We start from the raw sequence: 72,089 nt of genomic DNA on the forward strand, positions 1-72,089 counted from the left end.
ATGCCCAATAGGTAGGTAGTGGTCTCCCCACTCTCATCCAAGGCAATTCTTTCTGCCCCTTATGAATAAGTTCTTCAATTATCTTCATGAAAAAGAAATATTCACTTCTATATACCTTACAGACATTGAATTCTGTAGCTGTCATGTTATTAAGGTGTAGATTTTCTACCAATTTATTTCTCCTTAGCAACGTCTTCTAATAAAAGATGCTTGTAATTCAACCACCTATTCCTCTGCTTTATGTTTATTGTGTGTATGCAAGGGACCCCTTATTTAGCCTTCCTCTGAAAACCTCGATCACCAGCCCTGTTATATTAGACTTTGAAAAAGCTCAAATTCTGAACAGAGGCGCAGGTGGTTAAATTTCTATTCCCTTTTATTAGAGAGGATTGGTAAGAAACAGTAGACTTAGCCCCTCAGGGGAAAAAACAGGGCACTAGCTTCCTAGCGTAATGGCCAAGGAACAGAACACAACATTGAATGGTAATGCGACATAGAAAGGACTCCTCTAGATTATATAGTGGTTTCTATGACAGCCTTACTTAAGTATAATAAAATGGAGACAGCAGTTTCCATCGAGTGACAAGCTGTTAAATTAATGCCTTATTCCTTTGTGTTAAGTTGTAGCAGAAACACACACTCATTCTGGACTCTTAACAGTTTCTACAAAAACAGTCACCTCAAGACTCCTCGCTGTATCTCTAAGCTCTGATTTTTTAAGTTTTTCTTACGTTACATAGAGTTGCTTAAAACTCTCAAAACAAAAACAGATTTTGCATGCATCCTGATTCATTCCTATTGTCATTGTTGCATTTATGCTTACAAAAACCTGTTATTTGAATAGATATATAATTTATTTAGAGCGAACATCCCTTTTCCTATTGCCGATTGCGACTTATCCTTGCATTTTCATTTTTCCTCCAAGTGTTTGATGAATCTTCTATAAAGCATCCATCCAAATTATTAAAAGCCTTTTTCTCATCCTTTTGAAACTTTTTAGTGATCTGATATGAAAGCAAGGACCCTGACATACACAGGAGGATCTGCTGCATAGGTTCTTAGATCTATATTTTGAAAAGGAAAGCAACTTTTGAGGGGTCAACAATCATTTTAATCAAGCACATTATTTTCAATGTGTAATTTCTGTTTGGGAAAGGTTTGAGAGGTCATGGGGAACAGAGAAATTGTTCAGTCCACCTTCTTATTCATTTAATTTCCCTAAGGACATATCTGTATGCTGATTCTCTGTGAAAGGACCTAGAAGACAAGTGCCAGTCCTGGATGCATGGAGGATCTATAAGAAAGAATGAACAAGAATGGCAAAAACTTTGAAGGCATAGATGAGTCACTGGATGGCATCATATGGAGGAAACACCCCTATCACTGGGTGATAAAGTACTGATAAGTATTAAACTGATGCTTAGTTACACTGAGATACACTGGGCAGGAGGGAATAATACAAAGAGGTTTCAAAGAGTGGAATATGGGCCATCATCAAATCATGGAATATTAGAGCTTCAAGGCATCTTAGAAAATTAAATATTAATTCAGAGTACTAAGAATATTGAAGCTAGAAAAAACTTTGTAACATGAAATTTAAACAGATGTTCTAGTGGCAAATGACCTTAGAGATCACATTAATGATATAACAAAGTGCAAAGAAGGCTATCCTTGGATTCAGGATATCTGGATTTCAGTCCTACCCAAGACATTTGTTAGCTGTGTAATCCTAGGTAAGTGATTTAACCTTTCCGAGTGATAATTCCCTAATTTGCAAATCAGGGAAAGTGATATTGGCTGTGTCTACTTCACAGGAGTTGTTTTTAGAGAAGAAAAACACTTTGGAAATTGTAAAACATTGAGAAAATAAGTAACTTTTAAAGGTCCACACAAGCAATGTCAGTGATAGAATGATGAACCTAGGTCTTTCTGGCTCCACGGGCATCTGCGTCTACATTAGGGGATACTCATTTAGGTAATAAAAATTCTTTATTCTTCATAAAATGGAATGAAGACCAAGAGCTCAACAGGCAAACTCTTTTGTTTGTGAGAAAATGACCATTATGATAATCCACAAAAAATTTACATTTCAAGAAGCATCCCCTTTGCCTGTACATAACCCTCCCTGAAAAGAGGGATGCAATATATTCCATTTTCTCCCTTTTAAAGATATGGATATACATAAGGTAAAAAGTTTCCATAAACCACAGTTCATCTCTTTTACCACCTACCCTCCCAGAATAGACCTGTCTGTACCTCAAGCTTTAATCAGTATCTCACTGAGTAAATAGTGGTAATCAAACAGATTTTTAATACTTTAACCCATTATATTTAATTGAGCTCTTTAAGTAACAGACTATTCAGGAATAAATAGAAACCAATGAACCTTAAAAACTAACAGCACTCAATGTTGTTTACCTGATTCACTTCAATGAATCACACATGTAAAGAAGGGTCGGGATTGAATGTGCAGCGGTGGATTACTGCTTGGAGGCAATAATTATAAGGAAGAATTTAGCATCTCATCAAAAGTTATAATTTGAAGTAATAAACCTTCCAGCTAATCGTATACCTGAAGTTGGCAGTGTGGATGAGCATGCCGCACCTATAATAAGGGACTAAATAAAAGATAATCCTCCTGCTACGTGTTTATGCAAGTTGGAATCCTACACATATTTGTGAGGGAATTTATTTCCACTGCTAAACTGATCGATTTATTGCCCTATTTGAAGATATCACACCACAGGTCTCAATTCTCATAATACATGATAAGATTGGGAGTAGAGGTCAGTGACTGCTGTAAGTTTCTTAAGAGGAGGGACTGGTTCAGCTATGCTCAGTTCGTACTACACAGAGGCAATTGTTAAATGTTTCATGAATGACTATTTTATTGGTCCTAACATTATGGTGCTCTGCACCAAGATAGTGTAATTAGCAAATGTTATGAAATATGCCCAGTCACCCCACATAACGAGTCTTACTCTAAAGCTCATCTCTAGGTGTGGCCAGACTGGATAGGATACTGTTCGACCTTGGGGAAGTCACATCTATCTAGGGTTCAAAGGTTTCATCTATAAAATGAAGATATTAGACTAAATGATCCTTAAAATATAGTTGTATCATTCTTTGTTCTATGTTCTAATATGCCATGATATCAAGTTTCTTCTGGACTTAATAATCTAATTTACCATTTGTTGTTTATCTATATTTACTATCAGTTAGTTGTATATCTAGCATGCTTGACTCTCTATACCAGAGTCGGGCTGACACACCTCAAGGTACTTGGGGATATCCTGAGAAGTTGAGGATGTTTATTCTCTTGGTCCAGGCCCTCATCATTTGCAGTTTGACTAACACACTATTATAAGTCAGTAAGTAGTGTCCCTATTCCATTTAATCACTAACTCCCAATTCACTTATTCAATGAGAGTTAATCCATAGGAAGTATTGTATAAATCTTAGTATCTGGTGTCTTTAGAGGAGAGGCTACAAGGATGTAGTCTATACATAACTAACAATATAAAATAGAACGACAAGCAATCAAAAGGTACAAACATAAAAGGCTAAATTCAGATGGTCACAGTTTTGAGAGGTATCAGAGACTTCAAAGATTATCTTGTCAACCACTTTCACCTCCTATCCCTTTCTTTTATAGATGAAGACCCTGGAGCCCAAAGAGGTGAAATGATTTTCTGAAAGTAAAACCCACAATAAGTGGAATAGTCTGGATTCGAGCCCAAGTCTTTTCACCGCAAAAGTTGCTCTTCCCCTTATAACGTTTCCAGGCAGGCAGGGTAGCAAGCAAAAGGGATAAAAAAATCATGGGGATCAAATAAGAATTGGTAGTAGAGCCAGTTTGCTCCTTTTAGCAGTCACTAGTTTTATTTCTCCCTCCCAAGTAAAGTACCTATGTTTATTTCCTTCTCCAAATCTTGAGACTTCTAGAGAATCTCTAGGGAAAGGAAGTGAAAATACCTTTCTAGGGTGAGGAGTGCCAGATTCCAGGACTGAGATGACTTGTAAGGGAAGTAGTTCCTGACTGCAATATGTGGAAATTACTTCAGATGTGTTTTCCATTCCTGGTAAAAAGGGTTCTCAGAGATCTGCCTCTGCATTCTCCCTTGTATAAAGTGCACGCACAAACTCTTGGGAACAATATTAACCCATGGAAAACTAGAGGAAATCAGCAACTAGAGCAGGCACAATAGAAAATGAGTCAGGCTATATGAACACAGTTTAGCATCAAATCCCCTCTATGGTGTTTTAAAAGAATCACATTTAAAATAGAAACACTCTCAAAAGACTGTCCTTCATACGTGCCTTTTTTTGCAGCTTCAGACCATCTATTATCTGTTAAATATCCATTGTGATGGAAAATCTTTTACTAATCAAAAATAATAGGAATATTCCTCCATGTTTCCTGTCTGCATGTTCTTTGGTTTTGGATTAGCACATCACTATAAAAACAGCTCTTCATTTAAAACATGAATGTCAAAAGAAATCAAGAGAGGTATTTCATAATATAGCATGATATTTGTAAAGCATTTTGGTAACCTTAATGGCAATCCAAATGATAGCTACTATTATTGTATTGTTAGAAAATACATAGAGAGGATAATAGATTACAATAATTGCTATCATGTTCAAGGTCAATGGATCAAAGGATATAGGCAGTTTAATAACTCTTTGGGCACAAGTCCAGATTGCTCTCCAAAATGGTTGGATCAGTTCACAGTTCCACCTACAATGAATTAGTGTCTTATTTTTTTCATATCACCTCCAGTATTTATTTCCCCTTAAATCATTTTAGTTAATCTGATAGGTATAAAATAATAACTCAAGATCATTTAAATTCGTATTTGTCAAATCAATAATGCTTTAGAGGATTTTTCATGTGACTATAAATTGTTTTGATTTGTTCATTAGAAGATTGCCTGTTCATACCCTTTGACTATATATTAATTGAGGAATAACTTGTATTACTATAAATTTCACAGTTGTTTGTATATTTGTGATATGAGATATATTCGTGATATGAGACCTGAGAAACTATCTATAAAACTTCACCTCAATTTTCTGCTTTCCTTCTAGTCTTGGCTACATTGGTTTCATTTTTACAAAACCTTTTTTAATTTAATGTCATCAAAATTATCCATTTTACACCTCATACTGCATTTTCTCTTTATTCATAAATTCTTCACCTATCCAGAAGTCTGATAGGTAATAGGTTTTATGTACTTCATATTTTCTTGTAAAAGCTCTCTTTATGGCTAAATCATGTATCCATTTTGACCTTATCTATGTAAATAGTGTAAGATATTGGTCTATGCCAAATTTATGTCTGACTGCATTCCAGTTTTCCCAACAATTTTTACCAAATAATGAATTCTTATCCCCCAAACTTAAGGCTTTATTCTTGTTAAAGACAAGGTTATTACATTCATTTGCTCCTATAAATTGCATGTCTTCTGTTCCACTGGTCTACCTTTCTACTTCTTAGCTAGTACCAAATAGCTTTGAAAATGAGTGCCTTATAATATAGTTTAAGATCTGGTACTTGTAAACCTCTTTGCTTCACATTTATTCTTATCAGACTGTTTAATATTCTTAACTTTTTGTCCTTCTGAATAAATGTTGTTATTATTATTTTTCCTAATTCAGTAAGAAAAATTGGCAACTTAATTGGGATGGATATTATTACTACTACAAGTTCTAATAATGCTACTAATACCAGTACTAGGTCTATTTCCAAAGATGATTAGGTAAAAAAAAGGAAAAGAATCTATATGTCCTAAAATATTTACAGCAATTTCTCTTTGTGGTGGCAAAGAACTGGAAATTGCAGAGATGTCTATGCATTAGGGAATGGCTGAACAAGTTATGGTATATGACTGTGACAGAATATTACTGTTATAAAAAAATGATGAGTTTGAAGATCTTAGAAAAACATGAATAGATTTGCATGAAAAAATTAAGAGTGAAATGAATAGAACCAGGAAAACATTGTATACAGTAATGGCAATATTGTTTTAAGAACAAATTTGAGCAAAAAAATCATTTCGTCTATTATGAATACCCAGATTAACTACAAATGCCCTTTGAAGGAAGACACTATCTGCATCCAAGGAAAGAATTGATAAATATATATATATAGAACGATTTTACAAATCATGTGTGTGTGTATGTGTGTGTGTGTGTGTGTGTGTGTGTGTGTGTGTGTGTGTGTGTGTGTGTGTGTGTAGCCTAGTGGCAGCCATCTCTAGGGTGAGAGAGGGAGGGAAGAAAAAAGGGAAAAAAGAAAGTTACATAGTAACTTTATTATATATTTGGAAGGAATAACAAGCTGTACATAATGGATTTGCAGTTTCACGTGCATTTGCATCTTTTTTTTTATTCTCCTGTATTAAGAAAATGCTTGTGTTATTTCATAAATTAAAAAAAAATTCTAAGAAAAAAATGAAGGAAATTATGAAATCTAACTAAAATATACAGGAAGAAAAGTTAAAATCATAAGTCCATTAGTGAGAATAAATTCCTAAGTGTAATGTTTTCTTTGGGGAAGATGCGAATTCACAATTCCATTAATTTTTTATTAATTTAATAATAACTATAACCTCTGTTGGATTATACTTGCAGAACAGAAGAACAATCCAAATGTAATATAATTTATCTGAGCTATGCCTCTGAGAGCATTAAAAACTATTAGGATTTTAATACTATTAGGGAAATAATTTATTTCTTATTGATCCAAGAGGTGGTTGTGACGATTGGAAGAATGTTTCGTAATTTAAGTTTGTGTCCTTAGATTGCACTAGGTCATCATCCTTATCATCATCACTAGCATTTCTATAGTGGTTTTATATTTGCAGTACACTTTTGAAATATTATCTCATTTGAGCTTGGAAGGTATATATAATTTATTATGCTCATTTTGTAGAGGAAGAAACAAGCAGAAAAGATAAATGACTTACCCAATATCAAACAGCTAGTAAGGAACTTGGGTAGTATTTGAACCTAGATCCACCAGTAGATGGTTATTCATTTGGTCAAGCAAACATTGCCCTCCTTAGGACTCCTGTCTTCACAGAAACACACACACACACACACACACACTCACACACACACTCATTCTCACACACTCACACACTCTCGAATGAGATAATACACCAAGAATACTAATTTCTTCAGGAAAAAACAAGAGTGGCAGAAAAGTCTTCCCTCTTCTTGAGTACCATTCAGTCCCTGATCTAGAACAAAGGAGGTACTGTTTAATCGTTCTTCACCAAGTGCCATTGCCATAAAGTTGGGAATACTTTATGCGATGACCACAAAACAATTACAGGGCTAGAACAGGGGCCAAGGAAGCAATAGACACAGAGCAGAAGATTATGTAAGTTTCTTGGCGCTAGCTCAAGGACCCTGAAAAGAAACCAAACACCCTCATTATTCCTCCTGGGCCAGGGCATATAACTGCAAGTCTGTGCTGAGGGGCATAATTACTGAGTTGTTAAATGGGTGTTTGGTTCCTGGGAAAGAGGAGATCATCCAGGACCATGTCCAGATTGATGAGGATCAGTTGAATGAAGTGGCAATGCAAAGCCTAGAGAAGATTGGGTGATGATGTCTGTCTTCAAGAATTGAAGGGCTATCAGATGGAAGAATTAAATGATTTTACTCTCCTTTTTTCTTTTTCCTAATTGTTCCCGCAGAGTAGCACTAATTAACAACAGCTAGAAGTTGAAGATAGTTTGCTTTTTGTTGTCATTTACATTTGCAAGTAATTTCATATCCATTACTTATCATTCATGATGATTTTACGGGCCATTTATCACTTCTATTGTTTTCATGCCAATCTTGTATAATGTTGCTTGATTGTACAATAAAGATATCTATAACTTTCTTTGCAATATAATAATGGTCATAATACTTTGAAATAGTGGATAGTAATAATACCACTGTCTTCTATAAGGTTTTCCTCCAGTGCTTCATTGACATGTGAAATTTAATTCAATAAGCATTTATTGAAAGCCTACTGTGTTTTCATCACTGGGAATATGAAGAAAGAGAAAAGACAGTCCTGCTTTCAAGGAGTTCATTGTCTGATGGGAGAAAAAGTGATATGAAGTCTCAAAGCACCATATTAGTTTAGCACATGCTCCACCAACGCCTACCAAGGTGCATGTTAGAGAAGGGTGTGATGGAGCCTGCACATACTGGTTATGAGGCTAAAGGATCCCTCTGTTACATTTTTAAGATGAGCATTTATACCTAGAATATCAGTATGTACAAAAAATCAGATTACGATTTTGATTTTGTGGATTGTCTAAATTTTAAAAAAATCACGGCAATACATTAACTAAACTTGAAAGTGTGTCCTGAGAGCATTTTATCCCCAGGAGAGATATTTTTTAAATGTTTTAAATGTTCACCTCTGAATGTAGAAATTACTGTAATCAAATCAGAATCTGACACTGGGGCTAGGTTTTCCATCTAAGCTATCAAGTTGGTCTAGGGTTTTTTTGTTTTGTTTTGTTTTTTGGTTTTTTTTTTTTTTTTTTTGCTGTTGTTGCTCAAGGACTGAGATCATTCCATGAGATTGAATCATAGGATGCATAAACCTAGCTCCCTCCATTACTTAATCAACCCAAATTATCCCAGCTATGTCAAGAAGATACTGAAAGTGGGACTAATTGGCCACATCCTGAAGCTTTTCCTTTCCTCATTCTTATGTGCTACACAAACATCTTACCATTGAGTCCTAACATTTTCAGGGCATGGAATATAGTGTGCACTCAATAAATGCTGACTCTCCTGACAGTGTCAGTGCCCCTGTTTCTACTAACTCTCATGGTAGTGATGATGACAAAAGCAGATAATCATAAATCCTTTTGCAAATCTTAAAGCACTATGTAAAGGCTAGTTATTATTACCATCATCATCATCATCATCAATATTTCATTATTATTTTTGTTATTCTCTCTGTTCTCTCACCAGTATTCTACCACAATCACTCAGGGGTCTTTTCCATTTCTGTGCAATAACCAGATGTTAAAGATTCCCCAGGGGGAATCAACAGGAGGTAGCAGTTGTTTCCAGGCTGCATTTTCTATGAAAAGTTGTCAGTCTTCTCTTATAGGCTGTGACAGATGGAGTGTCTGTCACCTAAGAACCAGCCTTCCCAGGTTCAGAGAGGATCATCACCAGTTTGTCCATAAATATTGATTTATTCTTTAGCTCCAGAAAAAGATTCCAGTGCGGTTTTTGTTTGTTTTAAATTGGGGAGGGAGTTGTGATCTGCAAAATCTGTGATTACTAAAGCAATAAGAAGAAAAAATTCTCTGGTGTCATGATAAATATATTCAAATGTGTAGAAATGATTATAAAGCAAATAGAAAGACCATTTCCTAGAGCAGTAGTAAAGACTGACAATAGATACAAATCAATGGACTTATTGGATGTAACAATCACTGTTGTGGTACAGGGGAATTGTGACCTTCCCTCCTCTAGCCCAAAGATCAGTTGATGAAATTAGAGAAGAGGAAGCTAATGAGGTTTTAATGCATTAATCAAAATGCTAAGTTGGTTTAAGCCATGTTAACTCCTTTGTGGATTATGAAGAAATTCAGAATTAGACAACAGAGAGCTCTATTCAGTGGCCAAGCATAGGACTCTCTTTTTGTTGCCTTTTTGAAAATTAAAATGGGATACACTGTCTAGGGAGACACAGACATAAAGAATAGTGGGATAAGAAACCACTTGAAGAAAAGTGAGCTCTGGCAGCTGAGAAGAGAGCTGACTATGAATTCTAGAGATAATTAACTCTATTAGTCTGGAATTGAGTTATTGGCAGGAATAGTCCCAGCTAGCTTAAACCTAGCTTAAAACCATCTCATTAGAGATGGTTTGCCCATAGGAAAAAGTAAAAGGATAGCATAAGAAATGAAAGCACGTTGGGACCATGCTGTACTTGGAGGCATGAGATGCCTTAGCTACATGTTTTCCTTACATTTGAGTCTTATTACTAGTATATTCTCACTTTATTCCATTTTACCGAATAATATTTATGTATATATGTGAAAGAGGACACCACAAATTTATGGGGGAGAATGCTTTGTAGATAAAATCCTTACTCTGCCATTGAAATAAATACCATTACATCAAGATAATTGGGTTTACTCTGCTGACAGTAAAAAGTGAAGGCAGTTGTGGAGGTGTGGGGGTGGTATAATCTACAGTTTTAGGTGTGAAGAGCCACAAAAAATCTTGAACAATTTAGACTCATGGACGCAAAACACCAGTACAAGTGAGAATTGGGGGAGCAACTCATAATGGGTGCTGAAAAAGTTTATCTCTGGTTGAAATGTAAGAATCTGCTAAAATCCAAAAGTCAAATAAAAAATGCCCAACATAGACTATCCATATATGCAAAAGACATAAACTGAATCATAAATATGACACCAAACGCATTTCAGACAAATGGCCCAGTTATGTGGTTTTCTTTAAAGAAACATGTTCATTTATGATAGAGATAGAAGATTAGATCATTGCTACCAGAAATTACAAAAAAGGTCAATCTGCAAGTACTTGGAATTAATAATTAATTCAGACTTTGCAAGGAATTGGTAGACTCTCTGCAATTCATAACTGCAGAAAGTCTTGATCAAGTAATTAACTGGAAGTTCTCTATCCTTCATAAAATATCAGACATCAAATTCTTGTCATTGCAAGCACAAAACTCAAAATTTCCTTAAAAGTTCAACAAATGGATTATGCCATAACTAGAGTATCCCTACCACAGAAACTATTGACCATGATCTCCTTTACATACCAATGTCCTGGAAAAATTTCTAGGAACAACATTTTAAAATAGATACTCCTATATAGAATATTCTTGCTTTTGGTCTAGGTCACTCAAAATAAAGCACTCTAGCAGGAAAAAAATCACATATCATTCCTTATCATCCTCACTACTACTGGAATTCACCCAAAGATGTTTTCATTGTGCCTGTTCAAGATATTTAATTTAACTCCTTTTATTCAATTAGAAAAACATGCCTTTTGTCTACCTGAACAATAGTCTGCTGAATGTTATGCATGAAAGTATGTGAAAGACTACCAACACTGTTTCTATTTTAATTCTAGAGATACATGAAAAAAATGAAAATCATAATAATGCAGCCAATGATATCTGAAAAAAATTTAGAGGGGTTCAGCAATGTGAAGAATCAGAGAAGCAGTCATTAGCTTTTGGCATCACAAATCCATGGTTGCTGGGTTTCTGGGGAAGCCTTTTGAAGAAGGTCAAGCACTAAAGTCTTTAACTGACTTGCAGGTCAATTATTTAGTTAGCCTAAGCTTGAACGTGAGCTCTATCAATAAACTAAGCAATGAGCTTTTGAATCTGGAGGTGGAAAGTATAGTCAGGAAAATGCAGCCTTTCAGAAATCCCTACGTAGAAATGGAGCACCATTGATTTGATTTCAGAGTGTGGAATTGAGTTAAAAGAAGCATCATCTGAAATCGTGTTCAGACCTGTTGGTCAGAAATGGTTCTGAAATTCATCTCCTAGCAGAACCTACAAGTAACACTACACTGTGCTGCAAGAAGAGAAGATGATTTAATCAACCAAAACCCCAGAGAAATAATTGTTTTCCTTTTGTAGTATCTATTACAAAATGTGATGTGCTTTTCTATGTAAAGGAGGTTCCAATTAATATCCTCAGGGCATATAAAACAATTACATTTAACTACCTAGGGTAATGGAAAGGACATTGGAACCCAAGTCAGGAGTCTTGGGTTTCCTAATCTCAGGCATGGTATGAACTTCCCATATAACCTTGAACAAACAAACAACAGTATGAACTTGCTGCATGACACCCCCACCTCCACTCCTGAAAAGTTTGTTCCCTTTTATTAGTCCTACCCATTATAATGTAAGTTCCTTGAAGGCAGGGATTATATTTCTTTTTGCTTATATTTTTATCCCCAGTATTTAGTGTTGGGGTTTAGGGGTTCTGAAATAGCTGCATATGGATCCTGCCCGAATGAATTTGACCTAACCCTTCATTCAGCCAAAGAAAAACAAGATTAATTGAAGATCCAACACATTGACCAAACTCTTAAGGATTCTGAACATTTGTATTCCTAATGCAAGCCAGTCAGTTTGAATCTGAGCACCTTAATGGAAACTGAGGTAAATTTTATAAACAGAAAAACTGTGGGAGGGATCTAGGGTTCGCTGAGTAGTCTGGTGTGATTGGAGGAGGGGGTCTAGAGAGGATCTTGATGGGAATTGTAAGGGATGATTGAATTTTGTTCCCATGGAAATTATATGAAACATGATTTGAAGTCATACTGGCATCTTATGTCAGAGATAAAACTAATTGTAGCAGTAGATAATGGGACTTTTTATCATGAATATCCTGGGTTTGGATCTTCACCTCACAGCTTTTGTCAGTTTTCTTACCAATTGAAAATCCCTTTTTCATGCTATCTGATACAAATGGTGAAGAGACTAAAAGTATTTTTTTTTTTTTTTGGTATGGCATTTCATTTATTAAATAAAGAATAAAGTACAGGCGGATGAAAATGGGAGGAGCTGAAAGGTTTATAATCTGGGAAAAGGGTTTAAGTGCTATCAGGTTGTGAACCCTGGAATGTTGACCATTCTAGGCAGGGGAGAAAATTTGAATCAGGATGATTATAAAAGAGTTCTGCAGTTGTCTTGCAGTGTGTACTTGGGCCTATGAGGGGACCCTTTCCCACAAGGGGCTGAAATCCAAATCACCCATCAGAAATGATGTGAAATAAAAATCTTTTTTTCTAAATTCACTCATGGACAGATGGAATTCTTGGTAAGTTGATTATTTCTCACAGAATGGCCACTAGGCTGGGGTGACTATGAGGTAACAGAGAAGGACCCAGATGACATGGCCAAGGGAGAATGAGGTCTATATAGGATCCAGGGTGGGAAGCAGCCAGAGGTAACAGACAATGAAGGCCTGGGCTAACTTAAGGGTAACATAACTGGGCTTAGGGATAATGAATGGATATTTGGGAAGATTATAGCCTCAGGTGAACACCAGAACAAGTGGGAAGATCCAAGGAGAAGGCAAGGGGGTTTCTAGAGCCTGCACAATGTCATTAGCACAATGTCCTGCATACAGTAAGAGCTTAATAAATGCCTGTTTTCTTCTTTCCTTCTGCATACACAAGGTAGACACAATGACTTGACCGAGTTTTTGAGCAACTTCATCTGTCACCTGACTGATTCTAAATGCTGCGTGCTGAGTAGTAATTCTTATAATAGTGGTGGTGTCCTAGTAGGGAGCCCATGTACTTTGTTATTATTTTAACTGAAACCATTTCACAATTTTATTTCCATCATTCTTCCCATGCCTGAGTGATTTATGATAACTCTATTTGGTATTCCCAAAATAGAAAAAAAAAAAAAGGATTTAAAACTCTCAGAAAAGCCCTGTCTTGTCCTATGCAGTTCTTTGCTCACATGGTACATAACAGAACCAATACATTATTTTATTTTCCCACTCTGTGACAGTTCCTGGATTGGAAGTAAGATGTCATAGCAAACACTCAGAAACTGCCCCAAAGATTCTGCCCATTCACTTTCACAAAGGGGCATTTCGTCCAACAGAAGAAAGCTATAATGATCCATAATCATTCTGTGATCTTCTTGGTCTGCTGGAATGAAAGCTGCTTCCTGAAACCAATCTGTCCTCTAGGGCAGTTTCTGTTAGATACTTCTAGTGGTCTGATAACTGTTTTCCCAATCTAGGTCAGAATGAATTCTTAGAGCATTGTGCACAGCTCTTTCTTACTTTAGCTCTTCAAGGACCTGTGGCTTCATTAGTATGTATACCCCCTCCAACAAGACTATTCACAACCTAGCAGTTATTTCTTTTACATCTTCATGAGCTGTTATGGCAAAATAATTAAATAAATAAAACTACAAATCATTACATGGTATCTAGGTTTCTATGAGGCATCACTACGTCTTTAGTTTGTATTATAAACATAGATTCCACCTCAAGGCATGTGTCTAGAGATAGCACAACTTGCCTGGAACTATCAGAAATTTAGGTCCATGTGGACAGATCTTAAGGAGTCTATTTATCCATGAGTAGGTATTCTGAACTAGTATGTCTTAGTCCTAGAGGTTATTATTCTGCAATGCTGAGATTTACATAAACCAAGACATTTTTGTGCTTCCTATAAAACCCTGATTTCTAGTTTGGATTGGTGATCAATGGTCTTAATTCTTTTAATTATCTAGTCAGAGATGGAGAAAGAATTTGAAACTGTGCCATATGAACGCTAACTGCAGAAATTTGAGTCGGTTAGTTTGAGGAAGAAAAGATTGGACTGGGGGCAGTGATAATCATTATTAATAAAGTAATAAAGATAGTAATGACAAGAATGAAAGGAGAAGAGGAACAAGAATGGTTCTGATTATAGTATAGGTTATGGTATTATCATCCCCATTTTAAAGATGAGCAGCTGAGATTGAGAAAGATTAAGTGATTTTTCCAAGGATGGCACAACAGTAACTGAGGCAGGATTCAAATTCAGGACTTCCTGACTCTAAACCTAATATTCAACTCTCTTTATTACCAGATATTTACGTATTACCTTAAAATTTACAAAGTATTTAATATACATTATATTGTTTGAACTTAACCACAACCATGTGAAATAGGTTTTAAAGCTATTACTGACCTCATTTTGCATAGGAAAAAACTGAGGATCAGGCAGGTTGAATAACAAGCAGTATTTGAATCTGGGCTCTGTCTGCAACACCAAGTCAATACTCTATCTACTCTATTCACCTTGCTATACTTCAATAATTAGAAGATCTATCATCAAAAAAAGGGGAAAGGTTGACTCTTTCTCTTTATATTAATGTTCAGATTCTAAGTGAATGCTAGAAGTTATGGTGAGATAGATATGGATTTTCATTTTTTTTAAAAATTAATATTTCATTTTTTCCCAATTACATGAAAAAAATAATTTTTAGATTTCTATTCTTTTTTTTAATTTTGACTTCCAAATTCTCTCCCTCCCCTACTGCTTCCCTGAGGTAGCAAGAAATCTGATATAGGTTTTATGTGTGAAATCAGGTAAAACATATTTCCATATTAGTCATTTTGTGAAAGAAAACTCAAACAACAAAAACATTTCCTAAGAAACAAAAACTTTTTTTAACAAATAAAGCTGTCCAAAAGTGCAATAGGCTACCTCAGAAATTAGTGGTTGCAAATAACTGGAGGCCCTGAATATAAACCTGGATGAGTCTTTGTCAGGGATTGTGTAGACATGCTTCAGGGAGAAGAGAGGCTACATAGATGCCAGTTTCCTTCTGAACAATGTTTCTGTGAAATGCCTATTTTTACATCTGGATTCTTACTAATTAACAAATGCTCCACAAATTGATGTCATGATGTAATTAAGAGAGAGAAGAGAGAACAAGTGAAAAAAATAAAGTTTCTAAAGAGTCTTCCCAAATACCCAGTATTATTGAGGAAATTATTGTGGCCAATGATGACATAAAAGAAACACAATATGGCAAAAGTAGAAAGTCAGAAACAACCTAGTCCAAACAGTGCTTTGGGACAAAATTCTACTGCAGGGTTACTTAAAAAAAAGTGGTCATCCAGCATTGTCATCAAGGTCTCCAGAAATGGAGAAATCATTATTTTTTGAAGCAGCCTGTTCAAATTTTGGATAACTCTAAATATTATGACAGTTTACTTTCTCTTCTTTCCCTCCCTTCTTCCTTCCTTCCTTCCTTCCTTCCTTCCTTCCTTCCTTCCTTCCTTCCTTCCTTCCTTCCTTCCTTCCTTCCTTCCTTCCTTTCTTCCTTCCTTCCTTCCTTCCTTCCTTCCTTCCTTCCTTCCTTCCTTCCTTCCTTCCTGCCTTCCTGCCTTCCTGCCTTCCTGCCTTCCTGCCTTCCTGCCTTCCTGCCCTCCTGCCTTGCCCTGCTCCTGCCCTTTCTCCCTCTCTCCTTCCCTCCCTCTCTTTCTTCCTTTCCTTTCATTCTTTCCTTCCTTACTTCCTTTTTCCTGTTCCCCCATAATCACCGCACATTGCTGCTGGTTCTACCCTTTAAAGCTACAAAAAAAAACAAAAAAACCCCCAAAAAGTCTGATCCCTCTTCTTCATGACAGTGATTGGAATACTATCAGCTTTCAATCCATCCCTGTCCCCTCCCTCCCTCCTTCCTCTCTTCTCCAGGTTTAAATATCCTCATTTCCTTCAACCAATGCCATTGTCTCCTGGTATCTTCTATGGATGTTCCTCAGCTTGTCGAAGTCATACCCGAAATGTGCCCCGCTTGACCCCACCCCCCAACTCAAATTGGAAACAGTCTTCAAGTCATATATGATCTATTTGGGAAGAGACTGTCATTAGCATATAATAAATAATCCTTATCTTATGAGTAATTTTCACATCTGCTTTTCTTGTTTCTCTACTTTAGTGATTAATCCTGACAAATCCTGCCTATAAATGTATTTGATAAACCTGAGGTGAAGGCAAGTTGCTGATTTTGTTGGAAATGAAAAGATCCAATTAATTTGGTCATAGTTTGATGTGGTTGAAAAGGCCTGAGCTTTATCTTACAAGCTTTATGAGATGTCAGGGAAAATCTGAGATATTTTTTGACATATATTAATTAATTGAACATGAAAATGCTCTTATTTAAACATGGGGCTCAACATGCATTTTTGTTGCTACCTTTCCCTCGAGTTATTGCACATCCAGACGTCCCTGGGGGAGAAAGGTCACATGTAGGCCAGCATTTTGGAAAGAATATTGGATTAAAGTTAAGAGATTTAGGTTCTAGTCTCAATTGTGCCACTAAATGTCTATGTGACTTTGAAAAAGTCCCTTTTTTTCTTCTTTGGACCTCAGTTTCCTCATCTATAAATTGGGTGTGGCGGCCTAAATTATCTCTAAAAGTTCTGCCAACCTTGAAGCTTTATGTCTATACAAGGTTCTTTTGAGTTCAATTTCCACAAGTAGTACAAAAAAGTATGTTTGGACATTCAAAAATGATGACCTAGAATAAAAAAATTAGACTTACCTTATCATCTTTTGCCCTTCCATTTGTCTGACTGGCATTTCTTCATGTCACTAACATAGTTTGGGGGAAAAGAGCCCTGAAACAGGAGGTAAGTTGCAACGCTCCTATTTCCTACCCAGATGACTTTTAGACAAAACCCTTTATCACTCGAAATCTAGTACCCTGTTCTTTAAAGCGAGGATAATTATATGCACATATCCTATCTCCAAGGATAACTGTGAGGAAAATTGAAGTGCATATAAAGTTTTTTATATTATTATTTAATAGAGCATTAGAATTTGGAACATAGTACATGGTTCATAAATGTTTATTGGATTTGTGACTTTTGTAAATTACCATATGGTTGCTCTCCAAGTAGACTGCACATAAGATCATCAGAATCATGACATTTCATAGTTGGAAAGAATCTCAGATGTCATCTAGATCCATTCATACCTAAACAAAGAAGCAAGTTTATAATATATCTGACAATTAATTGGTCATCCATTTTCTCCTCAAAGACTTCTCATTTGAAATACCTACCACTTTCCAAGGAAATCCAGTTCACTTTTGAATAACTTTCTTACCAAGAATGTGATGGTAAGTTTTTAGCTCTTTAAAAAAAACTAACATATTTTAAAGTTTAATCTGTATTATTAACATTTTCTACATCACTTTCTTGTGTCTAGACAATCAACAAAACAATAAGCCAAGTCCTTACTTGTAGCACTTTCTATATTCTACCATGTATAGACTCACATTGAAAATTTAGCAGTTGGCTCTCATGTCTGGTTCTACATGGTTCTAACAAACCCTGGTTCTCTTATTATTGAGAAACATTTCCATAAAACTTCCATTCATTGCTGCTAGTTTAATGCTCTCAGTTCAAATAGAACAAGTCTAATTTTTCTTTGAGTAATAGTCTTTCTGATATTTAAAAATAGCTATCATGTCTCTCCACTTTTTTTTCCACCTTAAACTGAAAGTATAAGGAATTTTAATAACCTCTATAATGATTAGTATGGAATCATAAGTTAAATATCAGTACTCAAGTCAATTAGTTCTTAACTATTATTTTATCATTATAATAGGACTGAGGTCAGTTCTTTGAATGTAGGCAGATATTAGATCCATACACTCTTGCCAAAAGGTTGAAACCATATATTTTTAAAAAATATTTTCAATTATAGTCTAAAGAATCTAGCTAGTATAATTTTAATGATTTGAATATTTGGAAAGAATATTTGTTTATGTGTGCATATACACACATAAACATATATTAGGCAGTTGATAAAAAATTATTAAGCCATAATTATATGTGATAGGTACTGTGTGCTGGAGAGAATAGTCAAAGAAAGATAACCCTCAAAGAACTTACAATCTAAAGGGAAGTCAATACACGAAAAGATGAAAGGGTATAGTAGCAGGGCATACTGGGTGCAGGTGCATGAAATTCTTGAAGTAAAAAACAAACAGAACTGCTAATGAGAAATGGAGATACCAGGAAAGTTCTGAAACCTCTACAAAAAAAGGCTTTTGGAAGAGTTAATTGTTCCATCCCCAACCCTTCAACCAGAGGGGAGAGGCAACTAAAGGAGCTGAGAAGGTATTGAGTACCAAAACTGAGTTAATCCACATCATGATAAGGTTTAAGGTGATGATTTTATCCCTGGAGGAGCTATGATATTCCTGGAGTCTAAAGCAAGAAGAGCAGCTGAAGAAAAATAAAAATTAAAAAGAGGAGGGAAGGGGGTTCCTGGGAATGTTGGAGTTAAGTTAAAGGAGAGCAGCTGGTGGAAAATTAAGCATTAGCTAACCTTGTACAATTAACCTTGAATGTGTAGAGTTTTTGCTCTACCCTCTAGCCAATCAGAGGGATAGAGGAGTATGTATATATACATATATGTTTGTAAGTATGCAAGTGTACATGTAAATATATATGTATAATGTATATATGTGCTATATTTACCTGCATATACATATGTAATGTGTATTATATACATATATATAAATTATATTTACAAACATATTTTGTTTTTATATTACATATATTTCCCAACATATATAGTACCTCTCCCTCCTGGAGAATAGTTCCTTATAAAAATATGGGAAACATATTTTCCCTGTAATATGTATGGCAAAAATACGGGGGAAAATAACACCAAAAATGACAATATTCAATTTTCCACATCTCAAGAATCCAAGCTTTACAAAAAATCATGGGGAATATGTCTTCTCATTTCTCTTCTTTGGGGTCAAACTGGTCCTCATAACTTCCCACCCTTGAGTTTCCATTGGTTCACTCTTCTTTACTTTGTTGCCTTCAGTGTGTTTACAGCTTTTCTTATTCAGCTTACTTCACTTTGCATTAGTTCATATACGTCTTTATGTATAGTGTTTAAGTACCTTCTTCATTTCCTTCTAGGTTTCAAAAACATTCACTCCAACCTTATTTTTAGGCTCTATGCAAAAACAAATCTGTTTTCAAATGCAAATAATCAGAAGACCTGGCCCTGGTGCAGAGAAAAATCAAACTACAGATATAATAATGAGGTGAATATGATACTCTGGCAAAAGCATCACACTTTGAGTAAAAAGATGTGAGTTCAAATTCAAAATCTGTTATTTGGATGCCCAAATCATTGTCCATCTCAGATCACTAATGTGTCTTATTCTATAAAATAGAGGTAATAATGACTTCCCAACCTAATTGGGTTGTTAGAAGAAGCAAACATATTTGTATGCATGCATGTTTGTATGCAAATGTATGTATTTTTGTATTCCCATATACATATATGGGTGTATATAACAAGTAAAGGGAATGTAGCTCATATACACACATGCTTTGTAAAATAAAACATAATGTTCATTTCTGCTATAATTCCTTGACATAAACTTGAGAGAGACAATTCAAAGAAATGGTTTGGGGGTTTGGCTTTTTAGTAAAGATAACCTAGGTTCAAATCTTCTTTATTAATCATGTGAATGTAGGGAAGTTATTTATCTTAACAGCCAGAAGAAATGATACAAGGACACTCTCAAGGTCTCTGTCAAGAACTCTGGATTTGACTGTGCAACATGGGAGACACTGGCACAGGAGAGCTCAGCATGGTGTGCCCACATTAGAAAGGGTGCTGTGCTCTATGAATAAAACAGAATTGAGACAGCACAAAGTAAACGTAGGATGTGCAAATTTGGAGTATCCACCCCACATATTCACACGGACTATCTGTGCTCAACCTGTGGTAGAGCTTCTGAGCTTGTATTGGTTTGATCAACCACAGTCAGACACACTGAAATTTCACTTTATCATAGTGATGTCATTTTGGTCCTCTTCGAAGACAACGGACAACAACCAGCCACCCTAGATAGTTCTTTGAGTGAAAACATTTGGTTGTACCATTGTAGAGGATTTCCAGACACATACTCTTATACCAATGAAATCATATTCCTTTGCATATATTATCCCGTATGTTCAGGAACAAAGTTAAGGGGGTAAAAATTAAAGCACTCATTTAAAAAATCATGTGACATGTCAGTGATCCAGCTTGGAAATTTAAAGACTGGCAAGAAATCTCTAGATTGGAGGACCTGGATCCAAATTCTACATCTTTGTGACTTTGGGCAAGTCTCTTAACTGTTCTGAGCCTCAACTTTCTTTTTCCCTAAAATGAAGGAGTTTGGCTAGATAGCTTCTGAGGTCCTCTTCCATCTCTAGATGTAGGATCCTTTCATTCTTTGATCAGAAACTTTTCACTGCTACAGAAGCTTCTCCCAGGAATAAGATCATTGTTCCAGTGATGCTAGAGGCATCATGATTTAGTATGTAGTGGTCTGGTATAGGTATAAGGAGGCTCTGCATTCAAGGCTTGCCTCTGACCCATACTGACTATGTGACCCAAGACAAGCAATTGCTGTAGGAAATTCTCTAACATAGTAAGTTGACAAAAAGATTTCAAGGTGCATTGGTAGAGGGAATTTTCTCCCTAGAGGAGGTTCCTTTATCAGTGAAATCACAAGTCCAGTATTTCTCTCTTACCATATTATGACCACAACTCATAGAACATTACAATCTCAGAAAAATCACAACTGTATGCATTTCAAAGGGCAATGGGAAGGTATATGGAGAATGTAATAAGCATCTACTGTATTAGAAATATCCCATTATCAAGGATATAAATGACCAGAACAGAAAGTAGACTAGTTATACAGCATAACTCAATTCTCAACTATCCCAGTGGTACCCATTATGTAGTAAATATTTTTAAAAGCCACTGGGAGAATGCTAGTGCATTGTATTAGATCTTCTCTAGAGGATTTATAGAAACTCATGGACAATTACACAGGAGAAAGAGAATGGGTAATAAGGTAGGGTTGTAATGTTCACTGATGGAAAGAAATAAACAAGATTAAGGGTTCATCAAAGACAGACATATTTAACATATTAATTCAAGTCTGTTTTATGGAGCTAATAGACAAGACTTGAAAATAAAATATTGTAATAAACTTTCATTGACTTAAAAAATCAGCAACTTTTAATTATGTTATTTAAAAAAAATAAATTCAATCTTCATTTAAAAACTCTTATGATGTCTCATCATGTCATGGAAGTGATCAAGAGTCAGATTTGAGTTACAAACTAGCATCTATTACTTAATGGGAAAGTTGCTTATCATTTCAATTCCTTGTTGTGTATTTTGTAAAACAGAGATAATAAGAACAAACTCATTGGGTTATTGGGCTGAGATAATAGAACACAAATTCTGAAAGGTCCTACCTTGCAGTAAAAACTTGAGTGTGAGCCTGTTGACACCAATCAGTAAATCCATAAGCAATTTTATTAAACATTTTCTATGACCAATCACTGTACTTGGCATTGGAGAAACAAAGGGAAAAGGTACTTAGTCTCTTCCTTCAAGGAACTTAAACTGGCTATCTTCACCCCTACTGCCAGTCTCGCTTAATAGTCCAGTTTAGCTAATAGCCTCATCATTGGAAGGTTGACCACAAAGTTACCGAGTCATTTAGGCCACATCAACTAACAAAGATTATATCTCATGGGGTAGAGATTGAGTCGCTTTGGAAGAAAGACACATAGCAAGGAAGTCACAGATCTTTGAAGTATGGAAGTCAGGATTGAAATTGATAAACATCTTACTTTATTAGATGTTATTGTTTTTTTCAGCCCTGAATCAGGCTTCTTCAGGAGAAAGGCAGGTGCTGCCTGCCATTTTGTAAAAGGGCCAGTTTTTACATATGGGCCTTGACAGCTTCATCATAACAATATGGGCTGTTCAACTTGCATCTCACATGACGGTAGACACTTATTTGCATTTAAAGAATGGAATGTCAATCGATTTTGACATGTAGGGCTTGATGCCTCTTTGTGAGCAGCTGCCTAGTGGAGGCTGTCACGGCGGTGAGATGACATTGGCATTCAGGAGACTGCTATATTGTCCCAAAGTCCCATGTTTTGTCTAACAATATCCAGAAGGTATTGGTAGAGTTCTGGAGCAGTTTGCTTATATCCCCCGGCATGATCCTCAGTTAATTCTTTTTCATGAAATGTTTTGTGATCATTTTCCTTTACTTTTCTTGACTTAGCAAAGTAAAGGCAAATGAACGATGTAGAAAGACATTGGTATTTGTGACCTTTGACCAATTATAAACTAGAAAGAACTTTAGACAACCCAAGAATTATGTAAAAAAGAATTCCTTTTCTAACTTCCTATAATATAACTAGCTAGAATTTGTATAGCTCTTGGGGGTTTGGGCACAATGGATAGAGTTTCAGATCTGGAATTAGGAATACTCACCTCCCTGACTTCAAATCTGCCTCAGATACTTACTAGTTGTATGATTATCGACAAATCACTTAGCCTTGTTTGCCTCAGTTTCCTCATCTTTAAAAATGAGCTAGAGAAGGAAATGGAAAACTGCTCTAGTATCTCTGTCAAGAAAACCCCAAATGGGGTCACACAGAGTTTGAAATGACTGAAAATAAGTGAAAAAAATGTGTTTTACAAAAATTTGATTTTAGGGGCAGCTAAGTTTCCCTGTGGAACGAATTCTGTATCTGGAAGATCTGGATTCAAATCAAGCCTCAAACATTATTAGCTGTGTGATCCTGGACAAGTCACTTAACCTCTATCTGCATTAGTTTTCTCTACTATGAAATAGGGATAATAATAGTGCCTACCTCCTAGGGTTGTTATGAGGAACAAATGAAATATTCTTTATAAATTACTTATAGTATCTCTAGATACATAGAAGTCATTTAATAAATGTAGGATTCCTTCCTTCCTTTATTTATCCTCCCAATAACCCTTCAAGGTAGGTGCTGTTAGTAATTCCCTTTTTTACAGATTAGGAAACTGAGGGAGACAGATATTAAGTGACTTGCCTTAGTTCACACAATATCTTTTAACTAAGTTTTGCAGATGACAAAATTGTTTACAAGGAATATCAGAGGTTATCCAGTCCCACTCATATCTGAACAGAAATGTTCTTTAAGTCTGATACAGTATTGCTCAAAGACTTTCAGTGAGGGATAACCAGTCACCTCCTAGCAAGTTCATTCATTCCATTTGAGATAGTCATAATTGTGAGAGCTCCCCTTCCCCCTACTCCACTTCACCCCCACCTCATAGCCCCACATCAAGCTTAAATTTACCTTTGTACCTTCTTTCTGCTGTTTGTAGTTTTGACCTCTTGTACTCAGCAGAAAGGTCTAATCCCCTTGGGAAACCATTATACTATAAATCCAATATGAGGCAAGAGTATAACATAGGAATCAAAAGAGCTAATGAAATTTGAGGCTTCCTAGTGCCCCAAACAAGGAAGTCCTTCTGGACTCTGCCACAATAAGATTACCAATATTACCAGCTTAATGGGTTGGGTTATGGTATCACATTTTAAGGAGGGAATTTCCAAGCTACAGTTTTCAGGTGAAGGCAAATGGGATGATCTTGAGCCTCCAGGCCAGGGATCCTTAACCTGGGATGGGTAATTTTGGATGGGGAATAAACATCCATCTTTATTTTTAGTAACCTCTAACACAATTTGTATTTCTTTCAATTATTTAAAAAGTTGATTCTGAGAAGGGATCCCTTGGCTTTCCCACATTACCAGAATTCCAGGTTGTATACAAAAGGCTAAGAGTTCCTGCTATAGACCATGTCATTTCAAGGATTTAGCCTGATGAAGAGAGAAGTGGAAGAGTAGAGTGGAAAGTATGACTAACAGGTACCTTCAGCTATTTGAAGAGTTGTTATGGAATAGAGGATTAAAACTGCCCTATTCAAATGCAGAGCATTGCATTAGTGGGCATAGGTAGAAGTGATAGAGAGGTAGAATCAGGTTAGATTTTGTGAAAACTTTCGAATAACCAGAATGTTCTAAAGATCAGGCTGTCTTGGAAGTTGGTGAGATTCTCCTTATTAGAGGTCTTCAAGTCTAGACTAGATGTCTTTTTGGGGGATTGGGTGACAACATTTACAGTACGAGTTTAGGTTCTGTTTGGTCCAGAGGATGTGAATAACCTTCAGTGTCGAACGTCTTTTGTTCTGATCAAGCTTCTTTCAGGTAGCCAAAAAAGTGTTTTATTGATAGGAAACTTACTGACTCACAAACGTACCATTCTTCTTTTGGGCAGTCCTAATTAGAAGGAAGAACTTTTTAATAAGGTCAATGAACTTTTGAATAATTATGGAAGATATGCCCACCTGAAAATATGAGGTGGCCACCATTTAATTCTAACATGATGCATTGACTTCACTTAAACCTATTAGTCTTTAATGTTTCAACATTTATTTTTATATTACAAAACAATAATTAAAAATATAGATTATTATTAAGAAACTACTACGTGCAAAGTATTGTATAGGGTTCAGGGGAGATAATGGTAGAATGGCAGCCTCTGTCCTTAGGAACTTTTATTCATTCACTTTCTGACCAGCAGGTTGAACTGAATAATATGGTCCCAATTATATAGTCTCTGAGTCTCAGTTTCCTCACATAAAAGAAAGATGCTAGATTAGATGATGTCTAAATTTTCTTCCACTTCGATAGATTGTGTTTCCAGAGATGGTTCTGACAGGGAAGTAGTTGAATAGAAAAAAAAAATTCTATACTTTAGGAAACCTTTCAGCATCCCTCCTAGAACCTCATATGTTCTTCTTTCTAGGCCACAGTCTAACCTCAGTGTTCCATCTATTTATCCTACTAAGAAAATTATTTAAGGCACTGGTAGCCTTGGGAACAGTAATATTTCTTAAGTGAAATTGTTATTTCTGAGATAATCCAAGCTCTTGTTTTGTCTCTCTCTTTGTCCCTGTCTCTCTGTCTCTGTTTCTCTATCTCTATCTCTGTGTCTATCTCTTCTTCTTTCTCTGTTTCTCTTTCTCTGTCTCTCTCTTCCTGAAAGGGAGGAAAGCAGGTTTCCTGAGCAACACAGCATTTAAACTAAATAAGAAATGCCCACTATGGGGCAAATAGAGTTTGACTTCCTAAGTAGAACAGCCCCTTGAAGTTTTTGAACCCTTCAGCACATTTCTTTTCTCCAGAAATCTATTATAAGCTGGAAAGTTTCCTTCTAGAAACATGACAAAAAGCAAAACAAAAGAAAACAAGACAGTTCTTCATTATTCTTAGTCCTGTACAATCGATGGGAAAGGTTTGTCTAGTCAGAAACTATATGACCTAAATTATTAAAGGGAGTTTCCTTATTTGGGAGTTCCCTTTAGCAATTAAATCACATGTTCATTCTTTATCATATAATTGTTTGTGATTTACAAATATTTACATGTGTGTATATACACATATGTGCATATATTTGGTTACCATTTCTAATCTTCCCTTTTGAAAGATGTATACACACACACACAGTATGTGTATGTATGTGTGTGTACACATTTGACTAGTATGTATATCTGTCTCTATAACCTCCATAACCTTCCCTTATGAAAAATGTATACATATACACACAGATATGTGCATATGTATGTATACATATTTCCCTTCCCTCTGTCTATCTTTCAAAAGGGATTGTTGGGAGTGGGAGGAGGTGTACAGCTATCACCTAGTTTTTCCAGAGCTAAAATCTATATGGGCACTCTTAGAACATCCAATGGGTTATGTTCCCAAAGCAAGTTCATGAATTAGCTTCTTTGAATTCAGGATCTATTGCCTTATAGAAACAATATTTTCAGTTGGGAGGGTGGGGTAGAGAAGGGATTCTCATACTATCTCATCATTTCTCTTTCATCTCACCTCACAGAGGTTTAGATGTCTCTTCATGTATCATATAACATTTTCATGTTGTTCTTTCTTTATTTCACTAACTAGACTCTAAGATCTTTCAGGGCAAGAATTAGTCCTATGTAACTCTGTGAATTCCTGAATACTTGACACAATTTTTGTTGTTCAGTTGTTTTCAGTTGTATCTGACACTTTGTGATCTCATTTGGAGTTTTCTTGGCAAAAATCAGGAGTGGTTTGCCATTTCATTCTCCAGCTCATTTTGCAAATGAGAAAACAGAGGCAAATAGGGGAGACTTGCCCAGGGTCACACAACTAATAAGTGAGGCCAGATTTGAACTCATGAAGATGAGTCTTCCTGACTCTAGGCCCAGAACTCTATCCATTAAATATTCATTGATTAGATGAATCTGTCAGGTTCCCATGAATGAATGAATGATCTACATACATACAAACATATGTAAAGCATTTATGACATACTTATCTTATGTAAAGAAGTGTAGTAAGTGAAGAGATGCAAATTGAAAAGCAAATAAGTACCGCATCAAGGACTTTAAGACAACTCCTATCAGAAGTTTACCTGCAAATCAGATGGAATTGTTCACCATCGCATTCTGGGTCCTCCTCCTTATCTAACTGCAGTGCTCATATAAGGACTGTGTGTTCAAAGATACTAATTCCATCTCTACTGTTGCTAAAAACTCGTACGTTCACAATGAGAAATAGTGGGAAATACTGTTGTGACAATATTAGTAAATACATTGACTTTGTTTTGTTTCATAATATTTGAAACATTACATTGGTTCTTTCTCTCAAAGATTTGTCCTGCGTATAGCTTTTATTTATTTATTTTTTTCCATAGCAATTTGCATGTTGTCTCTCATGTTAGATCATGGGCTCTTTGAAGGAAGGTGCTTTGTTTATGTCCTTAGCACTTAGGCATTCTTATTGCTTAGTCATTTGCAGTCATGTCTGTGACCCCATTTGAGGTTTTCTTGATAAAGATACAGGAGTGGTTTGTCATTTTCCTCTTTGGCTCATTTAACTGAAGCAAATGTGGTTAATTAAGTAAGTGACTTGCCCAAGGTTAGATGACAAGGAAGTGTCTGAGGTAGGATTTGAACTCAGGAAGATGTCAATTCCTGACTCCCAAGGCTTTATCTACTGAACCACCTAGCAATTAATCTATGCTTGCTGACTTGATGAATAAGGGCAGGGAAGGGGAAAACTGACTTAAGTCAAAGATGATGAAGGGATAAGTCAAAATTAGTTTGTGTTCTAATTCTAAAGGTGATTCCTAAGCACTTTCATGGACCTTAGAAGTGAACAGGCCTTATTCTTTATGAGTTCTAATTTCATTTTAAAATTTGTAGGCTTTCCTTTTCATTGATTTCCTTTATTTCATTTTTTTTTTAAATCAAAGCATCATAGTACAGAGAATAAAGAGCCTTGAACATGAAATCAGGAGGTCTTCATTGTTTAAGAGTATTACATTAGACTGACATTCACATAGTGCAGGTCTTAGCATGATGTAGAGGAAAGAGTTTAAGCTTTGGAGTCAGTCACTTCTCCTGCCCAGGGCGGTTGATGGGGCAGTGGATGGAGTGCTGGGGCAGGAGTCAGGGAGGCTAAACTTTAAATCTGGCCTCACACTTACTGGCTGGGTGACCGTGGTCAACTAACCTAGCCTGACTGTTTCCTTGATTGAAAAATGTGGATAATAAGAATACCTACCTCCCAGTACTATTGTGGAATAAAATGAAATAATCCTTTTTAAAGTACTTAGCACAAAGCCTGGCACATGGTCGGCATTTAATAAACACTTGCTTCCTTCCTCTCTTCCTGTGGATTCCTGTGTGTATAACATTACATAGAAATTGAGATATTTTTTTTCAATGTGATAATTGGTTTTGCTACTTTTTTTCTTTCATCTTCGTCTTGATTCTTGGTTATAAGTGAAAATTCTCTGAGAAGGGGGAGGAGGAGGTACAAAGGGAGAAAGGTAGGAAATATAAAATAATAATATCAAGAAAAATCTATTTTAAAAAAGATTGCAAGTAAGAAGAGAGATGTGTGGAATTTCTGTATGTCTTTTTTTCATCCCTCCTCCCAAATTGGATGAAGTTAGACAAATCCTTTGACCCGAGTATCTAGGAAATGTGACAACTTGGGTCAATTACTATGCCTAGTGACTTTGTCTGACCAACTCATTATAAACTTTAGAATTGTTGCTGTTTTCTGTCAGTCTCAAAGAGGACCAATGACATCACCAGGGTGAGGTCTTGATTTACATATGAATTGGATTTAAGTGAGGCAGGGCTGCACAAAGTTATCAGCCATCAGATTTTCTCTTTCAGAGTTATCTAAGTCCAGTGGCAGGACAAAAGTCTAGAGTGAAGTGGATGACCTTGGCTTTTCTAAGTTAAGATTTTTCCCAGTCCTCAGGAGTATGTAAATAACAGCTGTCTTCACCCCTCTGGTCAGAAGTTTAAGGAGGACTAGGGATTTCAGAAATTTTGCCACTTAAATTGTCTTAGTATCCTGTCCCACTTTAGACAGGGAGTGAATTATTATATTTCTTTGAATTCCCAAGATACCAGATTCACATTCTGGGAGGCCCATGTATTCCTAGGCAAATGGGAACCTTTGGTTTTTTTGTGTTTGGGAGCAGAGGGAAGGAACCAGAGAATATAGAATAAAAAATGTGTTGGTCAGAAAGGAACAAGGATGAAGCTTGTTCCCAGTTCAGTCCCATGGTACCCTCCTAACCCCAGAATGTCCAGATCTGATTGACTCCACACCTACACACAGAGAAGTGAGGAGATCTTTGACAAAGCCAAGAGAAAACTGGGGAAAACAAGTAGTCAGGGGAGTAAGGTAGCCAAAAGGCTTTTGCCAGATGAGTGAGCTAGCATATCTTTGTCTGGGACTTTTAAAAGAGCCAATTTCTGATCAAATTTGGAAGTGAGCATGGAAAGACTTTTCTCGATAGAATTGTAGAGGTTTAAGCATGCTAAGACCCTAAAATAGCAACACATGGGTCCTGGTCAAATGAATTTGACCCAAAACTTCTTTCAGCCAAAAACAAGTTTTATTAGAACACACATATAAAGAGTGGGAGTGGTTCTAAAAATCCACAATTTTTGGCTAGACTGAATCTGAACCATTCTTAAGGAATCTGAGTACCTCAGTGGAGGCAAGATGGATCTTATATACAGAAAGACTGTGGGAAGGATCTAGATGTGATTAAGTAGTATGGGGTGACTGGGTGGAAACAGAGAAGGGCCAGAATGCCAGGGACCTGGACCACGTGGCCAAGGGAGAATGGGGTCTAGATAGTATCAAAGCTGGGTAGTAGCCAGGGGTAACAGACAGTGGAGGGCTGGGCTAGGTTAGGGGTAACAGAGAATCAGGAGATTGGGCATAGGCTACAATGAAAGACCAGATGACTGGGATGTTTCAGGAGAACACCAGAGACTTGATCAAGTGGAAAAATTCAAGGAGAGTTCAAGGCAAAGTTCAAGGTACAGTTGAGGGGGAGAGGGTTTCCAAGGAATATACCCCATCAGAGTGACCATCTCCTGACTCCAAACTGCCTGAACCTAACCTACCTCTCATTCTAGAAAAGAATGGACAGAGAAAAAGAAATTCCCCCACTGTGACTTACAACTCAACCAGATGCTTGAATCCTTGTTTTCTGGGAGTTTTCCTTTCTTTAGAATGAATATAAATTCCTCAACCTCTTAGCAATTTTCCTTTGGTTGTGGCTTCAGAGAAATACTGTTTTCTGATTCTTGGGAGCCAGTGGCTAGTACTGAACATCTTCCCAATATGCAAGGCATTTATTAATTAGAAGAATTAATAAATATTAGTTTAAAAATACTTTGAGAACATCAGTAGAACAGAGGAAATGAACACAAGTATTTAGATATTCACCTACCAAACTGGAGAATTGTGTAAATCTCACTCATGTGAAACAATAGCCTATTGGTTAGTGACAATGGAGGCTGATTTTTCTATTTTCCTTCAGAGCTTCCATTTATTTTAGTTCTTTTTGCTTTTCACAGTTTCTAAGGCTGAATTTTCATTATTCACACACTTTTCAACCACCCCCTTTAAAAAAGCCCAGTTATGTAATGACCTTACTTTCTGCACATTGTTGAGACTTAGAAAGAATTTTTTTTCAATTTCTACTGTCAGGCCATGGACATTTTTTCTTCAAGTTCAGTAGGAGCCTTGTCCTCGCTCCCCTCATCTCAAAAAGTGTGAATGATTCATTCACAGAATCTGAGGCTGTTAAGGCAGTACGGTACTTTGGAAAGCAAAGTTAGAAGACAAATTTTGGGGCTGGAAAGTCTTATCTGAGAGGTAGGAAGTAGGAAACAGTATAGATAGTTAGACATGGAGTTATGAAGACCCAAGTCCAAATTTCACCTCTGGGCTCACATTTAGTGACTGATTTCCCTCCTGTGCAGAATGAGAGAATGCAATTTAATGTTCTTTTTGCTTAATACATACAAAGTAAAATGACAAACTTCTAGCTCTAACCACATGATCTAATCTATTTCCTTCATTTGTCACCTGAGCAAACTCAGAGTTTTTAATTGACTTCTCCAAAGTCACAGAATAAGTTGTTAGGTAGGTCTGCAGGCAGATAAGTACCCAGGTAGTTAGGTAGAACATTTATTAAGGGTTTATTATATACCAGGAACCATGCTAAGAGGTGAGAAGAAAAAAATATAAACAAGCATGGAAATCCCTGTCCTCCAGGTCTTTATATTCTAACAAGAGAAGACAGCATATTAAACGGATCAGGAGAAAAAGAGTATGTGGGGAGGAGGGAAGAGGGAATTAGAGAGACAGACAGAAGAGAATGAGAGAGAGAGAGGAACTTTTGACAAGGAGTTGGCTGACCACACAAACTTCTGAGATTTGTAGCTTTTCCCACTTGGGGAATAAAGAAAACCAGCAGGAGATCATCCTAGGAGAGCAAGGAAGAGGTTTTCATAATATGACTTTTCAAATTCTTGAGTTCCTCCAAGAAGGCTTTTTAGACTTGAGGCCAGTTTATGTTCACCTTTGAGGTTTCAGATATGGATATATTGACAATATTGTACTCTCCTGAATTTATGTTTTAATCTTACCTGTCACCAAGATATATCTCTATGGTCATTGTTTTTCTCTGTTGATTTTTGCACATGTTGTTTGTCTTTTTTCCTGGTTTTTGAAGTTGATCTCTTCTGCAGCGCAGGGGGCCCTGTCCCAGGCTTCTTGTGCCCAGGCTTCCTCCTAGTTACTGGTTTTGTGTGCTAGGGCCTTAGTTGCTAGAACCTGGAGGCTGGTACCTTACCTGATGCTGAACTGGAACTGGTGGTGGTGGCTGGTGTGTACCTGGTGTTGGCGCTTATCTGCTCCACCACCCTGGGGCTCAGGATCTCTTGCTGGTTTACTGAGGTGGAACTTGCTGCCATGCCTCGAGTTCTGTATTGGTCTCCTTCAGCCACAGCAAGAGGGACTTTTCCCTTAATCCCCCTAGCCTCCCGAGCTAAAAGACTGCTATACCTTGTCTTTCCACTGGCTCCACTATTTCAGTATTTTTCCTGGGACAATATTCTCTAGGTTTTTCAAGGTCAATAGAGGAGGATGAGAGTGATTTACTGCTTACTCTGCCATCTTGGCACCTGGAAGTTGAAATAGGTGACTTTCACACATTATATCTGTAGACTGATTGCTCCAGAAGCAGCCACGACCACTGCCACAGCAGCTGCTGCAACTGATTCAGTTACTCCCAAGGCCTTCTCCTGGTTTACTAGTACAGAAGTTGTAGTGGTATGCCCTATGCTGATGGCCTTCTCTCAACATCCTCTCTCAGCCTGGTGCAACAGACTCTCCCTATTGAAGTCTTGAGCTGGAATTTGTTCAGAGTCACTTTTTAAAAGTATATGAAAGGACTTGGGGAAGAGCTCAGGCGAGTCTCTGTTTTCACTCCACCATCTTGGCCCCATCCTCTGGTTTTCATAATATAGATGGGAGTTTTTACAACTCTGAAGAGGAGCAAGGAGAGATGACAGTCATCCCACAATAGCTGAGCAACTGAGGTCTGCAATATCTGAAGTTCCTTTCTTTAAGACCATGAGGTATGACTTCTAAATGGACAAACTTGAAACTGTGCGTGTGTGTGTGTGTGTGTGTGTTTTGAGGGATTATACTGGGTTCTTCATTGAGTAGGAATTGGCAGAGCCCATCCAACTCATCCCTTACTGCTCCTTATTTTTTTTTTAATTTGGCAAATTTAGCTAAAGTATGCATTTGATAGATTTATTATCTTCCCATAACACCCATGGTTGATCCTGTCCTTTCATTGCCCAGTGTCCTATTGCATGTAGTATAGAGGCATATTTGGAGGCACACAGGAGAGAGTGAGTAGTCTTTCCTATGTCCAACTGGAATCTCATCCCCTAGCCCTTTTTTCAAGTTCTACTCTCTAATTGGGGTCACAAGCACAAGCTAATTTATGACTACCCTCATAAGTATAGAATTGTGGCGAATGAGGGCTTTATTTTATAAATCTGCCCTATAGACAGAAGCCAATGTTTACTGAGAGCAAAGAAGACAAAAACAAGCAAGAAGAGAGACAGTCCCTACCCTCTAGTTTACATTCTAAGGGAGGAAGAAAGCGTCTGGGACCTAGAGAGTCCTGGGTAAGTGAAGATAAGAGCTCCCCTATGGGAGCTATGCAGTGAGTAGTTTCCAAATGGTTGAAGGTGGAAGCAAAGCTGTTATTGTTGTGTTGTGTTCATCTTTCGTTGTCAAAGAAGACCATGCCATCAAAGAAATGATAATGACTTGCTCTTGACTTTGTTTTGAGTAAGGGAGGACTGTGCAGGTCACCAGTCTCACTTTCTTCTCCTGAACCATCTAGATCCAGTGACCAGATATTCATCAGGATGACTGGAGATGGCCCAGGATGCAATGGGAGACCTTGGCCTTTTCTAAGGGTAACCCAGCTCATCCTCTCCCTTCTCTCTCCCTCTCTCCCCTTACTTTGGGGTTTACTGGCTAGATGTCCTTCCTTCCTTCCTTCCTTCCTTCCTTCCTTCCTTCCTTCCTTCCTTCCTTCCTTCCTTCCTTCCTTCCTTCCTTCCTTCCTCCTTTCCTTCCTTCCTTCTCAAAACCTTTAACCCAATAGGTCCCTGCCCAAGCTCCAATTAATGACTGGCCCAAAGTGATTATCAATAGTAACAGTTTCTCTTTCCCTCCCACTGTGATATATTTTTTTCTTTTACTCATTAAAAGGGCCATTTCCTGACTACTTCTCAAAGAGGCCTATTCACCCAGTGGGTGTTTTCTCCCTCCAAGTAAGTACCTGATAAGGCCAACATCTCCCACTGCATCCTGGGCCATCTCCAGTCATGCTGGTGAATATCTGGTGACTGGATCCAGATGACTCAGGAGAAGAAAATGAGGCTGGTGACCTTGCACAGCCCTCTCTCCCTCAAAACAAAGTCAAGTGCGAGTCATGTCATCATTTCTCTGATGTCATGGTCTTCCTCGAAAATGAAGGATGAACATTACAACAACAACAACCTATATAAATATCAATCTTTAATCTCCATCAAGGGACTGCTTCACTCAGAATCCAGCCCTCTTCTATTGGCATTATAATAACCCTAGCCACGTTGACTGAAAGATGTGTTTGAGTTCTTTTCAGGCAGACTTGCCCTGTACTCTGACATTTCAGGGTTCCCAGCAACCCCAAACCATGTCATAAGTGTCAGTTGTTTGGCATGACTGAATTTCCTTTCCACAGAAAATAACACAAAAACTTCTTGTATAATGCAGTGGGAGGGGAATACTAGCTACCTGTAAATCAGCATATCTACTACTTTTCTTTGTTCTTGAAAGCCCTCTTCCTGTTGTTGTATTTATCCTTCATTCTCGAAGAGGACCATGACATCAAGATGATAACATGACTTGCAGTTGACTCTGATTTGAGGAAGGGATGGCTGTGCAAGGTCACCAACCTCACTTTCTCCTCCTGAGCCATCTGGGTCCAGGGACCTGATATTCATCAGGATGACTGAAGATGACCCAGGATGCCATGGGAGACCCTGGCCATTTTAGGCTTAGGTCTTATCAGATTCTCACTTTGAGTGAGATACACCCATTCAATGAAGAGGCCTCTAATAATTACTCTAAGGATGGTCCTTTTTAATAAAATTAAAAAAAAAAAACTGGGAGAAGACCCTCAGGGCTCCTGGATAAAAGAGAAACAGTTATTATTTAGTATTTACATTCACAATGTGAAGAGGAGAAAGGAGAGTGGAGACAACTGCCAGACCAGACCTAATTCACAAAGGATGGGGATAAGGGCCATAAATCCACCTTTTTCATTGATATGTCTTCAGACTCACAGCTGTTGTCAATTCCCTAAGCAATTGAACATTCCTCTCTATTTCTCTGCTATCTGATGCAGACAAATAGACTAAAAAATATAAAAAATGAAGAATATGAGAAGATGTAATCAAGGGATGGGATTTAGTGAGCACTGGAATGCTGGCCAATGGGAGGAAGGTGGGAAATTTGAATTGAAAATTAGGTCATTTAAGCCTAGCAAAGGAAACAAAGTAGGGCCCATGGTGAATAGACAAAAATTAGGAGCAGAAAAGAACCAGAGTGAGTCTAAATCCTATTCTTTTTCTCCCTAATAAGTATCTCTTAACACTTTCCCACTTCTCTAGTTCACTCCAAGTCTATATCAAATATCTTTTTTCTTATCTAGTTCATCTCTTTCTCTGAACTTAATTTTCAGAATTGGGTCTGTTGGTAGCCTCAGGCAGATTTCATTCAAATAGGACAACTTCCCTTAGGGGGTTTACATTAAGATTGTGTCATAAGCATTAAAAACCTGGTAGCATAGACTATTAGACCCACTTGTCTTTGAAAGACCTTCTTGGGCCAAAATAACTTCACCATATTTTGTAATAGTCTGCATTTTTTTATTTTTTTAATTTATGGCCTGGCTCCATTTCTTAGATGTGGCACATAAGTGGAATTCATTTGGTCAGAGTCATTGAGGTGATGATCAATAACAGCAAACATTTACTAAGTACCAAATATCTGCAAGGTGCTTTGTTGAGTAACTACTACTACTACTACTACTACTACTCCTCCTCTACTACTACTACTATTACTATTACTACTACTGCTGCTGCTGCTGCTGCTGCTGCTAATACCATCACCATTACCTCTGCCAAATTATAATATCTAACACTCATATAGCGCTTTTAGGTTTGCAAAATGCTTTACAAATATTTCATTAGAATCTGGCAGCCCTGGGTACCAGGTGCTAATATTGTGTCAATTTTACAAATGAGAAAACTCAGGGAACCGTAAGTTAAATAAATTGCCCAAGGTCACACAGCTAATGAGTACCCAAGGCAAGATTCAAGTTCAAGTCTCCATGACTCCAAGGCTCTATCCACTGTGTGATCTGTGTTGGACACAAAGTGCTGGCATGATATGTTTTCTGGGAGTAGGGGAAGATGGGCTGACATATAACAAATATGCTGGTAAGGCATATGATAAAATTTGAAAATCAATCAATCTACATTTATTAAGTACCTGCTATGGGTAAGGCAGTATACTAAGTGCTGAGGATACAAAAAAAAAAAAAAGGCAAAACCACAGTCCTTATACTCCAGGAACTTACCATCTAATGGGGGAGACAACATGAAAACAAATATATATGAACCACTTGGGATTTCCTTGCCAAGGATACCAGAGTGCTTTGCCATTTCTTCCTCCAGCAGATGAAAGCAGAAAAAGGTAAATGGTCTGTCCAGGGTCACACAGCTAGTAAGAATCTGAGGCTGGATTTTAGCTCAGGTCTTCCTGACTCCAGGCCCTAGTTTTCTATCCACTGAACCACGTAGCTACCCTTTGGTACTTTACTGATCTTTAAATAAGGTAATAAGCATTTATATAGCCCCTACTATAGCCAAGATACTATGCTAAGAACTTTTTATAAATATTATCACATTAAATCATAACTATTTGTGTATGTCATTTTTCCCTGATAAGGGACTCATGGAGTCTTTACATCTGACGGGAAAAACAAAACATAACAAAATAAAACAAAACAAAGAAAACAGGCCTCAAATCTCACTTTGACTGCCAGTTCTTCTTTATACCCCTAATAGCTTTCATGGTAGACCATATTTGTGTATCAGTGGCATCAAAACAGTCAAAACAAGGCATCAGTGCTATGATATTCTAAATCTGATGCTGGACTTCAAGGAGACATCTGCGCTTTTTGAACTCACAGTGTCATAAGTTTAATTCCCTTACTTAGGAGCCAACATCCTCTAAGAAGACTTAACCAATAGGAAAAGGCCAAAGCTATGTCAGGCCTTTTTATATAATTCCCAGCCAACCAAAAATTCTCTTCTTAGCACATAGTTAGATGACCGGAACAGGTGACATAATGTCTGCCCATACTCTAGTCCCTACGAGGCATTTTCTATCCAGGATACCGTAGTTCTACTGGAAACAGCTCCCTAAAGTCTTCCATGTAGAAAGTCAGCAATTTTTCAGTCTTCTCCCTCTGGTCATCAACATGGAGATGTCATTTGGGTCACCCTAGGCATACACCACACCCTCATTACATTATTATAATACATTCCTTGAGATGAAAGCTTATATCATACATTTTTGGATAGATAATAGAGGATCCTGAAGAGCTGGGGCATTTTCTTGGTTTTGGTTTTATAATCCTAGTGCTAACACAGTGTTTTATGCATAAAAACACATACTGATAATTTTTTTAACTGATTTGAATTTATATCCCCATCCACCAGCACACCTTATATAGTAAGTCCTTAACAAATGTTAAAATCAATATATTCCCAAAGCCTCATTTTATAGAAGAGAAAACTGAAGTAAAGAGATGCTAAGTAGTGTTCCCAAGGTCACAAAGCAAGTTTGGGACAAAGAATAGAAAAACAAAATGGTGTATTGAGAAGAAGGCTGGATTTGTCAGAGCACCCTCATTAGTATAGTTATTAAACATTTATTGTTTTACTGTGCCATGTACTACGCTAAGTCCTGGGGATATAAAGAAAGTCAAAAACAGTACTGATGGGATCCTAATAGAGCTGCCCCCGACCCCAATATTCTAACTTCATTACAGATCCACTGTACCTACCAACCCTCCCCCCCCCAATGTCCTAACCTCACTGTTCACTAGAACAGCAGGCATGTCCCTGAACTCTTAGTTTCCACAGGTGTGTCCATGTGATAGGAACCCAGACACTGCATCAACCTAGCTACTATCCCCAGACCCATTCCCACATATTTGAACAGGTCCATTCTTTTATTCAACCACAATCTCATCATCCATCTAGCTCAAGACAGGACCACAGTATCTAACTATCTATTGACCAGAAAGGACCACAACAGCTAGCCAACGGGAGACCAGCATGACCAGAATGTTTAACCACCAAACCATAGATAGAATCTCTCCCCCATTACCTAATCCCTTAACAAACCCCTCCTGCCTTTTCAATATTAATCATATTCCTATGGTTTATGCAAATTTCTATTATGCAATTGCAATTTTACTCTATAAAAAATCCATCTTGCTTTTTCTGAAGTTGCTGATTCCTCTGGAAACTTAACCTATTCCATGAGAGGCATCAATCTCAATAAATGCATATCCTTGGATTAGAGGTGGTCTGAGTCTAAATTCTTTGAGACAGTTCCACCACAGCATATCATGAAACCTCAACATACTTACCTACCATACCTGCCATCAAGGACAGGGTAGGGAAGTACTACATCCAAATAATTGCATTCATATAACATGTATGGGTTAAATATGATGGTAATCACAAATCAAGCCAAATCAACAATTATTTTTTAATCATCTACTATGTATTGGACACTATGGTAAGTACTAGAGATGCAAAGAGAGTCAAACAAAACCCTTGCTCTCAAAAAGTTCACTATCTGTTAAGGAAAGAACTATGTACAAACAAGATATACATACAGGATAAATTGGAGATAATCAACAAAAGGAAGATGCTCACATTAAGAGGGATCAGGAAAGGTTTATTGTCAAAGGTGGAATTTTAGATGGAATTTGAAGAAAGCCAAAGAAGCCAGGATATGAATGAGGATGGAGAGAATTCTAGTCATGGAAGAGAGCCAGTGGAAATACCCGGAGTCAGGAGATGGTGGATTGTCTTGTGTGAGGAGAGGGCAACTAGGTTGTACAGTGGAAAGAATGCTGGGCCTGGAGTCAGAAAGACTCATCTTCCTGAGTTCAAATCTGACCTCAGACATTTACAAGTTGTGTGACCCTGGGTAAGTCACTTAACTGTTTGCCACAGTTTTCTTATCTGTAAAATGATCTGCAGAAAGAAAAGGGGAGAAGTTGCTCCAGTATTTTTGCCAAGAAAATCCCCAATGGGGTCGCACAGATTTGGATATGAGTGAAACATCTGAATATCAACAACTTGCGTGAGAAATTACAAGGGAGCCAATGTCGCAGGATCACAAATTATATAAAAGGGAATAAGATTAAAAAGTACTAGAGAAGTTAGAAAGGGCTGGGTTATAAAGGGCTTTAAAAGCCAAAGAAAGAACTTTGTATTTCATCCAACAAGTAACAGATTTAACAGAGTTTATTGAATAGTCAAACTGTTGTCTGACTTTTGCTTTAGGAAGAGAAATTTGACAGCTGAATGGTGATGGGATTGGAGCCAGATGTTACCTTGAGAAAGGTTCACCCATCTGGGTAAACCAAGGTTCTCAAATGAAAAATGTTGGCTAAGAGAATACTTCGTCAGATTCTTACCAGCTCTGGATCAATGAAAATGATAATAACAATGATTAGAATCCAGAGTTCCTCAATCACATGGAGAATTCTTTTCCCTTTCCTCTCAACTGGAACAGACGAGTTCTTCACATTCAGGGCAGAGGCACAAAGTTTATAGCCCCACCCCTGAACCCTCACAAACACACACCTTCAAGGTTCCAAAATATTATTCTGGGCAGAGATGCTCTGAAGTGAGAGAGGTATCTAGTGTTTGCACCTATTTGTACGTCCCACTGAATGTTCTTTTTCCCTCTTTGATGACAGGAATAGTATCTCTCACACTGGGAAACAGTCCAGGATGGCTCTTACACCACAGAGGAAACATTGGCAGCATTTCTTTCTAATCTGGAAAGTGAAATGAAAGGCAACTCAAGCCAGCTGCTGTCTTAGCAAAGTGGTAAACTTATTTAATGTTTGGGCAATTACTGGTTTCCTACCATGTTCCCCAATGCTCCTTTCCAGGCTTTTTTTTTTTTTTTCTTCTTTTGAGAGAGGGGAAAAGAAAAAAAAAAACTTATAAAAAGTAACAATTGAGAAAGGCTATGTTTCCAGAACACACAAGCACAGGTAAATATTAAATAATAGAGGAAGTACAGTAATGTGCCACGTAGAGCCATCAGTACAAGACTTCATTTTTTAAGTCTTAAATAATAACAGGTCTCACTTCCACTGCACTTGATGCAATACCATGCAATACTATTTTGTACTATGATCCACATCTTCTTCCTCGTCTCTGACATCATCTGGGTAAATCTGTTTCTGGTATGGAACTTTCCCTGTCATTGCATATGGACAACTAGGCAGTTCAGTCTTTAGAAAGTTAATTACCTGAGACAATGAGAATTTAAGTGACTTGGACCCAGAGCTTGTGCTTGTTGTCTCAGAGTGCTTACCTCTGGTAACAGAGACAGCACTGTAACTTGGGCGTCCTTGTGATGAGGCCAGATCTCTATCCATTAAGTCATTTCTATTTCCCAATTTTCAGAAGAAGAGACTTGAGGCTCAGAGAGGCTGTGACAGGAAACATTGGATTTTGGAGCTGAGCATCCCCACAATAAACATCCAGTCTAACTCCTTCATCTCAGAGCCAAAGAAAGGCTGTCACAACAGAGTTAAGAGCTTGCAAGGAATCACAGAGAGGAAGAGGCAAAGCAGGAAGACAAAGATTTTCTGACTCAAATTCAGCATTTATCCAGTTCCTCTCATGAAAAGTTAAGTCCTTCATCACATGAAAGACCTCATGCAGTCATGGCCAAAACTCATGTAGTATAAGTGACATTTTTAGTAGTACTTCCTATATTTTGTCTCCTAAGTCAAATGTCTTTAGCTTCTTGTATACCGCTGTGTTTTGAGTCAGACCAGGTTTAGAAACTGTTTCTTAGGGCTGCTTGCAATATTTGTTATTGTTGTTCAGTTGTCCAGTTTTATTCTTTGTGACCCCAATACTTGTGGGGTTATCTTGGCAAGGATATTGTAGTTATTTGCCATTTCCTTCTCCTAATGCAAATAAAGGTAAAGTGACTTGCCCAGGGTCACACAGCTAATATGTGAGAGTAAGCAGTACAACCCCATATAAAACACTAAGCCTCAGTTTACTGTTAAATGAAGGGGTTAGAATATATGATAGCTAAGCAGCTAGGTGGCACAGTGGATAGAGTCAGGAAGACTTGAGTTCAAATCTGATCTCAGACACTCACTATTTGTGTGACCCTGGGCTAGTCACTTAACCTCTATTTTACTCAGTTTCATCAACTATAAAATGAGGATAAGAGCAGCACCTACCTTGTAGGGTTCTTGTGAGGATCAAAGGAGACAATATATGTAACACAGTGCCTGGCACATGGTAGTTAATATATAAATAATTATTCCTTTCCCAAAAGACCTTTCTGTCTCCAAAACTTAGGACCTCAATGACCAATCTCCTTATGACTCTATGATATGGAGGCCTACTTTTTCACACTATATCACTCTTAAATTTATGAGGTATTGCTTCAAAAAATGTTTCTTGATGTCTTAAGTAATTATTAGCTTCTACTTTCTCAATTCTAATTTTTAAGCAATTATTTTTCTCAGTGAGGTTTTGTACCCCCTTTTCTATTTGGCCAATTCTGCTTTTTAAGGAGTTCTTTTGTTCAGTGAAATTTTGTGCCTCTTTTACAAATAGGCCACTACCATTAGGATTTTTAAAATCTTATTTTTTCAGTCTTTGTTTTTTAATGTATGTATGTCTCTGTATGTACCTCTTTTACCAAGCTGTTAATTCTCTTTTGATAATTTTCTTATATCACTCTCATTTATTTTCCAAGCATTTACTACTCATCTTAAAAAAAAAAAAAAAAAAAAAAAAAAAAAACTTTTCCAGGAAATCTTGCTCCCCTTGGTTCCTGTTGGTATTTTTCTTTGAGGCTTTGCTTGTAGCTGTTTTTACATTGTGGCTTTCTTCTAAATTTATATCTTAGTCTTTTTGCCACTGTAGTAGCTTTTTTATTGTCAAATTATTTTTATTGTTGTTGTTTGTTTATTTTCCCAGTCTATTTTTTTTTACTTTGCATTTTATATTAAAGTTTGGCTCTGCTCCTCTGTATATGTGGAGGTACTAGGACAAGATTCAGATTTTTTCATGATGCTTTTTCCATACCTAGTCCTGGAGGGTCTCCAAGTTTTTGATGCTTCCAAGATGGTGTTATCCTGGAGAGGTATGATCATGGATCTCCTAGTCTATGCTCTGGTCTTTACCCAGGAAAGACTCCTATTCCTCAGCAGATGCCAGTGCTAGAGATCTTGGTCCTCTACATATAAGCAGGGCGTCTGTTCCCTTGTGACTGATCCCAAGCACTAGTCCTTGCCCTGGAACTGTGACTTGAAAAATTTGTGGGGACTTAAGTTGCCAATCAGCACTAGCTGCAACTAGTGCCAGCAAAGGGTCCTCTGTAATCTGTTTCTGACCAGTCACTGGGTTGAGGGTTCCTAAAGCTGCTGCTGCTACTGTTGGAGTCACCTTCAAGGCCCACTGCTGGTGCTCCTTCCAAGCTCCAATCTTATATACAACCCAATTTTACAGACTTCTCCCACCAACCTCCTAAGTTGCCTTAGCTGGAAAAATGTTTCCCTTTTCTTACCTCTGCTATTCCAAAATTTGATTTAAGGTGTTGTTTTAAAGTTGCTTGAAGAAGAATGTTGGTAGAGTTCAGCTGGATATGAGCCTATACTCTACCATCTTCACTCTGCCTAATTTCCTAAATTTAAAAAAAAATAAACCCTTGTTTATTTCAACGACTGTACATTTTAACCACCAAATCTGTAGAAAGTACTTTAGTGCAAGTTCAAATTGTTTTTGACTTGTTTTGGGTTGAAATCACTTATATATGTAGCTAAAAATATCTCCCCATCATGTCCTCTGAGGCTTGATAGTCAGCCACGTTGTCAGGGGCATAACAAATATGTCTCTTCATTTTTTGAAAGAAACTAGAGGTAGTCATGTTTCCTAGAAATCATTAACTGAGGAGAGGACCATCTCAGAATATTCTCCCAAGGGATTTTCAATGCCTGCTTTTGGTGACTGCTTGGCCTGGGTCCTCTCTAGGCTTGATAACTCCAAATGCAGAAAGACAAAAATTAATTAATTAATTAATTAATCCATGATCCCTTATAGTGTTCCCAAGGGTGGCATCATATATAAATATAGATATATATGAAAATTGTATAAGATATATATATATGGAAAATGTGAAGTAAGAGGGGGAAGACACTAGTTTGCCCAATGATTAGGAATGACTTCGTGTAGAAGTGGGCTCTTCAAGCTAAGTCCCAAAGGAAACTATGGGTTCTAAGATCCAGTGATGAAAAAGGAGAGTCATCCAGGCATAAAGAACAGAAGTTATGGAGGAGAGAGAAGGCATAGTACTCTGGACATTATGATCTTCTTTTAATTGTGTGAGTCTGTTCGAATCCTTTAGGTTCTGTGCTAGGATTGACCTCAGGGAGTGTTAGTCACTGTGCTTTTCTGGGAAGATATAACCCTCTGGGTTGAGGATCCTTTCCCTCTGGGAGTTTAAGTGACTTGTCCATGATGATGTGGTCAGCATCAGAGGCAGAAGTAAAAGTAAAGTCTCACCTTAGTCTAAGTTTAGAACTTTTTTTTTTTAATCTTTCTCTGCCTTTAAATTATGATAAAACCTGACATGAAACTGTGCTGGTTAAACATGTGTTCATGTCTTTTACTGTTCTGAGACATCTGCTCTCTAGAATAAATTTCAAGGGAAAAGAAATATTCTCTCTCCAACAGCTGGAAATTCCTCCTCCTCTCTCAAGCAAATACATTTATTTTAACATTTTCTCTGTATTCTGAATAAATACTGCTGTTTTCATTATAAAAAAAAAATTCACAAAAGTAAAAATATCCATTCACAAACCAACCATTTCTTGCTTAACTTTCCAGAATTTCAAATGATTTTTTCCCTCATAAACATCTTTTAAGCCAAATTGACCCAGATGACATTCCCCTCTACTCCCTTCCCCTTCCATTTCTTTCCTTTCTATCTCCTTTCATTGACAAACATTTATTTTCTTTCCTTTTTGCCCCAATTGAAAAAAAGTGGGAAAGAAAATCAAAAACTTTTAAACGGGTATATATAGTGAAGTAAAACAAATCTCCTTGCCCAAAATACATGTTGCCCTTTGTTTTTCATCCATTATCTCTGTCAGGACATTTGTAACATGTATCATCATCAGTCCTCTGGAATTGTGGGTACTCATTACATTGATCATAATTCTAAATTATTTCAAAGTTGATTGCCTTTTCTGTGTGGCCATAATTGCCTTAATTTTCTCTGGGTCCCATTCACTTTACCTTGTGTCGGTTCATAAAGTCTTCCCATATTTCACTAAAAATATATCTTTTGTCATTTCTAACAGTAAAATGGTTTTCCATTATACATGTAGCATGATTTGTTTAGTCATGCTCTTCTTAATGGGCACTTCATTAGGTTGCAGTTCTTTTTTTTTTTATTTTCTAGTCTTTTGTCACTACAAGAATAACTGTTTGTGTATATTGTATACACAATACACATATATGTGCATTATGTGTACATACATATGTGTATACATATATACATATACATATACACACATGTACACATACAAATATGTACACATATACACATACAAATAGATTCTCCTATTTTATGCTCTCCATATAAAATTTTCCGTTTGAACAAATTGTTCCCTATGCCTGGAAGGACCAGAAACTCACTAGTTGTTTGACCTTAGGCAAGTCACTTAACCTTTCTTTGCCTCAGTTTCCTGAACTGTAAAATGGAGAACCTCCTTTTGAGGTTCCAGTCAAGTGCCACTTCCTAAAAGAAGTTTTTTTTTTTTTTTTTTATGTTTCCAGTTGCTGTCTCTGTGCCTTTGAACCATCCATCCACTTCCTTTGCTAGTAAAACATGCCCTTCTCAGCTCTGCTTCATAGAATCTCTTCCTTCCAGATACAACTCAAGTACAAGAGTGTAAGCAACAATTCTGGCCAGAAAGTCTGAGGTTCTTCCCCTCCCTGACTGATTCTTTTACAAAGGCAAACTAGGTTATCTTTTGCCTCAGTTCTTACCTAGCCTTTAAAACGGGCTTTGCCTCACACAAGTCGAAATCTGGGAAAGACCTTAGCTTAAAAATGCCAAGGTTTCCCCACTGCATCGGGGGCCATCATTATTTGTCTTGATTTATGTCTTGCTACTGAACTTCATTGATTCTAGGGGACATCCTGAGGCTGATAACTTTGGACAGCTCTGTCTCACTTAAAACCAATTCACTCCAAAGTCAAGGCGCCGTTCTCCTGAGATCATCGTTCCTCTTCCAGAACCAAGGATGGACAAGAACAACCAGTCCCCTCAAATGCTAGTGCTAGTGCCCTCCCTCCCTAATCTATATTTAACTGCCTTGGACTTATTTCTGTATTCTCCCCCACTATCAAATATAAGCTTCTTGAGAGAAAGAAATTGTCTTCCTTTTGCTAGTATTCTTTTCTGCCAAGTGTAGTCTCTGAAAAACAAGTAGAAGATGCTTTTTGATTGATTTAATACATTCACCCAGATATTTCTGTTGCTTCTTCTTCTTGTGTATTTATTTTGGATTCTTTTTGCATTGAATTATCTGTTTCCATGTTGCTTCATTCTATAATAGAATATAAGTATCTCAATAGCAAGATTTACTTGTTTTTTTGTCTTTGTATCTTTAGCATCCAGTATTTAACAAATACTGAATGAGTTGAACTCCTAAACCTTTGGACCTCAGTTCCCCTTATCTATGAAATGAACGTTTACTCTAGGTTACAGGTGTTTTCAAACTTTAAGGCTGTCATCTTATGCCTGGCTCATAGATGGTACTTTATAAATTGTTTTTTTGATTCATTGAACATGGTAGCCTAGAAATAATATTTGCCTTTAAAAGTTTTCTAAGTATATCAAATGATAAATTGTTTGACATTTACTTTTAAATTATATTTAGTTTAAAAGTAATTTATATTTGTATCAAAATGTGTGACTAGTGGAAGATTTGAGTGACCTTATGTATCTTAGAAGAGCATTAAAGTGGTTGAAGATAGGAGTGATTTCATTTTTTTAAAGAAATATATATATAATATATTTGTGTATACACATATGTATATATATACATATATACATATGTGTGTATATTATGTATACATATATATTTATATATACACATAGCAACAAACATAGATTCCCCCACAAAGTAGACACTTAATACATTTTGAGAGGGATTGAATTTGTTGAATGCTAGTATAGATACAAATGTATACTAAGTTCAGGTACAAGAGAATCTGGTCTTCATTTTTCACAAACATTTGAAGTGTCTACTAAGCTACTTGAATATCCAATTCTCATTCCACTGAATCAATTCATGGGGAATTATTGATAAGTAATAATGAACAGATATGAAGTACCTTTTCCCATTCTCCAGGGAAGTAAATCAGTACAACCATATCCTGAAAGTGAACATCTTTAATAAATTTGAAAAAAACATTAGGTTAAACAATGTTAGAGGAAGCAGTTCCATTAATAGCACTTTTTGATGGATGAATAGATAAATAAATATAGATATAGATGCAGATAAATATACTAAAGGTTTTCACTGAAATTATGGATCCTATCTTGGTTTGTCAAGAGTAGTAAAGGTGTCTTTTTGTTTTTCTACTATGTGGAGTATCAGATGGTCTCTGAGGTTCCTTCTAACTTCAAGATTCTTCTGAAACTTTCTTCAGAATCCTGTACTCAACAGTGGAAATAAAACAAGCAAAGAAACAGACAAATCAAAAACAGCTTCTACACCAAGGAAATTCTCATTTGAGGCTTCTGCAAAAATCCCCAGAAATTCCCGTTAAATTTTTTATGTTGACCCACAACATATCAAAACTGTGGTGGTGGATGTTGCAATGCAGAAGAGAAAATTGCAATGAGTTTCGACCCTACTCTTTTAGACTTCTGGTTTACCATTTCATTAATCAGAGTCCTAACTTTCAAAGTTGCTTTCTCTATAATGCTGTCATTTTGTAATTCAGTCTCCTAGTTCTACTCGCTTTGTTCTATATCTCTTTATAAATGTCTTCTTTGTTTCCTATGAAACAGTTCATGTCATCATTGCTTATGGCAAAATTATATTCCATTACATGCATGTACTATAAATTTTTTAACCCTCTCACTTCCCCCCCAAAAGGAAACATCCCCTTAGTTTGGGTATCATGAAAATAACTGCTATGATTGGTTTTTAACTATATAGCTTCTTTTGCAATTTCTTTGATTTTTTATTTTTTAAATAACCCTATGTGGTATAGGCAGCAAAATGGCGCAGTGCATAGAGTACAGGGTCTGGAATCGGAAAGACTTTTTTCCCTGAGTTCAAATCTGACCTCAGACATCTGCTAGCTGTGTGATATTGGGTAAGTCACTTAACTCTGCCTCAGTTTCCTCATCTGTAAAAAGGAGCTGAAGAAGAAAATGGCTGCAGAAACAGCAGTAGCTCGGTGGAGCAAGGGGAAGGTAGGTGGCCCAGTGGACAGAGTATTAGTGAGTTTAATTCTGGGCTCAGACACTTGCCAGCAATATGGCACTAGGCAAGTTACTTAACCCTGTTTGCTTCAATTTGGGAAGATACTCCAGTACGTTTGCCAAGAAAACTCCGAGTGGGGATGCAAAGAATTGGACAGAACTGGGAGGGGGTGTTTTGACTTAGGTTTACCTAAATGGAAAACAAAACAAGCACGTTAAAAAAAAAAAACAAACCTACAGCAATAACAATCAGAACACAATGGACTGTCTTATCTGGTGAAGGGATGCAAGTGGAAGCTGAATCCGTTGAGCTGATTTTTTTCAATGGGGGGAGATTAGACTACGTGATCTCTAAGGTTGCTTCCAACTCTACAGTTCAAAAACACTATAGAAGGAAGAATGAAATGGCTAAGGTTACAGAGTAAGCATGCATGTTTTCCTCAAGTCAAAATGTATACACACATACATACATACACACATATATGCACACACATATAGGTACATATACTATATATGTGTGTATACACACACCTATACATACATGATATATATATATATATATATATATATGCCATGTATATATATTTATATATCTTCATTTAGTCTAATTTTACATGATTGAAGCAAACAGGCTTCCTTTACATCTGCTTTCAGGTAGCCTTCCGCACTGTAATCAGCACTTGCATTTGGAGCCCTTTCTCTGAAGACTGCCTAAAGTTTCCATTTCATAATCTCATCATATTGCTCCTATTTTTACCTTCCTGCATCAATCTGCACAATTTCTCACTATCTCCTTTGGTGTTCGTGTTCTCCAAATATATAGAAAATCATTCCTATATTCTCTCTGGTCCCCCACTTAGCTATTTAGCAGTTTCATACTTTGGCAAAACATACTTTTCCATTCACATTCCCTCAGAAATCAATCTTTGCAACTTTTCAATGTGTTACCTCCAGTATATTGAACTCTTCTTCCTTGTTCTGAGATGGTATTCTGTATTCTCAGTGTGGTCTCATTGAAACCTTAGGGGATACTATAATGAATACATTAGTGGTAAAACAGTTTTATTTTCTGTGGCATCTTATATAAGTTCTATTCCCCAAAGCTTTAAAGACTGAATAATACAATAAAAGCTGAAGATAGGAAGAACTGCTTACTTATATAAGGCTCCCATTACCTCAACACCTGGGCCTCATTACATTAATTAAGATAAAAGATGAAGTTTCAAAATGAGTCTTATAAATAAGATATATTGAACATCCACATTACAAAGCTGTGATTCATTTAAAGATTAATCAGTAGGATTCTACAGATGAAGAGACACCTGAAGAATTTTTGAAACCATAGGAAGAAATATAATCTAAAGAATCTGGAATCAAGTTTACACTGGGGACTTAAAAAGTTCCCAAAGTCTCAAAAAACAGAGATGGTATAGATTCAGAAATGCCTTTGTCTGTTCAATTGGAGAACTCCTTTGCCTCTGGTGAATGGGTCTTGTATAAATGAGAACTAAGAGTAGATAATAGCCCTATGAAACAAATGATCTAGACCAGGGCTCCAGGTCAGCAGGTCAAGAACAAAGGTACTGTTTTGTTCCATGCTTAAGTTGAGGATAATGAGCTTCTACATATGAACTCTTGAAATTACTTTTATAAACTGTACGTTATCACTAGTGTATAGATTATAAGCTTCTTGTGGGGAGGGCTTCATGATTTTGTCTCCTTTTCCTTTGTTTTTCTAGTACTCAGGACAGAGCCTAGCATATTGTAATTTAATAAGAGCTTAATGATTTTTTAAAAAATTACTTGTTATGAGATTCATTCATTACAGAGGACTTCCAAGAAATGACTTTTTTTTTCTTCCTGTAGGAACTCTGTTTGTCTATATCTGTTCTGGTCTATGTCTGTCTCTCTTTATTCTGCTTTCTCTTTCTCTATCCAGACCTTCTTTCCGGGACGTTGATAGTTCTACAATTCAATGAATCCATGATTCCACCACTATAGGCTTCCTCCCCAGTGATATAGGTTGTGGTCCTTCTATACTTCCCTATCCTGCGGCAATCTCATTTATGTCTTACTGTGAATCCCCCTCCCTCCCAAAGATGACTCATCCATGTCCTTAAAGACCTCCCTCTGTTTGTTTGCTTGTTTTTAAATTGTGAGGAGTGGCAGCATTGCATGTATACTTCCTCCACACTGGCTAGATAACTGGCCTATATATTTTTCTAGTTATACAGGACTTTGCTGCTGTCGTTCGTCTTTTTACTTTTTATACCTGCCATCTTTGGCAATAGACTACAGTGTACTTAGCTCACCACACTTTTCTGTCATCCTTCTGACAGTGTCTTATTTCAGCCTCTTCAGTTCTGAGCACTGCTGATTGTCCATCTGGTATAATAAGTATTTCTACTTTTAAATTTCAGATATTAGTGATAAATAACCAGAGACATAAGGAATTGAAAGGGTCTTGAACAAAATCCTTAAACCTCAGTTTCTCCTTTCATAAAAAGAGGGAATTGGGCTGGCTATATGATCTTTAAAACCTAGGCAGTTTTTTGACTTGTCTTAGAAGACAACACAATCTTAAACAAAGAAAAACATAACAAAGATGGTTAATATCGAAATTAAATGTGAGAAATAATCAAAATGTATCTAACCACCTTCATTGAGTTGAACTGATTAATGATTTTACTACTGGAAATAATTCATATTTAACCATTCATTTGCAATTTATGAAGTAATATAAAATCACCTCTTTGAGGTAGATTATAGATATGTTATTAGTTCCATTTTATTTGTGAAGAATTTGAAGCCAAGAGGTGAAATAGGTAGTCCAGGTTGACATAGCAGAAAAACAGTGGAACCAGCAAAGTGGCATAAAATACAAGTTCACTACATTTCACCTTGCACTATGTTATATTACCTCTAAAAGAGAATAGGAGGGATGCTAGGAATTGAGATCAATTTTCTCATTTTTTTCTGAATGAATGAGTTGATATTGAGTAAGGTTAACTGAGTTTTCAAGATTACACAGCTGGATAATGAGGAAATCGAGACTAGAGCTCAGATCTTCTTAAATACCTATTCAGTGCTTTTTTCCCACAATACCATAAACTCATTATTACTCATTAACATATTATTATATTATTAAATATATTATTATTATTAAATATTAATTCTTCATATATTTCCCAATATGACAGTAAGGGGAATTCAGAAGTTGAAAGTAAAGAAGAAATAGGATTATTAGAAATAATAAGAAGCAGAGGATAAGGAAAATTTCTGGCTGTCTACAACATCTCAGGGTCAACAAAAGGAAAACATAAGTGGAATTAAATAGAGCATAGAAAGCTGATTAATTAAAATAATGAATGACAGAACAGTTATATCAAGAGAGATGATTGTAGTTCCAGCTTCTCTGAAGAACTAGAAAATGGCAAAACCAGATAAAATCAATAATTACTGGACAAACATTTGACAATGCTTCATAAATTAATGGCGAAAAGTATATGGGTGTGCCTGCATATTTCTTCATCCCTCTCACTTGTTTGTAAGGACAGCTTCTCACTCACTCTAACCTTCTTTCACACACTTCAACAGAGAAAAAAGTCACTAGGAGGTTAAACACAGGTGTTGTTAGGGCTTCCGGAAATCTTGTTTGGGAAAAATTTAATCCCCTTATTCATCACTCAAGTTCTAGAGCCCCCATAGATGCATCATTATTTATGAAAGTAGTCAATCACAATACTGAGAGTTAGATGTTCAATTAATGATTAACTTAACAAAAACAACAAAACAAAAAATATCACAAATACTCATATTAAAGCAAATAATATATCACAATCCATGGACATCTGGTTCCCATTCTCTCAAAAATGCATATTGTATATGTGGAGAAGAGTGGACACACACTTAGCAAAACTTGACAAGGAAACACGTGAATGGGAAAAACCTATGTGATTAACCAATCACAGCTCACAAATCTGAAAGTGAAAATCTGACAAAGCATCTCACTTGAGATTCTGTCAATCTACAAAGAATCAACTTCAAATGACACCTCCTCCATGAAGTCTCTTGTAATCCCAAAACAAAGTGATCTCTCCATTCCATTTCCTAACATTTTTTACTGCTCTATGGCATTATTCTGATTCATTATACTTACCTTTACACATGATTAATCTATTTCCTTGAGAACACAGACCTTGTCTTATTTTTCATTGTGTCACACCAGCATTCAATATAGTTCACTGAACACAGCAAGTTATTCATAAATGTTTATTGAATACATAAATGGATAAATGAATGAACTTTTTAATATGATGGAATATTCTTTGTATGGAAAGTTGGGGGCTTTTCTCTAAGGTCATATTTGTAATCTCAAGAGTATTCTCTCTCTCTCTCTCCTTAGAAAGGCCTCATCCATCACTTCAACACAAAAAAAAAAAAAAGAAAGAAAAGTAGGGTAGAAGACAATCTTTTATGATTCTTAAAACATTCCAACTACATGAATTCAGATTCTATGCATAATTTTCTTACAAGGCAACCTAAGAAATAATTTATATGAACTATAAAGTTTAAGGAAAGAAAGAAAAAGAGGTCTATTGGAAAAAAACTTCTTGGAGGTTTATTTTTCAGTGACATGTAAATTCGGGTTTTGAAACTTTGTATTTTTCTGTGAATCTAGTTTGAAACAAACATTTTACATTAAATATAGGGGCCAATAAACTTGAGAGGTTTTTTTCTTTTCCTCCTTTAATCTTTAACCTGGGGATTGAAGTAATCAAAAATAGACATCAAGTAATTAAGAAAACACCTTGATTTATAAGCTGTTTTCCTTTCATTTCTCTCTCTCATTTTACTTTATTTATTTCTTTTTCTTTCTTCCTTTCTCCTCAATCCTTTCTCTCTTCCTTTTCATCCCTTTCCCTATTTTCACCTCCCTCTTCTTTCCTTCTTTTTTTTCTTTCTCTCCATTCTGCTATCCTATTCTTTCTACAACAAATTCATGTGATAATAAAACATCCTTGAGCTGGAGGCAGGGAGGAAACGAGAGGGACAATAGAGATTTCTCTGTAACTGTTTTAATTTACTTATTCTTTTCTCTGTTCTCTCTCTCTCTTTTGTTCTAGAGTTGCTTTTTCGTGCTGTATCATCCTTCTTCCTTTTACCCAAAGAGATAGGTGGGAGAGTGGATGACAAATAGATTTGGCATCATGACCCCAAAATGATATTTACTATATGAGTGTATATATATATATATATATATATATATATATATATATATATAAAACATTATACACATGTATCATATTTATAATGATATATATATATATTATAACAACAATAACAAGTTTCCATACAAATATTTTTGATTCAGGTAGACATTTTGTCTACCTGGCTCAGAATACCCTTAAGTATACAGCAGTAATAGCAGGTCAGTAATGTGTCCTAGGACCTTTCCTATATGAGCTCTATTGAACTAAGATATGCATAATGTTATAATAATGACAGAATGATACTATAAATGATTGCTACTACAACAGTTTACTAGAGTGAAATGAGCCCAGGATTTAGAGTCAAGAAAGGGTGAGTTCAGATCCTTCCAATCCTTCTGGCTGCAGGGATGGGAGAAGACTCAGCTCTCTCAGACTTCGTTTACTCATATATTAAATAATATTAATAATAGTATGTAACAAACAGTATTGTTGTAAGGATAAAATGGGATAATATACCTAAACACTTGGAAGACCTTTTTTAAAATTAGCTATTATAGATGAAATTTTGTATATTTCCAAGCACCTTAAGTATGTTTTCTTATTTAAGTTCTATAATATACCAATAATTAAGTACTGAAGATATTATTATTCTAATAATTAATCACATCATCATCATAAATCCTTTGTATAAGGCTATGAAATGTGAATAGTACTTAATTTGTGTTATCTCAGTTGATCTTTATAATAATCCTGGAAAGCAGAGAGGGAAGGAAGGAAGGTAAGAAGGAAAGAAGGAAGGAAGGAAGGAAGGAAGAAAGGAAGGAAAGCAAGGATTTTATTTTTAACAGTATTTTTTTTCCAATTACATGTAAAGAAAACAGGCATTTTAAAAGCACTTGCTATATGCTAAGTACCGTGCTAAACACTAGGAATATAAATACAAGCAAAAATGCAGTTTCTGCCTTTAAGGAGTTTGCATTCTAATGGGAGAAGGCAATATATAAAAGGGAGCTGAAAGGGGGTGGGGATGGTGATGGAAGGAAAATGGCCATGGTATAGTTTTTAAAAATATGGAAGTCAAGAGCAGGGTCGGGACAGGAATGAAGGCTATCCTGGACTCTTCCATGAACTAGTTTTCAAGATGTGCTCACCAATGGCAGAAGAGGTGGAAACAGCCACAGGGATATTTGGATCTTCCATGGCAAGGAGGAACTAGGTGATGAAAGGAGTTATAGGGTGAGGTGATGGCATCTCCATTTTGCTGATGTGAAAAATGCATCTATGGGAGGTTGAATGACTGGTTCCTAATGTGACATTGCTAGTGAGTATCTGAGACCGGATTTACATATGGGTCTTCCTGAATCCAACTGGTATTTTATCCACTAGGATGCCTACCTGCCTGGACACAATATTATAGATACAGTCTTACTAAAGGATTAAATTGAAGGCTAAAGAAGTGCCTGTATCGCCAACACAATATTCACAGCACCAATGGTGACTATGAATATGCTGGCATAGTTCTGAGTCTCAAAGCATAACAGACTCTCTATATAGAAGGCAGAAGAAAAACATTTATTCAGATACCAGAAAGCCAAATCCCAACATCAGAAAGGCAGATCCCAACACCGGAAAGCCAAATATGTCATAGTAATCAAGAAATCTATACCCAATAACAAATAACCAAGAAATCTATACCCAATAACAAATAAGAATAACATAACAAATCTATACACAATAACAAATAACAAAGAGAGAGCAATGCCATCCGTAATCCTTTCCCCTCCTAGTGCCTTCCCACAGACATTAAACAAATCACAAACGGGCTCTCCCACTCATTCTACTTGCTGCCTTTCCCAGCTTTGATTACCCTCTAGCTTCCTCTCAACTCTGCTCTAGCTCTCCCCTTCATGCTCCACTCCTTCCTGTTCCACGTAACTTTAGTAGGTCACATGGGCCTGTTAAGGGATGGGAAAGATCTTGCCATTAAGAAGCAACATTACATTAACAATATGAAAAAAAGCATTGTCAGTATCAATAATCAATGGTCACATAGCTAGTAAACAATAGTCATTGAGGAACTTTCATTCCCTTTGGCTCCGGATCCAACTATCGTACTTTATCTCTCTATTATGAATTAGAAAAAGGAAGAAACCATTCACAATCTCATTCTTCTCTGCAACTACCTTCCTTGCAACTCATCCTATCAGTCCAGTAGTATCTGTTAAGCACCTGTTATGGGCCAGGAACTGTCTGAGAAGAGTACTATTCTCATTTCACTTTTTTAATAACTGGAATTTCTTTTAAGATTAGAGGAAAAGAATTTTGCAGAAACACCTCCATTGCTTTTCTTATTTTGAATACATAAAATTCTCAAAAATGTGTTGTGACATTGCAAAGTATTTCAGTAGAGCCTCAGGATCTTCTGTCTTTCCTGTTCTTCATTGGCTCCATTATTTATGACTGGATGGAAGGTTAACTGTGGAATTGCTGATTGTAACATGTGAGCACAGAAGCTCAGTTGGAATCCGAATGCTAGTATAATCTGTTGGAATTATGTGTGCCACATCAGAGAAGAGCTGCATGGAGAGACTTGATAATCATTATAAGGAATGGAAAGGCAGCATTGCCTAGTAGAAGGGGTCTCTTACTTGGTACAAGGGATGAAGTGACCTGGAATTATGACTTTGCAACTGATAACTTGTGTGTCACAGACTAAACAATGCAGAACTCTGTGGACCTCACTTTACTCCTCATTCCAATGGGAGATGGCAATACCTGTTCTACTTACCTCGACTTAAGTAATATTTTTGAAGAAGCTCTGGAAGGCCCTGAAGAAAGCCTGTTATAACTCTTAAAGCTCTAAAGTATTATGTTATAATTATTTTAAGTTCCTTTTCTCAGAATGTTTATCCCTTCATTTTTTTCAGTAGTAGATGGGGAAGACTGTCCTTGTATGAGCTCAGCACCAGTTTTCAGTGACTGGGTCAGTAATGGGAGAAAGAAAGTTTACTTACAAGGTTTTACTGAGAATTGACTAGAAAGCAAACAAAAGATGATACCATGGGGAAGTGTGGGAGGGAGAGATTGAGGGGTAGTTGTTGAAGAAACATGACCAATCTCATTTCCCAAGATTCTCTGCCAACCAGGTAATAAATGAATCATACTTGGCCGCTTGAAGGAATGTTCTCATATATATTTTACCAACAAAGTTCTGTCTATCTGAGAGAATATATATTATTGAAAGGATTTTTTTATAGCATCTGCAGCCCCGACTCACAAGCATCAAAGTTAAGTGAGGGGGAATAAAAGGAGTTACTCATAATCCTGGCAGTGAAAGATAAGACAAGGGGCAAAATTAAGTTAGAAAAATAATGACTGTCTCTCAGATCTTAGGTACTTTCCTATTTCTAGACTATCATTTTTATTAAGGGTTAATAGAATTTATTGGCACACATTGATCTAAGGATACACTGCCAAAACTAAACTGACTCTTTGAGTGTTAGCCACTGACAACATGCTTTTAGTTTCAAATTCACTGTATACTTAAGGTTGCTTAGTCCTTGGAGAATCTACCAAAAAAAAAAAAATCATTGGACTTCACGGCTTAAAGGAAGAAATCTCCGACCATGCAGGCCTACTACTGTATACTCTGTGTGTGATCCTGAGCAGTCTTCTTCATTTCTCTGAGTCTTAGTTTACTCATCTGAAAAATGAGATCATATCACTGGTAAGGACTTATCTAGCTTTGAATCCTGTGATTTTTCATTCTGAATATACAATAAACAAATTTCAGATTAGAATGAATCTCAAGTAATATGTCTAATTCTATCTGGCAGTACATTTAGAATTAAATATATGCACATGTGGGCAAATATATGTATGTACATACATATTTACACATATAAATATATGTACACATGTCTGTATATGTGCATATGTACCCAGAAACACATAAATACATGCATATGCACATCTGTAATATTATTCTATACTTCTCACATCATACATGTATACCTGGAAATTGTGGACTTTTTACCATTTTCATTTTTCTTGGATACCTACACTTCCCAACTACAATAGCCCTTGCTTTGCCACTTCTTGCTCTAGGAAGAATAATTGAATAAATACAGCCATTTATTCTGGAAAAGAAATAATATTGCGCTGTCCTTTAATTCTGCTCACCAACCACACAATTCCCCTTACCCATATCCCCTTTCTTCACAAGCATTCATTTAAATAGGCTCCCTCCTTCATTAGAATGTAAAGATTCTTGAAGACAGGAATTGTTTTCCTTTTGCATTTATAGCCCTACTTAGCACAATGCTTTACCTATGGAAGATTTTAATACTTTTTCTCTCATTCATTCATCTTTTATTTTTACATAACCTCTTTCTGAACATATCTCTGCCCCCTCTTTTCCCAAAAGAGCCTTGTACCAAAGATTGCACAGAAGGAAAAAAAAAAAAGAGGAGAGAAAAAGCAGTTCAACAAAAACAGCCTATCTAACCAGCTGCATCTAAAACATGTATGCAGAGTTCCATGTCCATAATGCCCCAGTTCTGCAAAAAAGAAGGGGAGATTCATTTTCTTAAGTCTTGTTTGGTGACGATATTTTACGAAAGTTCTGTTGCATTATTCATCATCGTTATTGTTTTTTTCTGTTGATATTTCTGTCATCATTAAATATTTTGTGTTTCTGATTCTGCTTGCTTCATTTTGTATCGGTGCATATAAATCTGGTAGATTTCATGACGCATTTGGGTCATGCTCACTTCAGCACTGAATAAAATTTTGGCTCCTGGACTTTTCAACTTCCTTCCTAGAAGACTTCTTACCTTGGAGATGTCTCCATTTTGTGGTCTTCTCTTCTTATTACTGAATTACTGACCTGGTCCAATATTTCATAATGTGCACAAATTCAATTTATGCCTGGCTTCGCTCCTAACTCTTTGAGTTGCCCCCGTGTAGATATTGGATACTCCTCCAACCATTCTGTCTCTGTCTCTGTGTCTCTCTGTGTCTATCTCTCTGTGTCTCTCTCTCTATCTCTCTCTCACACACACATACACACAGACTTTCCAGTTTCTTTTTGTGCTTTATATTCTACATTTTAATATGTTTTTGAGGACAGAAATAATATTTTTAATTGAATTTGTATTCCTGAACTTGGTTCAGTGTCTCATATATTAATTTCTTTTTTTAATTTTTATTATTAATATTTTATTTGTTTTCAGTGTTCTACAATCACTTCCATATAACTTAGATTTTTTTCCCCCTCCCTCCCCCTAACTTGAGACGGCATACAGTTTTATATAGGTTCTACACATACATTCCTATTAAATATAGTTTCACCTTAGTCATGCTGCATAGAAGAATTAAAAGGAATGGGAGAAATCATAAAACAACCAAAATGTAAAAAAAAGAAAATGATCTGCTACATTCTGTGATCGAATTCCACAGTTCTTTCTCTGGATGTGGAAGATATTTTGCCTTAAAAGACCACTGGGAATTATTTAAGTCCTTGCATTGCAATGAAACACTAAGTCTACCAGAAAAAATCCTCGCACACTGTGGTTGTTGCTGTGTACAAAGTTCTCCTAGTTCTGCTTCTTTAGCTCAGCATCAGATCATGTAAGTCTTTCCAGGCCTCTCTGAAATCTTCTTGTTCATCATTTCTTATAGCACAATAGTATTCCATTACATTCATATACCATAATTTATTCAGCCATTCCCCAATTGATGGGCATCCCCTTGATTTCCAGTTTTTGGCCACCACAGAGAGCTGCTGTAAATATTTTTGTACATGTGGAGCCCTTTCCCATTTTTATGATCTCTTGGGGGATACAGTCCTAGTAGCGATATTGCTGGGTCAAAGGGTACGCACATTTTTGTAGCCTTTTGGGCATAGTTCCAAATTGCTCTCCAGAATGGTTGGATCAGCTCACAGCTCCACCAACAATGCATTAGTGTTCCAACTTTCCCACATCTTCTCCAACATGTATCATCTTCCTGTTCTGTCCATATATTAATTTCTTAATAAATGTTCTATCAGTTTATATATATCATCTTTCTATCTGTCATATTTTTATGGAAAAATTACAGCAAAGATAATAGAAATGATTCCATATGGGGATCAATTGAGGTAAATAGTGAAATTTAGTCTGAAGAAGAATGGAGTTTACGTGCTCATGATAACGACCTAAAGGGGTATCTGTGTGTATGTGTGTGTGTGTATGTGTGTATATGTGTGTATGTGAGTGTATATGTGTGTATGTGTGTAAGTGTGTATGTGTATGTGTGTATGTGTATGTATATGTCTGTGTGTATGTGTGTATATGTGTCTGTGTGTATGTATGTGTATGTGTGTATATTTGTGTAAATGTGTGTGCATGTATGTGTGTATACACATCTAGAAAGAGAGACCTGTTTTTACTGCGCTTGTCTTCAAACAAGAGAACTGGACTTAATGATGTTGCTGGAAAGTAGATTTGGGTTCAGTCTAAGGACATGCCATTAAAGTCTGCCCTGTGATGCCTAAGTATTGTCAAAGGCTATGTCAGGTAGAGCTCGATCTCTCTCTCTTTTTTATTTTTCCAGTTACATATAAACATGTCTATTTTTTTTTTAATTTTGAATTCCAAATTGTCTCCATTCCTCTCTCCCTTCCACCATTCTTGAGAAGGTAAGCAATTTGATATAGGGTTAAATATGGAGTCATGCTGTGAAAGAAAGTGCAGACCAAAAACCCTAAGAAAAATAAATTTAAAAAAATAACTTTTTTCCCTGTATTCAGACTCCATCAGTCCTTTTTTTTTTTTTTTTTCTGGAGGTCCAGGGCATTTATAATCTTTAATCCTTTGGAATTGCCTTGGATTACTATTTTGCTGAGAATGGCTGTCATTCACAGTTAATCTTCCTACAATATTGCTGTTACTATGTATACTGTTCTTCTGGTTCTGCTTACTTCACTTTGCATCAGTTCATGTCTATAAGTTTTTTTTTTTTTCCTGAAAGAATCCTGTGGAGTTCCATCTTTTATACATCATAGAAAACAGAAATTAGGGGTCCCTCTGATGTTCTCTGTATTTGTTGTCTGAAGACCAGCCGAGAAATATTAGAAACATTTCATTCTGGTGAATTTTTTATTCACAACAATCAGTCAAGAAGAATTTATTAAATGACTGTTATGTACCAATTATAGGACTGAGTACTGACGATACATGGAAAAACCAAAGATAGTTCTTGCTCTTAAGGAGCTCATAGTCTAACAAGAAATACAAAAATTAAAACAATTATTTGCAAACAAAGTAGATACAGGATAAATTTGGATAATTAACCATCAAGACACAAATACTAGGAGAGATCAAGAAAGGCGTCTTGTAAAAGTTGATAGTTTAGATTAAACTTGAGACAAGTCAAATAGGGCAGGGGATAGTGATGAGGAGACAAAGCATTCCAGGCATGGGGCAAGGGAGGCAACCAATGAAAATGTATACAGTAAGAAGATAAAGTGTCTTACGTAAAGAAGAACATATCACTGGATCTGAGAGTATAACTAGGGATGAGTGGGGTATAAGAAGACTGAAAACACAGGTGATGGACATGTTTTGAAGGGCTTTCAATACCAGAAAGCATTATATTTGATCCTTGAGATTATAAGGAAGCAGTGGAGTTTACTATATGAGGGTGACATGGTCACACTTGTCCTTTAGGAAGATCAGTTGACAGCTGAATGAGGGATGGACTAGAGTGGACAGTCATTTGTGAAAGGGATAACAACCAGTAGGTTATTTTAGTAGGGCAGCCAGGAGGTGATTAGTACCTGGACTAGGGTGGTTGCAGTGCAAGCAGTATAAGAGGTGAGATGGGTGTTGCCAAGAGATGCTATACCATCCCTTGAATACTGTCTACTGAGACAAAGGGTCATTACAATCTGAATTAGCAGGAAGCCACTCATATTGGGACAATTGTATTGAAGTACAAGAAGGCAAACAATGGAAGCTATCCACAAAAATGATGGATTTTCTTTGACTCAAGTAATATCAGAATTGAAACAGAGTTAAGAGATCATTTGTCTAACCCAATAGTGGAGAACCTGTGGCCTTGAGGCCACATGTAATGCTCTAGGTCCTCAAATGTGGCCCTTTGACTGAATCCAACTTTAAGTTCAACAGATTCTTACAGAAAATGGCATTTCAGCTGCAGCTTAAGGGGAAGAAAAAAGACTTTGAGGCAGAACCAAAGAAGCAGTGCATTTCAAGGCAAGAGGACAGCTAATTTAGAGGCATGGGGATGGGAGATGAAGCACCATGGCTGAGCCAATTTCAAGTTTGGATTCAGTCAAAGGGGCATACTTGAAGATCTAGAGGGTTACAGGTTCCCCACCCCTGATCTAATTCATAGATGAAAATGATGCCTCCTGAACATCTAGAGCAAGTTGTTCTCTGTTTTTCACTTTAAGACAGCCAGTGATGATTGCATTCTCTCCTCACCCTTGCCTCTTAGAATACCTCGCTTCCTTTGAAACACAACCTATGTGACCTCCTAAATGAAGGCTTTCCTAGGTATTAATGATGGCCAAATCCATGAAATGTCACTGTATTTATTTCTGAATATTTTAATTTACTTATCTAGCTACATATTGTCTCCTCCCTGTTCCTGGTAAGCTCCCTAACAGAAAGAACCATTTCCTTTTAGATGTTGTACCTTCTAGGCCTAACACAGTCAATGAAATAGAATAGATACATAAGAAAACTTAATGATTGATGGGTTACTTCTGAACTCATACCATCATACTTTAAGTGAACTCAAATTGTTAGGAAGTTTGCAATATACTGTGCCAAAATCTGCCTCTTGGCAACTTTTACACATTGATCATAGATTTGCCTTTTGGGGCCAAGCAGATGAAATCTAATCCCTCTTCCACAGAACAGCCTTTCAAATACTGAAAGACAGATATGTCTTCTCTTTTCCACTCCTTCTTTAACAAATTACCTATTACTGGAGGTCTTCAAGCAGAGACTCGATGACTACTGGAAGATGATATAGAAAAGATTCGTATTTCAGTGAGGAGCTGTACAAGATGACCTCCGAGAATTCCTTCCAAGTTGTACGTTCTACCACTTTGTGATTTTGCTCTTAGATGTAATGTTACTGTTTTTAATATTCATGAGTTCCCCTCTCTCATCTATGATGAGATGGGAATCATATCCTTTCTGGGACATGATGGTTAAAAGAAAAACACAGCTAAACAAAACATAACAAAGAACTTCAGTCAACCTAAGAAGAAATATCATTGCGGAGGTCTATATGTGAGCATGGTTTAACCAATTAACAACTATTAATTAAGAGCTCACTGTGCTAGTCACTGAGGGTATAAATGCAAAGAAAAACAATTTCTATATACAATGAACTTACATTCTAATGGGGAAGACATTTACACACATGAGTGTATATGCATGTATATGTATATACAGTATAAATATAAATTGAATAAATATAGATACAAACTTGTTAAAAACAAGATCATTCAGGAAGGAGATTGCTATCACATAGGGGATATGGACCAGCTTCTTACAGAAGATGGCGCTTGAGCTGCAGTTTAAGAAAAGGATTCTGAGGCAGAAATAAAGGATTGTACTCCAAGAGGACAGCTAATGTAGAGGCATGAGGATGGGAGATGGAGTGTCATGGGTGGGCCAGTTTGGTTGGATTGTTGAGTGCTAGAGTGGGAACTCATGAATGGTTAACGAGCTGGAAATATTTATATTGGAGACAGGTAATATAGGGCTAATGAAATAAAAAAGAGGAATGTATATTTTATCCTTGAGGCAATAGAAACCACTGGAATTGGTCAAGTAGATGGTGCAGTGGATAGAGAATGGGGCCTGCAGGCAAGAAGAACTGAATTCAAATCCAGCCTCATACATTTAATAGCTATGGGCCTATCTGCAAGTCACTTGCCTGGGATCTCCTTCAGTTTCCTGTACTGTAAAATGGGTACAATAGCATTACTCACAGAGTGGTGAAGATAACATCAAAAAATATTTGTAAAGCACTTCACACAGTGTCTTGTACATAGTAAGCAATATATAGATGTTAGCTTGTGATTTTTATTAGGATTATTATTATTTTCATCTTTATCACCCTCATTGCAGTCATCAGATTGCATTTTTAAAAATTATGTTGGCAGCAGTGTACAGAATTAAGTGTAGAGTCTTGAGTAAGGGTTACTAATTAGCAAACTTGCAGTGATCTAAGCGAGAAGTGTTGGCAGCCTAAATTAAATGGTAGCTGTGTCAGTAGAAGAGGGTAGCAGTGTAGTACAACACATGTTTTACAAATAGAAATGCCAAGACTTGTTTGGGGGAGAATGAGAAGTCTAGGTTAATGCTGATTATAAATCTGAAGCACTGCAAGAACGCTGATACCTTCCACAGAAATGGGCAAGTTTTGAAGAGTTTTAGGAAGAAAGATATATTTACATAAATTTATCTTTAGATATATTGTGTTCAGGATGTCTTTTGTATATTCAGTCTGAAATATTTAATAAACAAATAGTGATTTTTGGACTGAAGTTTGGTGCATAGTCACAGGGGCTGGATCTATAGATATGAGGGTCATCTGAGAACAGATGACAGCTTAATCCATTATATCTGATATGGTATCAAGAAAAAAAGAATATATAGATATACATACACATATGCAACTCCAAATGGTATCACAAAGATCCAGACATGACTGAAATGACAACATTTCTTTGTTAATCCTAGCTCCTTTGTCTTCTGGAATATCACATTCAAAGCCCCTTACTTCTTCACTATAGCAAGCATGTGGTATCATGTTTTTTATTTGGTTTCTGTTTTGATTTTACGATGAGGGAGACTTAGGCAAGTTTGAGGTCTGTAGTGATAGAACCAATTAAAATAGATTAAAGATTCAGGGAAAAGGGATGAAAGAGGACACAGTCTCCTGCTGAATATGGGAAGGGTGGAAATCAATGTACATGATTGTGCTTTGTAGTCTGACTATATGTATGTATACATACACATATATATATATATATACATATACACACATTCATATATAGTCAAATTGTTCTCTCTTTGTATATGTGTGTGTGTGTGTGTGTGTGTGTGTGTTTGTATAATTTTAGTAGTGAAAGACTGGATTTCATCGACTTAGGGAACTGAAATATGGATCAGAAAGTTGTACTGGAACCCATATCTTCCTCTCTATGGGGCTGATCTTCTAACCACTCTGCTTCACTGACTTTCTTAAGATTCACTTAGGATTGCAATCTTGTAAACATCTTGCTAGTATTAGGAGCTTAGTTATAATTTGCCCAGTCTTCCCAAAACATTAATAAGATTACAGACTAATTGATGGGTAGAATATCTTTTTTCTCTGAAGGCTAGTAGCAGGGACCATTTTTTTTTAAAGAAGAACTTGAGCTTTGGGATATGGGTGTCCTTTGGAGAAGGTCACAAGGGATATTCTTTGAAATGAAGATGGCTGGGCTTATAGGGTTAGTAACAGGCGGCTGGTAAATATTTATGCCAGAAAAAGACAAGGAGGAAAATAGCACAGTTGGCCCATAAATACCTTCTCTCTTAGAAATCACGTTAGTCTGTGTGCTTTTGTCTAGTCTTTCTGTTAGGCCAGTGTGTGCAAGGGTCATGTCTTATGTGAAAAAAAATATCTCTAGCAATTACTAGAACAGTGTTCTATACACAGTAGTGTTTAATAAGTATTTGTAGAATTAATGACTTGGTACCTGTGGAAATTAGTTGGGCAAGGTTAGGCAAAAAAATGCCCAAAACTAAGGCAAGGTTATACAAAATTGTTGAAATAGGAGATAGAGAAAGAGGCAATATATTTTTCAGTTTGGAGATCTTTCCAGTAATGAGTAAACATGGAGTGCTAGAGACACAGAAAAGGAAAGAAAGCTCTAGCTGGTTCGTAATTATAGTGACTTAGCCTTATAGAGTAACATATTACAAGCTCTACTTCCATATTGCAGTAGCTGCTAAATTTTGTGGGATCCTGATTATAGTTCCATATTATTTGAATAATTTTTTTTCTGTTTTCTTTCCATATTTTCTTCTTGTCTTTGGAGCTCTGGAATTTGGCTATAATATTCCTGAGAATACACATTTTGGGATCTCTTAAACTAGGTAATCAGTACATTCTTTCATTTTCTGTTTTGTCTTCTGGTTCATAATTTCTTGAAATATGCCATCTGGAATCTTTGTATCATAGTTTTCAGGTAGTCCAATAATTCTCACAGAATTTTTTCATCTATTTTCCAGGTCAATTGTTTTTCCTATGAAATATTTCATTTTTCTATTTTTTATTCTTTTGAATTTTTTTTGTTTATTTTTTGATGTCCCATGGAGTTATTATCTTCCACTTGACCAATGCTAATTTTTAAATAATTCTTTTCTTTAGTGGTATTTTATACCTTGTTTTCCCCCAATTTGATCAATTCTGCTTTTTCAGGGGTTATTTTCTTTAGTATTTTGGGGGGAGGGAATTTTATCGAACTGTTGATTCTCGTCATATTTTTCTTGCCTTGCTCTCATTTCTTTTCCCATTTTTCCTCTACTACTCTTATTGTTTTTTTTTTTTTTGCTCTTTTTTGCTCTTTTTATTTAGTGCTACTAAGAATTCTTATTATGCTTTTGTCCAATCTGCTTTTTTTCTTTGAAACTTTTCTAGATATTTTCCACATCTTGGTCTTCTTCCAAATTTGTGTCTTGGGCATCTCTATAACCATATGAAATTTTTATGGTCAGGTTCATTTTCTGTTTGTTTGTTTGCTTGTTTGTGTGTTCAATTTTCCAACCTGTTTCTTGACTTTGAATTTTATGTTAGAGTTGGACTCTGCTGACCTTTTTGGGGGGGTAAGGGATCACTGTCCCAAGATTCAGGCTTTTTTGCCCTACTATTTCTACAGCTGTTTTCTGGCATACTATAATTTTTTTCAGTGCTTCCAAAGTGATATGCTCTGGAAGGAGATGTGATCACTGCTTTCCTAGTCTGCATTGTTGTCCTCACCCAAGAAAAGCCCATGCAGCCTTGCAACCACAGGTACATGTGCTCCTCTTTCCATACTAATACTGCAAAAAGGGAACTGGAGCCCCTGGTCTCCCTTTCACCGGGAACTGGCACCTAGAACTAAGTAGTGGTGAATGGAGTTGTCAAGAGCTACTCATTCCTACACCCATTATACACACAGTGGTCCCCGTAACCTATTTCTGACCAATTGTTCGATCTCTTTACCCTCTCTGGGCAATGTGAGCTCCTGCTACTGCTGCTGCTACTGCTGTCCCTGCTACAGCCTCTAAGGCCCATAGCTAGTGTTGTGCACTATGCTCTGGGCCAACCCTCATCTCAGTGCCATAGAACACTCCTTCTAACCTCCTAAGCTGCATTGACATGGAAAAAATGTCTCACAGAGATGTTTGTTGGGTGTGCCACTCTGGAATTTGATCTGATGCTTTTTTAAAAAGTTATTTAGAGGGGAATGTTGGCAGAGTTTGGCAGAAATGTTTCCTTTATTCTATCCCTTTTGTTCTACCTACCTAGATGTGAAATATATTCTTTAAGGAGATATAGCCCTTCATCTTCATGGAGAAAGGGGAACCCCTATTCTTTACAAAGGTCTTTGAGGTGCTTTTGTTGCTCTAGTGACCAGCAAACCAGCATATCCCTTTAATGGCATGGATCCATTTCACTAAAAGAGAAAAAAGGACATCATAATGTCTTTAATCAGTCCCTTAAATGATGTTTTTCACTGCTACTACTTCTTATCCTGTCTTTGGTAGCACTTATGGCCTAGTACATTATATTATGAAATAAGTACTTATAGAATATAAAATGCTAATAAATATTTCATTTACTATTCAAATATGGATAAAGCATTGAGAGGGTAGATTTTAGTGCAAAGCATGTTGGATTTCATGGGTTTGCCAGTTACTAAGAATGTAAACAGAAGTGTAGATCTATCACTTTACTGAGGTGTACTGAAGATTTTGTACCCAATGATTTTCAAAGTATCTTTCAGGTCTAGATTTACAATTATAGGGTGTTGCTATAGGCTATGTCTTGTTAAATGCTGGCTTAATAATGCCAACTGTATAATACCTAGAAATAAGAATCATATAATCCCTCACACTTATAGAATTCTTGGTGGTTTCTGAAGAGTTTTGGCTACATTGTCTCCTTTGATCACCTGTGAAGCAGGTGAAGTCTGGTAAAGGTATTTCTAAAGGTCCATTTAATAATTGAGGAAGTCAAGGGTCTGAATGACAAAATTGAATGTTCTTGGTTGCTTAGCTCATATGAGGTAGAACTAAAGCTAGGATCCAGACTTAAAGTGGTTTCCCCACTAAATTGTTCTTGGGTAGCTGTTACCTTGCTTACTAGACTTTTTTTTTTTAATCTAGGAGACAGCTGGTGGTACAATGGATAGGGCTGGGACCAGAGTTAGGAAGAACTGAATTCAAATCTGGAAACAGAAACTTATTAGCTGTGTGATTCTGGCAGGTCACTTGATCTGTGTTTGCCTCACTTTCTTCAACTATAAAATGAAGCTAATAATATCAACTACTTCCCAGGGTAGCTGGGTGTGTAAAATGAGATAATATTTATAAAAACACTTAACAGTGCCTGGCACATAGAAGAAGCTATAAAAAATTTGTATTGCCTTCCATACCCATTCCCCTTTTAGAGCATGTACTGTTTCACATCCATTGCACAATATCTTCCACAGTCCCTAGTACATAATAATTACACAATAATTGTTTTGTTGTTTATATTTAAGTAGCTATCTGACATCATTCACTAGGTCGTTGTTCTTCATTCTCAAAGACGATCAAAATGACATCACCATATTAGAGTCAAGTTGCAGACTTTCTGACTATGGCTGATCAGACCAGTACAAGCTCAGAATGTTCTACCAGTTGGTGCACAAATAGTTCAATTGAACATTTGCGGTGGATTCTCTAAATTTGTGCATCTTGCATTTCTTTTGAGCTACTTCAGTTCTGCTCTGTTCAGGGTACACCATGCAGGGTGGTCCTGTGCTAGCGTCTCCCATGTTATGCAATCAATTTCAAAGTCCTTAAGAGAGAGCCTGAGAATGTCCTTGTATCACTTTTTGTGACCACCATGTGATCGCTTGCCTTGTGAGTTATTTATAAAAGTATTTTAGGTAAATGTATGTTTGGCATTTGAACAATGTGAACAGCCTGTCAGAGTTGTGCTCTCAGCAGTAGAGGTTGAATGCTTGGCAGTTTAGTCCACAAAAGGACCTCAGTGTCTGGTGTCTTATCCTACCAGGTGATCTTCAGAATCTTCCTAAGACAATTCAAATGGAAGCTATACACTTTTCTGGTATGGTACTGGTATACTGTCCAGGTTTCACAGACATACGATAATGAGATCACCTCAATGGTTCTATGGACCTTCAGTTTAGTAGGCAGTCTAATATCTCTTCTTTCACACTTTTCTTTAAGTCTCCCAAACACTGAGCTATCTCTTGCTATGTGTGTACCAACCTCATGATCAATGTGTACACTCCTGGAAAGTATACTGAAAAGATAAATGAACTGATTCACAATGTTCAAAACTTCTCCATTGGCTGTAACCAATGGTTCCATGTATAGATGGCATGGTGCTGTCTGGTAGAGCACCTGTGTTTTCTTGGTGTTAATTGTTAGGTCAAAATTAGCACAAGCAGCAGAGAATCAATTCACACTTTGTTGTATCTCAGCTTCAGAATCTTTATTGAATGCACAATCATATGAAAACAAAAAATGATGCACTAATACTCCAGTCACTTTAGGTTTGGCTTGTAGTCTTTTAAAGTTGAATGATTTACTATCAGTGTGGTACTAACTGTGAGGTTGTATTCATCTTCATTGAAAGCATTTGACAACATTTGACAACATGGATAAAAATATACCAAAATGCATGAGATCAAGCACATAGCCTTGTTTTATTCCATTGGTGACTGAAAAAGCATGAGAGCATTGTCCATTGTCCAGAATCTAGGTAAGCATGCCATTGTGAAATTGGCATATGATATTAATGAACTTCTCTGGGCAACCAAATTTTGACATGATTTTCCATAAACCCACATGACTGACAATATCAAAGTCCTTAGTCAGAACAATGAATATTATATATAGACCTCTGTTCTGTCCCTGGCATTTCTGCTGGAGTTATCGGGCAGCAAGCACTTTATTGACCATTCCTCAGCCCATTCTGAAGCTACGTTGGCTCTCAGGTTGATGACCATCTTCTAGGTTAAGGATTAGCCTATTAAGGAGGGGACTTTAGCAAGAATCTTGCCAGCAGTGACTAAAAAAAGAGACACTTCCCCATTCCATGAATGCCATAGGGCAATCTGTATTCTTTGCCTTCATAGAGATGGACAATGGAGGTCTTCTTGAATTCCTGGGGGATAACCTCCTCTTGCCATATAACCTAGAAAATTTTAGTGAATGTTTTTTTGAGATGTGGACCTCTGTAGCAGCAAGCTACATCTAGGGTGGCCTGCTAGCTCAGGTTCTTAGATCCGCCTTTCTGAAAAGAAAACAGCTTTTGAGGGTTAAGTAATATTCTTTAATCACATATACCAACAGAGAAAATACAAGCAGAGAAATAAAGACCAACAGACAGGGCTTCTAATTATCTGACGATAAGCAATACATACATCACAGATCAATAGACAGATCCAACTCTCTGACCATTACATACATACATAGCTACCAGAGAGAGAAGCACCAACATCTGAGTTTTCAAAGCCAGGGGGCTACTTAAAGGCTACCCAGAGTCTCATCTGGCACAGGAACTTTCTTCCAAAGAGTAAGCTCCCAAAGCAAAACCTCACCTCAGAGTATATATACCCTTTTCAGATGCAGAGGGCATCAGGACCCAGTGCCTCATTAACAATTAACAAAAGGTATGGGACCTCCTGCAAAACAAGCCCCCCTAATCAAGCTTCCTTTAATGATCTCCATCTGAGACCTATTAATGGGGGAGGGAAATTTTAACTACCATGAACATAAATCTCATTAATATTACAACCTCCTACCTTGTAAATCTCATTTGGAATAGAATCAGCACCAGATGCTTTGCCACAGGAGAGGTACCTAATGGCACTCAAAACCTTTTCTTCAGTTGGAAATTTGTGTAGCAAGGGATTGACTTCAATCTGAGGTAAACGGTCAATGTCTTCAGCATTGATTGATGATAGTTTGTTAAGAATACTTTGGAAATATTCCGCCCATCTCTCTAGAGTCATATCCTTATCACTAATGAATGTGGCTCCATCAGCACTAAGTAGTCAAGATGCCCCATATGTCTTTGGTACATAAATTGCCTTTGGAGCATCAAAAATGCACTTTGAATTGCTACTATCAGTGTAAAGCTGAATTTCGTCTGCTTTCAAACTGAGCCAAGAATTCTGTATCTCTCTAAGTTTTGTTTGTGCTTTACTTTTGATGAAGTTAAATCCATCTTAGAGATGGATGAATTATCCTGCTGGTAAACCCTATGGAGTTCTCATTTTTCATTTATCAGCTTCTGGATTTCCCCATCATTTTCATCAAAGCTGTCTTCATGTTTGCCAGTCTTCTGACCCAGAGAAGTTTATGTAGTGTTGCACATCAAACCTCTGAAAGCTGCCCACTTCTTTCCTGCTCACTGTTGCCAACCATGCTTTGGCTCAACTTTCCTTCCAAGTTAGCCACAAACTGTTCCCACTCAGAGAAGTACTCTAATCTGTTGACATTAAGTCTTCTTGGTGTCTTGGGGACTCTGCTTTTGTTGAATGCAAAAATTAACTTGGAGAAGATGTTTGTAATCTGCACTCTACCATACATTGATTTCTTCACTTTCACATCTGGTCTGGCTTTTCTCCTTACAATGATATAGTCTATTAAATTATTTAGTACATTAACTCTGGAAACCAAATAGACACCCATTGATTGGGAGAATGAGTAAACAAGATATTGTTCACAATTTGAATGGGATATGTCTATGTTTAAATGTTCTTTGCAAAAATAAAAGACCTATATAAATGCTATTGGTGATGATTGTGGTGGTGGTGGTGGTGGTGGTGGTGGTGGTGGTGGTGGTGATTTTAATAGTAGTAGTAGTAATAATAATATTATAAGAAATAAAGATTAGGGAGAATTCAGAGAAGCATTGATAGACATATGAACTGATGCAAAGTGAAGTAAATGGACTGAGGAAAGAAATGGAATCAGTGAAGACCACAATGTAAATGGAAAGAGCAAATATAACAAGCAAATCAAAACTAAATTTGTGAAATTGTAATAACCATGTTTTCCCTGAGGAAGAAATAAAGAACTTCCATGGTTTTTTTTAAGAGAGAGAAGAATATGGCTGTGGATCATAGCATATACTGGCAGATATTTTCCATGTGTTAGTTAGTTCTGTGGAACTATCTCTTCTCTCTTCTTTAAAAAAAATTCAAGCTATTTATTTTAAACATATTTTAATTTATTATGGATTTATTTTTACCACTCTTTTCTTTTTAAATTTTGTGTTCCAAGTTCCTTCTCTCTCTTTCACTCTCTGCCAGACTCACTGAGAAGCCAAACAATAAAATATCAATTACTTATGTAAAATCATGAAAAAAGTCAATATTAGCTGTGCGTTTTTTAAGGCAAAAAATAAAGTGAGAAAATTATATTATACTGTATTTCAACTCACACCCAGAGTTCTTTCTTTGGAGGTAAATAGTTTTTTTTTTTTTTCATCATGAGTCCTTTGGAATTATCTTTACTGATTGCATTGATCAGAGCAGTCTAGTCTTTCACAGGTGATCATCATTACAATATTATGTTACTGCACAGGGATCTCCCAGTTCTTCTCACTTCACTTTACACCAGCCCCCTTCATCATTTCCCATGAAGTATAACAGTATTACATCACAACCATATGCCACATATTGTTCTATTCCCCAAAGGATGAGCATCTCCTCAGTTTCCACTTAGACACAACATAAAGAATTGTTATAAGTATATTTGTACCTATGGGTACTTTTCCTTTTTTAATCCCTTTCTGAGGAAGACCTAATAATCATATTTCTGGGTCAAAGATTATGTAAAACTTTTCAGTCCTCTGGGTCCAGGTTCAAATTGTTCTCCAGAATTATTGGATCACTATCCTACTCCACAAATAAGTCATTAATGTACGCATTTTTCCCTTAGGCTTTCCAGCATTTATCATTTCTGATAAGTGTGAAGTGGTACCTCAGAATTATTTTAATTTGCCTTTCTCTAATCAGTTATGATTTAGAGCAATTATTCATATGATTAGAGATATCTTTGATTTGTTCTTCATACGTCTGCCTATTTATGTCCTTTGATTATTTATCAATTGGGGAATGACTCTCATTTGCTTTTATAAATTTGACTCAGTTCTATATTCAGTATATATTTGAGAAATAAGAACTTTATCAGAGAAAATTGCTGTAGTTTGTTTTAATTGCTTCATTTTCCAAGTAATAGACTTTTATTTTTTTTTTTTAGCAACATGCAATTTACCTGATTATCCCT

This window comes from Notamacropus eugenii, chromosome 5 (assembly GCF_028372415.1).
Source record: "Notamacropus eugenii isolate mMacEug1 chromosome 5, mMacEug1.pri_v2, whole genome shotgun sequence".
Taxonomy (NCBI): domain Eukaryota; kingdom Metazoa; phylum Chordata; class Mammalia; order Diprotodontia; family Macropodidae; genus Notamacropus; species Notamacropus eugenii.